This window comes from Gopherus evgoodei, chromosome 11 (assembly GCF_007399415.2).
Source record: "Gopherus evgoodei ecotype Sinaloan lineage chromosome 11, rGopEvg1_v1.p, whole genome shotgun sequence".
NCBI lineage: Eukaryota > Metazoa > Chordata > Testudines > Testudinidae > Gopherus > Gopherus evgoodei.
This window is the reverse complement of record NC_044332.1, coordinates 10,554,428-10,624,748: the sequence shown is the minus strand read 5'-3', so window position 1 is coordinate 10,624,748 and position 70,321 is coordinate 10,554,428. Positions and strand designations below refer to the sequence as shown.

At 49.6% G+C, this 70,321-nt stretch overlaps 3 protein-coding genes and 1 long non-coding RNA gene across 9 annotated transcripts in view; 3 read left to right on the top strand and 1 right to left on the bottom strand.

The window, feature by feature from the left end:
* Positions 1-27,918: 27,918 nt before the first annotated feature.
* Positions 27,919-36,817, top strand: LOC115659467. Its single transcript, XR_004002555.1, has 3 exons — positions 27,919-28,348; positions 36,107-36,185; positions 36,744-36,817. It is a non-coding gene; the product is annotated as an uncharacterized LOC115659467 (long non-coding RNA).
* Positions 36,818-36,829: 12 nt separating this feature from the next.
* LOC115659449 (zinc finger protein OZF-like) lies at positions 36,830-54,679 on the top strand. 4 transcript variants are annotated; one of them, XM_030579591.1, is made up of 4 exons: positions 36,830-36,870; positions 39,591-39,704; positions 41,767-43,300; positions 54,375-54,679. In XM_030579591.1, exons 2-4 carry the CDS (start codon positions 39,646-39,648, stop codon positions 54,483-54,485), a joined length of 1,704 nt encoding a protein of 567 aa, XP_030435451.1. In that variant the 5' UTR covers positions 36,830-36,870; positions 39,591-39,645; the 3' UTR covers positions 54,486-54,679. The 4 variants fall into 4 exon arrangements, with proteins under 4 accessions (XP_030435451.1, XP_030435450.1, XP_030435449.1 ...); XM_030579590.1 differs by having other exon boundaries at positions 36,836-36,870; positions 41,811-43,300; XM_030579589.1 differs by having other exon boundaries at positions 36,836-36,870; positions 41,808-43,300.
* Positions 54,680-63,534: 8,855 nt separating this feature from the next.
* Positions 63,535-70,321, bottom strand: part of LOC115659461 (zinc finger protein 3-like) — a 12,586-nt gene continuing 5,799 nt past the window's right edge. Inside the window, exons 1-2 of one of the 2 annotated variants that reach the window (XM_030579630.1) lie at positions 67,509-67,712; positions 63,535-65,126 (exon numbers count right to left, since the gene is read on the bottom strand). In XM_030579630.1, coding sequence (XP_030435490.1) covers positions 64,098-64,868 — 771 coding nt within the window. In that variant the 5' untranslated portion in view covers positions 64,869-65,126; positions 67,509-67,712 and the 3' untranslated portion in view covers positions 63,535-64,097. Of the gene's footprint in view, positions 65,127-67,508; positions 67,713-70,321 lie in introns of those variants that run through there. The other variant, XM_030579629.1, reaches the window with a different exon arrangement.
* The window catches only part of LOC115659460 (endogenous retrovirus group K member 9 Gag polyprotein-like), a 5,032-nt gene continuing 3,182 nt past the window's right edge, over positions 68,472-70,321 (top strand). The window contains exon 1 of one of the 2 annotated variants that reach the window (XM_030579628.1): positions 68,472-70,276. In XM_030579628.1, coding sequence (XP_030435488.1) covers positions 68,831-69,814 — 984 coding nt within the window. In that variant the 5' untranslated portion in view covers positions 68,472-68,830 and the 3' untranslated portion in view covers positions 69,815-70,276. Of the gene's footprint in view, positions 70,307-70,321 lie in introns of both variants that reach the window. The other variant, XM_030579627.1, reaches the window with a different exon arrangement.

Genomic DNA, 70,321 nt, shown 5'->3' with positions numbered 1-70,321 from the left:
TTTCTTTTCTTTTATATGATGCGAAGATTTTCAGTAATCATCTTCATATCTGACAGGTGTGTCTGGATGGAGGCCTAAGGCTGGACACTTTAAGGGAACTGTGTTGTTTGGACTTCTGAGTAACAAGTGAGGTACTACAGAAGCTGTTCTGTGCTGGTTGGTAAATCTAAGTATTGGAATAACCACCAGCTTCTGGGGTTTGTTTGCCCCGTTTGGTTTGCAGTTCACTTTGATTGAGTGACCTCAGTGGACTCCTACAGGCAGCACCGTCACACTGCTTCATTCATTCTTCGGCGGAAATTCGGCGGCAGGCCCTTCCCTCCGAGAGAGACTAAGGAACCTGCCAGCGAATTGCCGCAAAGAGCCGGCCCTGGGGGAGGGTGCTATTTTATATTCTTGCCTCAGGTGCAAAAATACCTAGTTACGGCTCTGCATGCTGCTTCTACATTGAGCTGCATGCCATGCTAGGGGGGTGCAGCCACACTACCCCAACCCTGTGCTTTGACTCCGTCAATGGAGAATCATGCAACAAGGAAGCGGTTTTGGGGGATGATGAAGATGATGATGAAGAGATTGATGATAGCTCACAGCAAGGACGTGGAGAAACCGGTTTCCCCAACAGCCAAGGTATGTTTCTCACCCTGGACCTGGAGCCAGTATCCCCTGAACCCACCCAAAGCATGCTCACCGACCCTGTAGGCACAGAAGAGCCCTCTGGCGAGTGTATCTTTGTAAATATTACACATGATTTAAAGGCAAGCATGTTTGATGATTAATCTGCCCTTGCATTCGCGGTCAGTACAGCTACTGCAAAAGTCTGTTAACGTATGGGGATGGAGCGGAAATCCCGGTGTTTGCTGGCATTCAGACAACATCCATTCCTTATCTCTCTCTGTGTTATCCTCAGAAGAGTAATATCATTCATGGTCACCTGGTTGAAATAGGGTGCTTTTATTAAGGGGGCATTCAGAGGTGCCCCTTCCTGCTGGGCTGTTTGGCTGTGGCTGAACAGAAGTGTTCCCCACTGATAACCACATGGTGGAGGGAGGGGTGAAGTGATCATTCCAGGGAATAGTGTGGTGGAGGGTGGTTATTTGGGTTTGTGCTGCATACTAACCTGCAAACCGCAGCCCCTCCTTTTAAATTGCAAATCCATTTTAAATGGCCAACCCAATGGCACCTTGGTATGGGAAATGGGGGTGCTGCTGTTTGAAACCATCCCCACATGTTATGAAAGTTAAAGAAGCCAAAAGACTGCGTCTTACCATGGCTGCTGCAAGACGAATTCTGTTGCCTAGCACTGTGTGAGTGATCTCTCCCACCCCACCGGCAGGCTCTCAATATAAGAGGCAAAATGCTACCTTGTAACGAAAGCACATGTGCTGTGTAATGTGAATGGCAAGGTTTAACGGGAAAGAATGATCCTATTGTTCTCTAAAATGTGTCTTTTTCACCACCAATCTCCCTTTTCCCCCAGCAACTGCAAATGTTTCTCCTTCACAGAGGCTAGCAAAGATTAGAAGGTGAAAAAAAATGCACTCAGGATGAGATGTTCTCAGAGATACTGCTGTCCTCCCAGACTGACAGAGCACACCAGAATGCATGGAGGCAGTTGATGTCAGAGTGCAGGAAAGCACAATAGGAACGCGAGGAGAGGTGGCGTGCTGAAGAGGATAGGTGGCATCAGCTTTCTGACAGAAGGCAAGAGTCGATGCTCCGACTGCTGGAGCATCAAACTGATATGCTTCAGCATATGGTTGAGCTTCAGGAAAGGCAGCAGGAGCACAAACCACTGCTACAACCCTGTGTAACCAACCGCCCTCCTCCCCAAGTTCCATAGCCTCCTCACCCAGATGCCCAAGAACACGTTGGGGGAGGGGGCGGGCTCCAGCCACTTCACCCCAGAGGATTGCCCAAGCAACAAATCGAAGGGGGGAGGGGAAGTAGAGAAAACCAAGGTGGGGGGTGTTAATTACGGAGAAACAAACAGAACGTTCATACCATAGCCTGGCCAGTCATGAAAATGGTTTTCAAAGCTTCTCTGATGCACAGGGCATCCTGCTGTGCTCTTCTAACCACCCTGGTGTCTGGCTGCTTGTAATCAGCGGCCAGGCGATTTGCCTCAACTGTCCACCCCACCATAAACATCTCCCCCTTACTCTCACAGATATTGTGGAGCGCACAGCAAGCAGTAATAACAATGGGAATATTAGTTTCACTGAGGTCTATCCAAGTCAGTAAACTGCGTCAGCGTGCTTTTAAACATCCAAATGCACATTCTACCACCATTCTTCACTTGCTCAGACTATAGTTGAACGGCTGGTGACTACTGTCCAGGCTGCCTGTGTATGGCTTCATGAACCATGACATTAAGGGTTAGGCTGGGTCCCCAAGGATAACTATAGGCATTTCAACATCCCCAACGGTTATTTTCTGGTCTGGGAAGAAAGTCCCTTCCTGCAGCTTTTGAAACAGACCAGAGTTCCTGAAGATGTGAGTGTCATATACCTTTCCCGGCCATCCCACCTTGATGTTGGTGAAACATCCCTTGTGATCCACCAGTGCTTGCAGCAGCATTGAAAAGTACCCCTTTCGGTTTATGTACTCACTAGCTTGGTGCTCCAGTGCCAAGATAGGGATATGGGTTCCATCTATCGCCCCACCACAGTTAGGGAATCCCATTGCAGCAAAGCCGTCAACTATGACCTGCACGTTTCCCAGAGACACTATCATTGATATCAGCAGATCTTTTATTGTGGGAGCTACTTGCATCACAGCAGCCCCCACAGTAGATTTGCCCACTCCAAACTGATGCCCGAGCGACATGGTAGTTGTCTGGCATTGCAGGCTTCCACAGGGCTATCGCCACTCCCTTCTCAACTGTGAGGGCTGTGCTCATCTTGGTATTCTGGTGCTTCAGGGCAGGGGAAAGCAAGTCACAAAGTTCCATGAAAATGCCCTTACGCATGCAAAAGTTTCACAGCCAGTAGGAATCGTCCCAGACCTGCAACACTATGTGGTCCCACCAGTCTGTGCTTGTTTCCCGGGCCCAGAATCAGTGTTCCACAGCATGAATCTGCCCCAGTAACACCATGATGTGCACATTGCTGGGGCCCGTACTTTGTGAGAAGTCTATGTCCATGTCTATGTCCTCATCAGTCTCATCAGCGTGTTCCCATCGCCTACTCGCCTGGGTTTGCTTTGGCAGGTTCTGGTTCTGCACATACTCCAGGATACTGCACATGGTGTTTACAGTGCTCATAATTGCCATGGTGATCACAGTGGGCTCCATGATTCCAGTGCTATGGTGTCTGGGCTGAAAAAAGGCACAAAATGATTGTCTGCTCTGACGAGGGGTGGGGGCGATTGACGACATGGCTTACAGGATATCGAGGTTCCTTTCCCACTCTGAACATTAGGGTACAAATGTGGGGACCTGCATGGACACTTCTAAGCTTATTTACTAGCTTAGATCTGGTAACTCTGCCACCATCCAGAAATGTTAGTGTCTGGAGCACTTTGTTTTTCCCACAAAACTCTCCCCTCCCTGGGTGGCCTCGAGGGATTTCACCAATTCCCTGGTGAACTCAGATCCAAACCCCTTGGATCTTAAAACAAGGAGAAATTAACCATCCCCCTTCCTTTCCCCCAAATCAATCAAGTTCTTAAAAAGAAAGCTTTTAATTAAAGAAGAAAGGTAAAAATCATCTCTGTAAAATCAGAATGGAAAATACTTTACAGGGTAATCAAATTCGTATAGCCCAGAGGAACCCCCTCTAGCCTTAGGTTCAAAGTTACAGCAAGCAGAGGTAAAATCCTCTCTGCAAAAAAAGGACATTTACAGGTTAAGAAAACAAAAATAAGACTAGTCTGCCTTGCCTGGCTGTTACTTACAAGTTTGAAACATGAGAGACTGATTCAGGAAGATTTGGAGAGCCTGGATGGATGTCTGGTCCCTCTTAGTCCCAAGAGCGAACAACACCCAAAGCAAAGAACACAAACAAAGACTTCCCTCCACCAAGATTTGAAAGTATCTTGTCTGGTCCTCTGGTCAGCTGTCTGCCAGGTTCACTGAGCTTCTTAACCCTTTACAGGTAAAAGAGGCATTAACCCTTAACTATCTGTTTATGACACAGGAAATTACAGTTCACAAAGGGGGTGGCTTTGCATCAAGGAGAAACACAAACAACTGTCACACACAGAATGACCCCCTCAAGGATTGAACTCAAAACCCTGGGTTTAGCAGGCTGTTGATTTCACAGAGGGCAGGAGAAAGCAAATGAATACAAAACAAATCAGGTCTATTTCCTTGTTTGATCCACTCATTATCTTTTACATCTTTAGGGGTGGCAGCAGACAATGCAGTTTGACTGCTAGCCATGTTAGCTCCTAGATGCTTGGCAAAGGTGCTGCATTACGGACTGCTAGCCATTGTCAGCCCTGGATGCTTGCAGAAGGTGCTGCATTATGACTGCTAGCCCTTGTCATCTCCTGGTGCTTGGCAGGAGTCTGCCCAGGCATCCATGACTGACCTCACTAAGGTCAGTCAAAAGAGCACCCAGAATATGATGATGATAGCTACCAGTCATAATACACCATCTGCTGCCAAAAGGCAAGGAGCTGCTGCTGTGTAGCAATGCAGTCCCACGTCTGCCATTTGCCCAGGTACCCTTCACTGAGATCGGCTAAAAGAGCACCTAGGAATATGACAACAATGGCTATCAGTCATAACACACCATCTGCTGCTGCTGTGTAGCAATGCAGTCCCACTTCTGCCAGCACCCAGGAGGGTTACGATGACAGTCAGCTGTGCGAGTTCCATGCTTGCCGTGGTATGGGGTCTGCACAGGTAACCCAGGAAAAAAGGCGTGAAACCATTGTCTGCCCCTGCTTTCCTGGAGGGGAGGGAAGGAGGCGGGGAGAGGGGGGCCTGATGACACTTACACAGGACCACTCGTGACACTGTTTTTGCCCCATCGGGCATTGGGATCTGAACCCAGAATCCCAATGGGCAGGAGAGACTGCGGGAACTGTGGGATAGCTACTCACAGCTACCCACAGTGCAACGCTCCAGAAGACGATGCTAGTCTTGGTACTGTGCATGCAGTCCGCTGACTTAATGCACTTGGAGCATTTTTTGTGGGGACACGCACAGTCGACTGAAAAAAACAATTTTTTAAAAACTGACTTCCATAAATTCGACCTAATTTTGTAGTGTAGACATAACCTGGAATAAATTGCCTAGGGAGGTTGTGGAATCTCCATCTCTGGAGATATTTAAGAGTAGGTTAGATAAATGTCTATCAGGGATGGTCTAGACAGTATTTGGTCCTGCCATGAGGGCAGAGGACTGGACTTGATGACCTCTCGAGGTCCCTTCCAGTCCTAGAATCAATGAATGTATTGTGATAAAGTTCCTCCTCTACCTTGGTGGGTCCTGCACTTATTTGGCAGATTTGCTCACCTCAGTGATCTTCCCCACAGTCTGAGTCAACTTCTTCTGGGTCTAATCAGGATTTGGCAGGTTTGGGGGAACCCGGGCCCACCCTCTTCCGGGTTCCAGCCCAGGGCCCTGTGGATCACAGCTGTCTATAGTGCCTCCTGTAACAGCTGCATGTTAGGCCTGAATAAAGATATTGCAGACAAAACCAGGTATGCCAACCTGACCAAAGTCAGGCTAACAGAGGTTTGTGGGTAATCCCTGACTGGAAAAGAACTGAGAAGCAGCAGCATGTCTCACAAGCGCTGGGAAAAAGTGAGATAAGGGAGAGGCTGCATTCCTGGTATAGTACCAACTGTGCTGTGTTAGAAACAGTTCCTTTGAAGAACTGATAAGAAATCCCAGCCTCCCTGTTTTCACTCCTTGGTTCAGTTCTCTGTCTGTTTTAACTCCCCTACATTCCTAACTTCTGGTGCTTGCTAAAATATTGTTAATCACCTAATGCTGTAAAACATGTATACTAAAAGTGTCTAGTTTCTAGTTGTTAGAAAAAGGGGGTGGGTTGCTCCAGTGAATAATTTATGAAGCCACGGAACTGTCTATATAGGCTTATACTAAGATGTAAAGAGCAGGCTGGTTCTCTCTGGAGATGAGCTGCTCTCTATTGATGCATGCATTTGTCAATAAAGAGCTTTTGATTGGACCTTGCTGGTGTTGCCTGTCTCTCTTGCGGTCAGACAACAAACTTTGCAGTCTGGGTAAGAGTCCCTGACATGCATGACAGCTACAACTCCCTGCGCTACTTCCCCATGGCATCCTCCAAACACCTTCTTTATCCTCACCACAGGACCTTCCTCCTGGTGTCTGATAACGCTTGTACTCCTTAGTCCTCCAGCAGCACACCCTCTCACTCTCAGCTCCTTGTGCCTCTTGCTCCCAGCTCCACACACGCACTTCCTCTCCTCTGGCTCCTCTTCACCTGACTGGAGTGAGCTCCTTTTTAAACCCAGGTGCCCTGATTAGCCTGCCTTGATTGGCTGCAGGTGTTCTAATCAGCCTGTCTGCCTTAATAGGTTCTAGTAGCTTCCTGATTACTCTAGTGCAGCCCCTGCTCTGGTCAGTCAGGGAACAGAAAACTACTCACCCAGTGACCAGTACATTTGCCCTCTACCAGACTCCTGTACCCCACTGGTCTGGCTCTGTCACATATCTCGCCTCCCTGCTCAACATCAAGGGGTTGGGCTGCTTGGGATGCCAGACAGTGCACACGTGACAAGCTATTGGCATTACCATGATGGCTCCTTACCCTGTGTTGCACACGGAACTGGAAAGGTTGGAGGGATAAGAACGACCTGGTCACTCTTGTATTCTTCTCCTTGTTCCGCTGCATCCATTGAAGAGGGGCATGGTCGGTCACGAGGACAAATCTGTGCCCGACCAAGTAGTAGCGCAATGCTTCCATGGCCCATTTTACAGTGAGGTACTCTCTCTCCACCACTGCATATTTTTGTTCCCTCGGAAGGAGTTTCCTACTGAGGTAGAGAATTGGGTGTTCCTCTTCCCCGACCATCTGTGATAGAACGGCCCCCAACCCTACTTCCGATGCATCTGTCTGCAGGATAAATTTCAGAATTGGGTGTTCCTCTTCCCCGACCATCTGTGATAGAACGGCCCCCAACCCTACTTCCAACGCATCTGTCTGCAGGATAAATTCCTTGGAGAAATCAGGGGCTATCAGTACGGGGTTACTGCAGAGGGCAGTCCGTAGGTCTGTGAATGCTTCCTCTGCTGCGCTTCAGGACCATCTCACCAGATCAGCTGCATGGCTTTCACTAGTCTGTCAGAGGGACTTGCCTTGTGGCAAAAGGTGGGGATAAATTGTCAGGTAATACCCCACTACACCTAGGAATGCCCAGGACTTGTTTCTTGCGACGGTGGTCAGGGGCCAATTTAGGAATGGCCTCCAACTGTTCACTTAGGGGTTTTACCAGACCTTTTTCCAACAATGTAAGCCACGATATTTGGCCTCTGTAAACCCTACAGCGCACTTGGCAGGGTTTGCTGTAAGGCCAGCTTGCACCTGAAGGATATCAAGGACTTGCCTCCACCTTCTCTAGGTGGGTTTCCCAGATCTGGGTATGAATGACCACATCATCCAAGTAGACAGCAGCATAACTGTTATGCGGGCGTAATAGCTTGTCCATGAGGCGCTGGAAAGTAGCTGGGGCCCCATGTAGTCCAAAAGAGAGGACAGTGTATTGAAAAAGACCCTCTGGTATAGAGAACGCAGTCTTTTCCTTTGCGTCTTCCACAAGGGGAATCTGCCAGTACCTCTTTGTCAAGTCTAGAGTAGTCAAGTACCGGGCATTACCCAGACGGTCCATTAGCTCATGTATGCGAGGTATGGGGTATGCCTCAAACTGAGATACTTCGCTTAGTCGCCGGAAGTCGTTGCAAACCTTGTGGTGCCATCAGGTTTGGGCACCAGCACGATTGGGCTGGACCACTGACTGTGGGATTCTTCAATGATCCCCAACTCCAGCATTTTTTTTACTTCTGCTTTTATTTCCTTCCTTTTGGCCGCTGGCACTCTATAGGGCCTCATTGTTATTCTGGCCCCAGGGTTCATGACGCTGTGGTGATATGTTTCGGTTGTTCAACCCGGTTTTGTCGAGAACACATCTTGGTTCTGGAGGATAATCTCAGACACCTCATTCTTCTGGTATGGTGTTAATTGGGAGACACTCTCACCTGTTTGGAAGGCTTGTTTTCCTGGGTTAGATCTTTTTGGACAGTTATGCACGCCTCTTGTGCATGCCAGGGTTTCAGAAGGTTGATGTGATAAATCTGTTCTTGTTTTCAGCGTCCTGGCTGCTGCACCTTGTAGGTTACTTCCCCCATGGGTTCAACCACCTCATAGGGTCCCTGCCATTGGGCCAGAAGCTTGCTTTATGCCGTGGGTACAAACACCATCACCCGATCCTCTGGTTGGAACTGTCGGACTTTTGCCTGACAATTGTAATGGGTTCTCCGGGCCTCCTGTGCCTCTTCCAAATGTTCCCGTATAATAGTGGTGACCCAGGCTATCTGGTCTCGCATCTGTATTACATGTTCTATTATATTTCTCCCCTCATTGAGTTCCTCTTTCCAGATCTCTTTGGGCTTATCTAGTATGCCAGGGGGGTGACGCCCATATAATAACTTGAAGGGGGAAAACCCAGTTGAGGCCTGTGGTACCTCCCGGCTAGCAAAGATAAGATAGGGTAGTAGGGTGTACCAATTCTTCCCATCCTGACTTACCACCTTCTGTATCATAGCCTTGAGGGTTCGGTTAAACCTTTCTATCAACCCATCAATCTGCGGATGGTATACTGAAGTTCTCAGGGTATGTCTATGGAGCAGCGTATAGAGCTCCTTCATTAGCTTTGACATAAATGGGGTTCCTTGGTCTGTTAATATCTCCTTTGGTAGCCTCATTTGGGCGAAGATCCCCACCAGCTCTTTGGCTATCGTTTTAGAGGCTGTGTTCCGCAGGGGGATGGCTTCTGGGTAGAGAGTAGCATAGTCCAAAACAACAAGTATATATTGGTGGCCCTGAGTCGTCTTCTCCAGGGGTCCCACTAGGTCAATGGCTATTCGCTCAAAGGGGACCTCCATGATGGGAAGGGGTACTAAAGGTGCTTTCAGGTGGGGATGGGGACTGTGCAGCTGACACTCTGGGCAGGACGCACAGTACATCCACACTTCTTCTTGTACTCCGGGCCAGAAGAACCGTCGTAGGACTCATACCAGGGTCTTCTCTACCCCCAAATGCCCCCCAAAAAGATGACTATGAGCAAGACTTAATACAGTGTTCTGGTGTTTTTGAGGTACTAGGATCTGCTCTACCTTCTGCCCCTGTACTGGTGCAACCCAGTATAAGAGATTCTTCTTCATTATGAAATAGGGTCCTGGTCCCTGGGTTTTCCCTTCCACGGGCACCCCATCTATTTCAGTCACCACCTTCCTAATGTTGTCGTATCTTGAGTCTTCAACCTAGTCCCGTCCAATATTTCCTCTCCCAGGGCTAATCTGCCTAAGATCTAGGGGCCCAGTCTCTGTTGCCTCTACTGGTTTAGAAGCATTAGAGTGGGTGTCAGACTCGGGTGCTTCTCCCTTCTGGGTGCCCACCTTTTCAGCTTCTCGGGTCCACTTACTTACAAGAGCGACCCTCTGGCTTTGAGTCAGTATTCGGATTCCCAAGGCCTTAGCTGCCCTCCTTTCCCTTTTTTACTTTCTACCCTGTCTGGGAATGGAAAATAAATCTGGGGATATTTCAGAGAAGACTAGGGGTTGACAGTCTACTGTGGATGCCTCACCTTCTTCAGGTTCCCCTCTTTCTCCAATCCTCCTACTGGGAGTAAGTCTCCAAACCCGGGAAGTCTCTCCTTATGAGCACCGGGTACGGGAGTTTAGGGACTACACCTGCTGCTACCTCAGTAGTGTTCCCTTGAATCTCGATTTTTACTGGGATAGTGGGGTAATAACCAACTGTCCCATGGACGCATGTTATCCCCGAATGCTTAGCCCACAGCAACTGACTACACTTCATGAGCTTCCCCGAGGCAAGTGTGAAAGCACTCCCCGAATCAACCAGTGCCGTGGTCTCTACCTCAGTTAGCTTTACTGGTCAGGTGTACATATGTGGGATTAGTGAGACCCCCACAAGGTGGATTAGGGAGCATGGGTCTGCCCAGTTCCCCAGGTTACACTGCATCGGCTCCTCAGCATTGGGACACTGTGCAGCTATATGTCCCCACTCCCTGCAGGCATAACATCTGTATGGGGCCTTAGGCATTCCCCGGTCTCTTGGTTTGGGCAGTCTAACATCACGATCCTCTTCTCCTTCAGTGCTCTGACTCTTCGTGGCTTCTGGTGGGCCTTCAGCCCCTCTCTTTTTCCACCTGTGATCTCCTGGTTGCCCAGTCACCCGAGCTCTAGGGCCTGGTGCTGCTAGTTTAACCCGGGGTGCCTCTTCCTTAACTGGTCGGGTCAGGTCCCTCCCTGTCCTTCGCCTCTCTACCAGTGCAACAATCTCATCGTAGATGGAGGGTTCGTTCTGGCTTACCCAGGCACGAAGATCTGGCGGTAGCCCCCTCATGTATCGGTCGATGACCAAAACTTCTAGTATCTCTTCTGGACTCCGGGATTCCGTTTGCAACCACTTTCATGTGAGATGGATGAGGTCATACAATTGGGACCGCGGGGTTTTGTTTTCCTGGTACCTCCATTCATGATACCGTTAGGCCCGTACTGCTGTTGTTACCCTAGATCTGGCCAGGATTTCTGCTTTCAGCTGGGGGTAGTCTGCTGCAGCCTCTTCAGGCAGATCATAGTAGGCCTTCTGGGCATCCCCACACAGGAATGAGGCAAGGATGCCAGACCACTGTTCTCAAGGCCAGGCCTCCCGTAGGGCTGTCCTCTCAAAGGCCAGAAGGTATGCTTCTACATCATCCCCTCGCGTCATTTTCTGCAGCCAATGGCTGGCCCGTATGATCTTTGTCCGATCTTGGCCACGGTTCAGCTCTGTAAGGGTCTTTACCTGATTTACCAGTTCCCGCAACATAGCCTAGTCTTGAGAAGCCTGGTCCATCAGCAGGTGATTAGTCTCTTGCGGCAGCCGCACTGCCTCCTGTTGGGCGGCTGCCTGGACAAGGGTAGACTCCTAATGGGCCGCCATAGCTTGTATCAATGCCCTCACTAAGTCATCCATTGTGGTGAAAAAAAATAATAAACCCTCTCCTTTTTTTTTTAAATCACCCTCCTTCTTCAGCTGCGCTGTGCACACCAAATCCCACCCCTGGCACCAGTTGTGACAAAGTTCCTCCTCTACCTTGAATGGTCCTGCGCTTATTTGGCAGATTTGCTCACCTCAGTGATCTTCCCCACATTCTGGGTCAGCTTCTCCTGTGTCTGATCAGGAGTTGGGAGGTTTGGGAGGAACCGGAGCCCACCCTCTACTCTGGGTTCCAGCCCAGGGCCCTGTGGATTGCAGCTGTCTATAGTGCCTCTTGTAACAGCTGCATGACAGCTACAACTCCCTGGGCTACTTCCCCATGGCCTCCTCCAAACGCCTTCTTTATCCTCACCACAGGACCTTCCTCCTGGTGTCTGATAACACTTGTACTCCTCAGTCCTCCAGCAGCACACCCTCTCACTCTCAGCTCCTTATGCCTCTTGCTCCCAGCTCCTCACATGCACTTCTTCTCCTCTGGTTCCTTCCCACCCGACTGGATTGAGCTCCTTTTTAAACCCAGGTGTCCTGATTAGCCTGCCTTGATTGGCTGCAGGTGTTCTAATCAGCCTGTCTGCCTTAATTGGTTCTAGCAGGTTCCTGATTACTCTAGTGCAGCCCCTGCTCTGGTCACTCAGGGAACAGAAAACTACTCACCCAGTGACCAGTATACTTGCCCTCTTCCAGACTCCTGTAATCCACTGGCCTGGGTCTGTCACAGTATGAATCTATGAGAGTCTGAAGGGAACTGCTGGGATATTTGACAAAGACGTTGTGGGTTTGCCACATTCAGGATTGTCTCCAGAGGGTTTGTAGCCTGAGTGCAGATACTGCTCATGTTGCCTACCCATCCTGAGTGACAGCTGGCAGTAGCTCCCTCCTTGTCCTTCCTTCCCCCTGAGCATTTTGATTGGATCATAGAATAATAGTCTGCAGAAGAGAAGAATGAGGGGAGATTTGATAGCTGCTTTCAACAACCTGAAAGGGGGTTCCAAACAGGATGGATCTAGACTATTCTCAGTGGTGGCAGATGACAGAACAAGGAACAATGATCTCAAGTTGCAGTGGGGGAGGTTTAGGTTGGATATTAAGAAACACTATTTCCTAGGAGGGTGGTGGAGCACTGGAATGGGTTACCTAGGGAGGTGGTGGAATTTCCTTCCTTAGAGGTTTTTAAGGTCAGGCTTGAGAAAGCCCTGGTTGGGATGATTTAATTGGGGATTCGTCCTGCTTTGAGCAGGGGGGGGACTAGACACCTCCTGAGGTCCCTTCCAACCCTGATATTCTATGATTCTTTGATTCTACCTGGGACGGGGCCAAATCAGCTAATCAAACAGTCTGATAAGCAGGAGAACGGGAAAGTGCGAGGCTGCAGCGCCATCTAGAGGCCACAGGAGAAATCTCCGGCTGCTGCACCTGTGTGCACTGGTGGTTTGGTTAACATGGAAAGCTGCTTAAGGCAAAGTTGGGAAAACAGGGTTCTGCCGCACTACATCATAATCTGTACAGTGGCATCACATCTTACATGGGAGTTAGGTTCTAAAGGCAGCGTGTAAGGTGAAAATTGTGTATAATCAAACTACCCTTGAAAATCCCTTAAAACCCCCATAAAGTACAGTATACTGTACATGCTTTTGTGTATACAGTAATGTGTATAAATGTGTAATGTACAGTATATAATAAAGAGTAAATATGCAAAATATAATTTTACAGTACTGTATTTTTAATTACAGGGGGTCATCAGGGCTTGATGTTGATCCAGGAGATGGAGGTGACAAGAGAGCTTGGGCAATGGAGAGCGAGTCGTAGACAAAGTGGTTGGCTCTGGTTCAGCTCGAGAAGTTTATTGCATAGGCTCATCTGCTGGTGGTTGTTTTTCCTTGAAACATGGTGACCAGCAACTATCGCTGTTGTCTCTTGAGCTGCTCAAACATTTCTTGATGCGGGCTCAAATCATCCATAATATTACATGTGATTTTTGAGGCTTCGTTCCATACAGAGGTCGTATTCAGAAATTAAATCATTCAGTTGTTTCACTGCTTGTAACTCTTCAGCAAATTTATGAAGATTCCAACTTGCTAGCTCTTCCTGTTCGTCATCATCATCTTCATCTTCTATAGATTATATTATCAGTTCCTTTAACTCTTCGTTAGTCAATGTTTCTCTATGGCTCTCAACTAATTCTTCAATTTCTTCCTCAAGGATGTCAACGACGCCATCACCACCCACTTGCCAGACCACCTGAACAATGCATTTAACTTCTTTGTCAATGGTCGGGAAACCCTTAAAATCATTCACACATTCTTTCCATAGGTTTTGCCAACATGCATTGACTGTTTCAGGCTTGATTGCATCCATTCCCGTTTAATATAAGTGATGCAATTGGCAATGTTGAAGGACTTTCAACACTCAATCACATTAACATTGGGATCAGCATCCATAAGTGCTACATATCTGTGAGAACGTAAGCCTCATGTATGTGGCCTTGAAACAGTGAATCATGCCTTGGGTTGAGAGGTTGGAGGATGAAGGTATTGGGGGGGGAGAGAAACGACTTCAATTTTGTTATGTGCAAACCTGAGTGCCTCAGGGTGGCCAGGAGCATTGTATATAATCAGCAACACTTTAAAGTCAAGTCCTTTCTCTTTGAGGTACTGCTTGACCTCCAGAATGAAACACTTGTGGAATCAATCCAGAAATAATGCTGCTGTCGCCCAAGCCTTTTTACTTGATTGCCAGAATACAGGCAGGAGATTTTTGTTCTTGCCTTTTAGGGCATGGGAATTTGCAGTCCTGTAGAGCAAGCCCTGCTTTATTAAATGCCCAGCTGCATTGCCACAAAGCAACACAGTCATGTGATCTTTAGCTGCTTTGAAGCCGGGGGCTTGTATTTCTGATTTCGAAATGTAAGTGCGGTTGGGCATCTTTTTCCAGAAGAGCCTAATCTCGTCAACATTAAAAACTTGTTCTGGAAGATAGCCCTTCTCTTCTATGATTTTCTTTAATTGTTCAGGGTAGGCTTTTGCTGCCTCTTCTTTGGCAGATGCAGCTTCACCAGTAGTCTGCAAGTTTTTGAGGTTGAAGCGGTTTCTAAAACTGTTAAGCCAACCTTGGCTGGCTTCGAATTCTTTCTCATCAGAAGGCTGTCCCTCTTCGGCAGGTTGGAACAGCGCGTAGAGGCTAAGAGCCTTTTCTTGCAATGTGTTGCCTTTGATAGGCACACATTTACAGTTCATGTCTTCCAGCCATAAGTTTAATGCCTTTTCAGTCTTCACTGGTGTCTTATCACGCACCTGGCTTGTCACCGTAGCAGTTATTGGAGCACTTGATGCCACAGCTTGACAAATTTCTCTCTCTCTAATCCTGATGGCATGGATGCTAGATTCGTTGCAGCCATATTTACACGCTACGGTGGAGACCGACATACCGTCTCTCAATAACTCCAGCACAGCCAATTTTTCCTCCAGTGTTGGAACAGATTTCTGTTTCTTCAGTTGAGCACCAGATGAAGTAGTTGGCTTTTGTTTAGGGGCCATGTTGTACAAAAAATACGAATCTTTAAACACTGGAATCACACTCAGTGCAGTGAGATGCTCACACTATGAGAGGCACATGGGAACTGAGACCAACTAAGGGAACAGCGGATTCATGTCTCCCATCTCACGCTCACTCTGGTGTATCTGCTCATTGAGTGGAATGAGGGGTGAAATCGCCCTCGCTATTTACAGGTATCTTGTTTTTCTTTTTTTTGCCAAGTGCATATAGTTGAATTTGCGTAAATTAAATGTGTGTATGATGCGACTCACCTGTAATGACTCAACCCGATAGGACACCTCCCGTGCTACACTGCTATTAGTAGGGTGACCAGACAGCAAGTGTGAAAAATCGGGACGGGGGTGGGGGGTAACAGGAGCCTATTTAAGAAAAAGACCCCAAAATCAGGACTGTCCCTATAAAATCAGGACATCTGGTCACCCTAGCTACTAGTGACCCTCTCAAACAGGTCCCCACGGCCTCCCCCCACCAGGAGGCAGGTGTGAGAGGCTTGTTATCCCTAACCAACAGAGAGAGAACCGAAGGCTGAGAAAGGTGAAGGGCCTTGTCTTACATCCCAGAGCCTGTTGGCACAAAGTTGGGAACAGAACCCAAGTGTCCTGACTGTCAAACTAACCATCAGTCTGGAGTTTCACACACTGAATGATCAGAACAAAGTGACCTCAAATGAGCTACAGACCAACCACCATTCACAGTGATTATTCAGCAAGTGTTATAGAAGCACTAGAACATCCAAGAGAACCAGGAATGGCTCAGAGACAGACAATGGCGAGAAGGAAGGAGAAAAATTCACCAAGCAGATGATTGGTTCTGGCTTATTTGCTGGGCCTTAAAAGAGAACAACAAAGTCCTGAGTCTCCTCCCTGTCACTAGATCCCCTGCTCAGCCAATCAGCATTGAGACTCTGGCAGAGGCTGAGGGTGCCCCAGATGGCCCAAGGATGGCTCAGGTCACCAGTGAGGATCGCTCTCAGAGCAGTCTTCCTGTCCCATCTCTTTGGGATGGCCTCCCTCCACGAGGGCTAAAGAGCAGTGCCTCTCCTTGGCTGTGGAGGGAGGGAAGTAGGAAAAAGGGAAACCAAAAATGATGAACCCCAATGTCCCCCTGACTTTAATGGACAAAGGCCTCGGTGGTAAAAAAATTCTCTCACCTTAACCTAGTGTTTTCCATGCCTTGAATTTGGCCAGCACCAGGTGGGTCAGGCTGCTTAGGTACCAAACCTCTCTGGGGCTCTTACCTGCTCCACAGGGACGTCTGTCTTCTCACTCAGTTAGCAGTGGGAAAGGGGAAAACTCCAAAGAGGCTCCTCGTGGTCACAGGCATGACCCAGAATTCTCTCTCAGTCCTCAAGGGGAGACCTAAAGATGGAAACTCTGCAGCAAAGCCACAGGGGTCTCTGAGATCGCCCCAGCCCTGCAGCCCATCCTATCTGGCCGCTGTCATGGATTGTCTGTGAGATCACCGCCTCCCAACCTCCTTTAACCAATCAGCTGAGGTGCTGCAAAAGGCCCTTGTGATGTCACTGCCACACCCACCCCTGCCGTGCAGGGCTAATCCTGCCCCTGGCCAGCCCCTTTGCATGTTTAAGCTGCTCTCCCTGTGTCACCCTCACACACTCAGTTTTAGTGCTGGGGATCAAGCAGGCAACACATGGAAACATCAGAGGCTCTCAATGTGCCATCCTCAGTTTTGCAGAGTTTAGGAGACTTTAAGGCCAGAAGAGACTGTTAGATCAGTAGTCCCCAACGCAGTGCCCTCGGGCGCCATGGCACCCACCGGGGCATTTATGTGCGCCCGCCTAGTACCCAGCAGGTGAGAGAAGCCACAGCCCCGCACCTGCCAGGGACAGAGAACTCTGGCTTCAGGCATGGTGTTCTCTGTTACTGGCAGGCATGGGGCCCGCCTAGTGCCCAGCAGGGGAGAGAAGGTGCGGCCCCACGCCTGCCGGGGACAGAGATCTCCGGGGCTGCAGGCTGTGGGTGCCGGTGTTCTCGGTCCCTGGCAGGCGCAGGGCTGTGGCTTAAGCCGGAGAGAAGCCATAGCCCTGTGACTGCCGAGGACATAGAACTCTGGGGCTGCAGACTGTGGGCACTGCTGTTCTCGGTCCCTGGCAGGCGCGGAGCCGCAGCTTAAGATGGAAAGACATTGTGGCCCCGCGCCTGCCGGGGACAGACAGCTCTGGGGCTGCAGGCTGCTGGGGCAGGTGTTCTCTGTTCCTGGCAGGCGCGGGGCCCACCTAGTGCCCAGCAGAGGAGAGAAGCCAGGGCCCTCATCTGCTGGGGACAGAGTATTCCGGGGCTGCAGGCTGCGGGTACTGGTGCACTCTGGCCTCTCGGCTTCTCTACGGCTTCTCTCTGCACTGCCCAGAACTGCTACTGCAAAAAAAACCCCAAAATCCTCCAACTCCTCTGCCCCAAGAATGGACGGAATGCCACCCTGTAGCATGTGCTGCCCCAGGCATGTGCTTGCTCCACTGGTGCCTAGAGCTGGCCCTGTATGTGAGTATTCTTCCACTGCACTGATACTGCAGTTTTCTTGTGCTTTGCAATTTATTATTTTTTTGACCTTTTGCCCCAAAATGAGTGGTTCAAATAAAAGACAACCTACATATTATTTCAACGCAAAGTGGGAAGCATCCTATTGTTTTATTGAAAATAAAGGGAAATGTGTTTGCTTATTGTGCGGGGGTGCTGTTGCAGTGCCAAAAAAACACATTGTTGAAAGCCATTTCCAAACTAATCATGGCTCTTTTGACCTTAGCCATCCACTTAAATCTGAGTTGAGAAAGAAGAAAATTAATCAAGTCAAACCTACCTGCTCAGCATTCTGTTTTCACTAGATAAGTGGTAAAGTCTAAAGAGGCTACTATTGCTTCCTTTAAAATTGTTCATCTGCTGGCAAAAAATAAAAAAAAATAAAAAATAAATAACCCTTTTAAGATGGTGAATTGTTGAAGGAAGCATTTTTGATGGTTGCTGATTGCCTGTTTCAAGGATTTCCTAATAAGAGTGAGATTTAGTCAGCAATACAAGACTTGCAGTTATCAGACAACACAGTTACAAGGACGATACATGCAATTTCAAGTGACATGCAAACTCAGCTAAAGGATGACTTGGAAATATGTGACTAATTTTGACTGCAATTCAATGAGTTGACAGATATATCGGATACAGCACAGTTGGCAGTTATGGTGAGGATGGTATTTAGTGACTTCACCGTAAAAGAAGAGTTACTAAAATTATTGCCTATGAAAGGGCGAACAAAGAGTGAGGACATCTATAATTTACTCAAATCATACAAAACATCAATTATTATGCCACTACACAAGCTGTCTGTGATCACCACTGATGGGGCACCAGCAATGATGGGCAGCGCCAATGGATTCATTGCACTCTGTAAAAAGAATGAATCCTTTCAGAACTTTATGTCCTATCATTGCATTATCTACCAAGAAGCTTTGTGCATCAGGGTTCTTTCTTTTCAACACATCATGAATGTCATTATTAAAATAATTAACTCTATCTGAGTGAAACCTTTGCAACACCAACTTTTTAAGGCCCTATTGGAAGATGTTGATGATAAACATTCTATCTTATCTTGCACACAGAAGTACGATGGCTGAGCAAAGGTAAAGTTCTTGAACATTTTTTAAGCCTAATTGAAGAGATCAAAGAATTTCTTAAGTCCACAAATCAGAACTTTGAGCAACTAGAAGACTCCGGCTGGTTAATGGACTTGGCTTTTCTTGCCGACATCACTGACAAATTGAATATTTTAAATCTTGAGCTCCAGGGAAAAGACAAACATGTGGCTCAAATGATAGGTTCTGTAAATCATTCAAAGCAAAACTGATCTTGTGGCTGTCACATATGAAGACGAAGTCTCTCGTACATTTCCCAAGTATGAAGAAAATGGTATGTGACAGTGATTTTAACCCATCAACATTTGTTATTCACATTCAAACACTTCTGGAACAATTTGAAAAGAGATTTCAACAGTTCACCATCATTGAGCCTGTAGTTGCCTTTCTTGTGAATCCTTTTACTTGCCAAATAGAGGTAACTGAGATGGCTAAGTCAATTGCAAGTCTCATTCAAGTAAGAACAGAAGACGTGGAACTGGAGATTTTGGGCTTTCAAAATGATATTGTTCTAAAATCCTGTGCAACAGATGAAAACTTTTGGAATCTGATTGACCAAAAAACGCTTCCTGCCTTAAAAAATGTAGCATACAAAATAAAATCTTATTTCCATTCCACTTATCTACGTGAAGTTCTGTTTTCAACAATGAACATCATAAAATCAAAATACAGATCTTGGCTTACAGATGCCCATCTTGACAATTGCTTACGAACGGGAATATCATCCTACTCTCCCAACTACGAAAAATTGGCTAAAGAAATGCAGAGCCAAAAATCACACTGACTATTAGAAAAACCACATGAATTAACGATACCCATTTTCCATTAAGTGCTCATGAGTGCGTATGATTCACTTGTGTTTAACTTTTTTTTCATATTTGTTTGTTTGTTTATTGAAATCTAGATACAAGTAACAATACAAAGAATATTTTTAATTAACCATAACTGGCTATCTATGTTAAAGTAAGAATAATAAATATATTTGGACCAGCAGTTCAACAATGTTTTACTTTTTTTAAATAAATAAGATGAAAACTGTTTATGATGTTTATTTTGTAAAAACTCCTTAATTTTTCTTACAGGTAGATAAAAAAGAGCAAATTCACATGATAAGGTGAAAGAGTAATTGCTGAATAATTTAATTAATATCTTTTACATGTAAAATTACCTCTTTTAGCTTATGGATTCATATATTATGTAATATTAAATATGATGTTTTTCATATTATTTAATGTACAAATACAAAATAAGCCTTGAAAAATTGTTGGCACCAGCCACACTCTTATGAAAACATGAATGTGCTACTGGCCACAAAAAAGGTTGGGGACCACTGTGTTAGATCATCTCATCTGACCACTCCGCACATCACAGGCCTCCTGTATGGTGCAGTAGTGAGTTTTGGACCAAAGCACACTCCAGAAAGGCACGTCATCAAGGGATGGAGAAAGCACCACTTCCCTTGGTAGTCTGGAGGAAACTGATGCTGTGGGGGGCAGGAAATTGACCTCAAGGCCATACTTGTGAGTCTGTATCATAACACACACGAACAACAGCACTGTGCAAAGTTTGTACACATCACCTTAACTCTCATGTTTCCTAACCTTTAAAAGCCTGGTCTCCATGGTGTTCTTTCTGCTTATAGAACTAGTTTGGGGAGAGATGCACTAATTTACTTGTTATAGTGAGCGGGCCCCCAGGGGTGCAACCTGGAGCTGGGGTACCGCTGAGCCCTCTGTCTCCCCAGCCTGAGCTCCCTCTCACACTGCTGCTGTGAGAAGATGCAGATCACTCCCAGCCCTGCACTCACACAAAACTTGACACAGGCAGGGACACACCCAGCTGCTGGTATCATAGAATCACAGAATCATAGAATATCATGATTGGAAGGAACCTCAGGAGGTCATCTAGTCCAACCCCCTGCTCAAAGCAGGACCAACCCCAACTAAATCATCCCAGCCAGGGCTTTGTCAAGCCTGACCTTAAAAACCTCTAAGGAAGGAGATTCTACCACCTCCCTAGGGAACTCATTCCAGTATTTCACCACTCTCTGAGTGAAAAAGTTTTTCCTAATATCCAACCTAAACCTCCCCCACTGCAACTTGAGACCATTACTCCTTGTTCTGTCATCAGGTACCACTGAGAACAGCCTAGACCCGTCCTCTTTGGAACCCCCTTTCCGGTAGTTGAAAGCAGCTATCAAATCCCCTCTCATTCTTCTCTTCTGCAGACTAAACAATCCCAGTTTCCTCAGCCTCTCCTCGAAGGTCATGTGCTCCAGCCCCCTAATCATTTTTGTTGCCCTCCGCTGGACTGTCTCCAATTTTGTTGCTAACATATCTGAAGAAATCCTTCTTGTTACTCTTAACATCTCTTGCTAGCTGCAACTCCAAGTGTGATTTGGCCTTCCTGATTTCATTCCTGCATGCCTGAGCAATATTTTTATACTCTTCCCTGGTCATTTGTCCAATCTTCCACTTCTTGTAAGCTTCTTCTTTTGCATTTAAGATCAGCAAAGATTTCACTGTTAAGCCAACCTGGTCACCTGCCATATTTACTATTCTTTCTACACATCGGGATGTTTTTTTTCCTGCAACCTCAATAAGGATTCTTTAAAATACAGCCAGCTCTCCTGGACTCCTTTCCCCCTCATGTTGTTCTCCGAGGGGATCCTGCTCATCAGTTCCCTGACGGAGTCAAAGTCTGCTTTTCTGAAGTCCAGGGTCCATATTCTGCTGCTTTCCTTTCTTCTTTATGTCAGGATCCTGAACTCGACCATTTCATGGTCACTGCCTCCCAGGTTCCCATCCACTTTTGCTTCCCCTACTAACTCTTCTCTGTTTGTGAGCAGCAAGTCAAGAAGAGCTCTGTCCCTAGTTGGTTCCTCCAGCACTTACACCAGGAAATTGTCCCCTACACTTTCCAAAAACTTCCCAGATTGTCTATGCACCGCTGTATTGCTCTCCAGCAGATATCAGGGTGATTAAAGTCTCCCATGAGAACCAGGGCCTGCAATCTAGTAACTTCTACTAGTTGCCAGAAGAAAGCCTCGTCCACCTCATCCCCCTGGTCTGGTGGTCTATAGCAGACTCTCACTACGACATCATGCTTGTTGCTCACACTTCTAAACTTAATCCAGAGACTCTCAAGTTTTTCTTCAGTTTCAAACTAGAGCTCTGAGCAGTCATACTGCTCTCTTACAACTCCCTAATCTTTTCTGCCCTGCCTGTCCTTCCTGAACAGTTTATATCCATCCATGACAGTGCTCCAGTCATGTGAGTTATCCCACCAAGTCTCTGTTATTCCAATCACATCATAGTTCCTTGACTGTGCTAGGAATTCCAGTTCTCCCTGCTTGTTTCCCATGCTTTTTGCATTTGTGTATAGGCACTTAAGATAACTCGCTGATTGTCCCGCTTTCTCAGTCTGAGACAGGAGTCCTCCCCTCTTGAAAATTCTTCTGCTCGTGCTTCCTCCCAGTATCCCATTTCCCCACTTACCTCAGGGCTTTGGTCTCCTTCACCCAGTGAATCTAGTTTAAAGCCCTCCTCACTAGGTTAGCCAGCCTGCTTGCGAAGATGCTCTTCCCTCTGTTCGTTAGGTGGAGCCCATCTCTGCCTAGCACTCCTTCTTGGAACACCATCCCATGGTCGAAGAATCCAAAGCCTTCTTTCTGACACCACCTGCTTAGCTATTCATTGACTTCCACAATTCGATGGTCTCTACTCAGGCCTTTTCCCTGCACAGGGAGGATGGACGAGAACACCGCTTGCACCTCAAATTCCTTTATCTTTCTTCCCAGAGCCATGTAGTCTGCAATGATCCACTCAAGGTCATTCTTGACAGTATCATTGGTGCCCAGGTGGAGAAGCAGGAAGCGGTAGCAATCTGAAGGCTTGATGAGTCTCGGCAGTCTCTCCATCACATCGTGAATCCTAGCTCCTGGCAAGCAGCAGACCTCTCAGTTTTCTTGGTCGGGGTGGCAGATAGATGACTCAGTCCCCCTGAGGAGGGAGTCCCAAACCACTACCACCATACTCCTTCTCTTGGGAGCGGTGGATGTGGATCCCCCATCCCTAGGACAGTGCATCTCATGCCTTCCAATCAGTGAATTCTCCTTCTGCTCCCTTCCCTCAGATGTATCATCAAGTCCACTCTCTACATTAGTACCCGTGGAGAGAACATGAAAATGGTTGCTCATCTGTATCTCCATTGCTGATACAATGCTGATGCTTTCGTCTTCTGGAGGTCACATGCTGCCAAATTTCTTCATCGTCCCTCTCTCCCTTCTGCACAGCCTGCTCTGATTCTTCAGAACGTTGTGCCCGTAGAAGCATATCCTGACGTGTGTCCAGGAAATCGTCATTTTCTCTTATACAACACAGGGTCGATATTTATTGCTCCAGACCTTGAACCTTCTCTTCCAATATGGAGACCAGCTTGCACTTTGTACAGACAAAGTCGCTTCTGTCCTGAGGAAGAAAGACAAACATGGCACAACCTATGCAGGTTACAACAACTGAACGCTCACCTTCCATAATTTCTTCCTTCTAAGAGCTTCTTCATCTGTTGCAGCAACTCACAGAAGCCCATGGTGTTTTATAGGACAGAGATCTATAAAAGCTTCGTAGAGGTTGAGTAGAATCTAGAAGTTGCTGTTGTAGATTTTTAAGAATCAAGTCTGTGTACTTTTTCAGTTGTCTTAACAAACACTTCTGGTCCTCTTCACTAAGGATTCAATATAATTGCCATCATTAGTGAACTTCTGGACTGAAGTCTTTGCTTCTTCAGGTACTTTCTCAATGGATAGCTCTGATTGATCCAAATGTAGCTTCTGTTGCTGGATAAAGATCTACTACTGTTGGAGCAGATGCCTGGATGGAATTGTTTAATGACCCAAGTGTTTCAACAGTAGACTTACAAAAGAGAGAATGGCAATAGTCTTCTCTGAATGTAGTAGCAAAAGTAACCCATCAGGCTCACTACTTAGATCCGTCCCATCTTGGTAGATACTTTCCAAAACCAGTAATAACAGCTGGAATAATTTTAAGACAACAGCCAAAGATTGCTCATGAGAAAGCCAGAGGGTTTTCCCAGGTTGGACTAATTTGAACTTCAGGCCCAGTGTATCTTCTATATTTTTCAAGGTATTCAGTCTTTTTGGACTCTTGCTGAAAAAAAGAATATAATGAAGACTTTAAATGTATAGCTTTTTAAATGTCTTTTGAAGAGTCTGCAGCTTGTACTAGCATTAGTTGGAGTAGATGGCCTCTGCAGTGTATATATGAGAGATTAGGGCTATACTTTTCTCTGAGCAAAGCTTGTACTCCACCATGTCTTCCAGAGAAGTTTGCAGCTCCATCAAATGCACAAGCAGCCATCTGTTTGGGATCCAATGACAAGCATTAAAGACAGAGTTTGGGCGTGGAGTGCAGGCTCTGGGAGGGAGTTTTGGTGCTGGGTGCAGGCTTTGAGCTGGGCAGGGTTTGAGGTGCAGCAGGTGTGCGGGCTCTGGGAGAGAGTTTGGGTGCAGGATGGGGGTTCTGGGAGGGAGTTTGGATGCGGGAAGGTTAAGGCAGCCCAGAGGATACAGGGACCTGGGGTCTTCAGTGGCAGGAGGCCCCCGCTTCGGCGGTAATTTGATGGCGGGGGGGGGGTCCTTCTGCTCCAGGACCCGCCGCCAAAGTGCCCTGAAGACCCACGGCAGGGGCCTTCTGCCGCTAAATTACTGCTGAAGACCCGGCAATTTGGCGGCAGGTCCCGCTTCGGTGGTAATTTGCCGGCGGAGGGTCCTTCCGCCCCGGAGTGGAAGGACCGCCCCCCGTCACCAAAGACCTGGAGCAGAAGAAGCTCCAGGGCCCCTGAAGCAAGTGAAGGACCCTGCTCCAAGGGCCCCTGCGGGGCCTGGGGCAAATTGCCCCACTTGCTCCCCCCGGGAGGCCTTGGGAGGGAGTTTGGATGCGGGAAGAGTTGCAGGCTCTGGGAGAGAGTTTGTTTAGCACCTCAGCAATAGGTAAGAGAGTGAGGAGCTGCAGTGACTTCATGCAGACACATAAACTGACAAAAGACTCTTGAGGGCGGGTGTGTAGCCAGGGCCGGTGCAACCATTTAGGCGAACTAGGCAGTTGCCTAGTGCGCCGAGATTTGGGGGTGCCAAAAAGCGCCCCCCAATTTTTTTTAAATGGTTGACCGGCCACTGCCGCTGGGATGGAGAGGGAGTCTGAGCTGCCCGTGGCAGCTGGCAGCCCAGGGGGTCCCCCGGGTCAGGGCGTCGCCGCGGCAGCCGGCAGCCCAGGGTGTCCCCACGGGTCAGGGTGCCGCCGTGGCAGCCGGCAGCCCAGGCGATCCCCTGGCCAGGGAAACCCCGGGCTGCCGGCTGCCACGGAGGCGCATTGACCCCTGGGTCAGCGCACACGGCGGAGGCAGCCAGCAGGCCAGGGGCCACCAGGTCAGGGCGTCACCGCTGCAGCCGGCAGCCCAGGGTGTCCCCTAGGTCAGGGCGCCGCTGCAGCAGCCCACAGCCCAGGGTGTCCCCCGGGTCAGGGTGTCGCCGCGGCAGCCGGCAGCCCAGGGTGTCCCCTGGGTCAGGGTGTCGTCGTGGCAGCCCGCAGCCCAGGGTATCCCCTGGGTCAGGGCGCCACCGTGGCAGCCCACAGCCCAGGGGCTCCCCCGGGTCAGAGTGTCGCCGCGGCAGCCGGCAGCCCAGGGTGTCCCCCGGGTCAGCGCGTCGCCGCGGCAGCCGGCAGCCCAGGGGAACCCCTGGCCCAGGGAAACTCTGGGCTGCCGGCTGCCACGGAGGCGCACTGACCCTAGGTCAGCGCGCACCGCCACAGCAGCCAGCAGGCCAGGGCCCCCTGGGTCAGGGCGCCGCCGCAGCAGCCGGCAGTCCAGGGGGTCCCCCGGATCAGTGTGCCGCCGTGGCAGCCGGCAGCCCAGGGAGTCCCCTGGGTCAGGGCGCCGCTGCGACTGCCCAGAGGTTCAGGCTGCCGGCGGCATGCTGACCCAGGGGAATCCCTGGGCTGCTAGCAGAGGCTCAGAAATCAGAATCTCTCTCCCTCCCAGAGCAGGGGCTCCAGCCTATGCAATTTTTCTCACTGGGGGGGCGGCGGCGGCGGCTGGGCAGAGCTGCGCAGCTCTGCTTAGCACATCTGATAGGAGCCCTACGACGCCGCGACACAAGGGCTTCTGGAGGAAAGCGGGGGCTGCCCCTGGCTCAGCCTCCACATCAGCCCCAGGGAGGGGCAGGAGAAGAAAAGAGCCTCAGCGGTGGTCTGGTGGAGTGGAGGAAGAAAGAAGACCCTGACGCTCATGTGCTGGGCAAGGTAAGCAAGTGCTTCCCCACAGCTCGGCCTCAGGCGCCTGTGCTCCTGCCCCCTTGGTCCTTGGCTGGTCCCTGCTCCTGCTCCCCTTGTATGTGGGTGGCTAGAGAGAACAGCAGCCTGCAGAGCTGAGCTGCCCCAGTGCCCCCAGGCACCCCCCTTGACCCCATCCCCCCCACAGCCCTGACCCCCAGCTCCGAGCCCAGCCCCTCTGAGCTGGACACCACTCTGACCCCATCTCCCCACATCCCTGAGCCCAGCCCCTGTGAGCTGGGCACCCCTGAACCCAGAGCCCAGCTCCCCACCCAGCCCTGGGCAATAACAGCACCACCCCCTGGCAGCGACAGCCCATTGGTACCAACCATCACAATCACCCATCATCTGCCCATTTTATAATTGCAAATGTATACAGACCATTACAGCTTTTAATGTTTTTAAATGATGTATTTAGTGTATTTTCAAATTATTACAAGTTAATTTTTGAATGTATTTCACTAGTTATTTTTTACATTTCCTCATACATGTTACTATAGTATTGCAAATGTTTTATGGAAGGGGCCCCAGATTTTGCTTTGCCCAAGGCCCCCTGAGTCCTCTGGGCAGCCCTGTCTGAGTTTTAAGCCCTGCTGCTGTGTTTTGCCTGCAAAAGGCAGGCCTAAGCCTGTGAGTGACCCCCATAGCAGCTGCCTGAAGAAGTGCTTGGGGGAATCATGCAGAAGGAGCGTGATATTTATCTGAGTTCTCTCCTCATGGAGGCTGTGCTCCACTTGGTGCAGGACAGCAGTCTCAGCAGGACTCTAGGCCCAGCACCTTGCCTCAGTGTGTGGACTGGTACTGCACCCATCACCCGGGCCTCAGTCTGCACCGTTAACCCTCACCAGTGCCCAAGAAGCAGTCAAAAAAGTTGGATGGACTGGTTAGATTAGTTGTGCTGTTGCTTGGCCAGTGTAGAGACCACTGAATGCATAATAATCCTTTGTGATGTTCTTCCTGAGCACAATTGGCATGTTGTGAGGTAGGTGCCTGTGAGGGACAGGTGTCTGTTTATGTCATCCAGCCATCATGTCTTAGGTCTTCGGGGGGGGGGGGAGGGGAAGCTTGTCCATCCTGCTTTCATTGTAGATCAAAGTCAAAGATTATTTTCACAGGGAGTTAGTAGGCATTTAGAGCAGATGAACATACCACCCAGAGAGCATTGGCAACCATTTGAGTGTGTGTGACCTATTTAGTTAGAAAATGGAATTTTTCATTCAATTGAGTTTGTAAACCATTTGATATGTTTTAATCATTTGGAGGTGCATGGCTAGTTAGGCAGAATGGGTTCCGCAGCACTCCCAGTCAGATTTTGATATGAAGGAAGGACGTATACGTGACTAAAAAAGGTGTATTTCGATTACAATCACATTGGCTTATTTTAAGGGAAAGTCATCTTGATCTCTTAATCATATTTACGTCAACAGTTGATGGAAATTCAATAGTTAATTATAGTAAGTGACACGCATTCTCTATCCTTTACTTTTAATAGTGAACATGAAAAAGAGCTGATAGGAATAAAATTTCATTTTTTTTTTCATTTACAGTTGATGCAGCCTCATGGCAGATTAAAAAAAAAGGTCTGGGGCACAACTTCGTGACCGCGTATTGTGTATAACATATGGGGGGGGGGGCACAAGATGGAAGTTTCGCCTAAGGTGCAAAAAATATCCTTGCACCGGCCCTGCGTGTAGCTAGACTATTCCGCAGACATTAAGTCTCTTGTAGCAGTAACGTGGCCCTCAGCCCGTTACACAGGACACGGCGCTATTGGTGTCTAGGCAGAGACAGGCTGGGAATGGGGACCCCGGCTCCTTTAAGGCCCGGGAAGCCACCTCGTGCAGCATCCTGGGAGGGGAAGTCCTCCCGCCTCGCCCCGCCCGATCTGTGCAACGCGGCAGGTGGCTCCGCCCTCCGGGGTAAGCGTCACCTCCTGTGCCCCGCCCAGTGTGAGGAAGGTGCTACTGACGGGTATTGAGCATGCTCAGTTCATCTGCTGAAGCCACTGCCCTTCCCCCTGCCCTTATGCCCGTAGGATTCTGCTTTTAACAGGAGTTAGAAAGTGGCAAAGGGGGCGAATGGGAGCAGGGGGTGAAAGTTTACTGGTCTGGGGGTCGAGCAGCTGGACGCAGCATTAGGAGAGGGGCTAAAGGGTAAAATCAGGAATGGGGGGGAAGAGGCGGAGTTAAGCCCAGGAGGGAGGTGCAGGCAGAGGGTAAAATCCGGCCCAGGCAGGGGCAGAGGGGGCAGCAGTTACCCCAATGGCACTGGGACATCGGAATGTGCTGCCGGTAGCACATTCCTACGAGGAGCACTAACCTTCACTGCAGCGCCTCTCCCCCGGGCTTAACCTCGGCTCCTACCCCCACCCCCGATTTTCCCCTCCAGTCCCTCTTCTGCCGCTGCCTACAGCCGCTTGAGCCCCGGGCCAGGGAGTTTCTGCCCCCTGCTCAGCCCCCGCAGGAGCAGAGTGGGGGCAGCGGCCACGCCAGATGTTCCGGCGCATGCTCAGTGAACGCTCAGAGGACATTCGGAGAGGGGGGCTTTGTCTGCCTTGCCCCTGCCCCGGCGCGGCCCCGCTCGGGGGGAAGGTAAGAGGACCCCCCCCCGGGAGCGGTGCCCCCGGTGCTCCGGACTGCTCCCTGCGGAGCTGGCTGCGATCCGCTGCCCCGGCCCGGGAAAGCTGCCGCCAGCCCCGGGGTGTGCGGGGGGAAGCCAGGGCCTGGGGGGCGAGAGATAAACAGGGAAGGGGGATGTGGGGGGGCAGGAATTGGGGAACAGGGAGCAGGAGGGGGGTGTCCAGAGATGTGGGGGGGCTGGCATTGGGGAACAGGGAGCAGGAGGGGGTGTCCAGGGATGTGGGAGGGGGCAGGAATTGGGAACAGGGATGCAGGGGGGCGGGAGGAGGGCAGGAACAGGGATGCCGGAGGCAGGAGGGGGCAGGGGGATGTGGGGCGCTGCAGGGAGGCTGCGGGAACAGACAGGTATTGGGGCAGGGGGAGAATTCTGGGGCTCAGGGGAGCAGAGCTGGACTAGAGGGAAACTCTGAGTGTCTGATAAAGGGAAGAAAAGGGGGGATGTGAGCTAGGGGCTGTGGGGGGGGGCTGGAGGGAGAATATGGAGCAAGCAGAGACTGGCTGGAGAGGGCAGAGCCAGGGGGAAGGCGGCGGGAGGGGGATGGGGAGAGATACAATGGCAGCTCTCCCTGCCCATGGGGAAGGGGAGGGGAGGGACTGCTCCCCCCCTCAGCTGAGACAGGCAAAGCTCCCTCGCACGGAGGCAGGTAGAAGCTGGGTGAACCCCAGCCATGGGTGCGCTGAGCAGTCTCCCAGCACCTCTCCCTGCCTGCGAAGGCACGGCTGGGAACCCCTCTGCCCGAGCCAGGGGGCTGTGCTCATGTGAGAATGGATCAGGCAAACGTCAGGCTGCACAGAAGGGGCCACTGGAGGGGAGTGTGGGGTGATCTCTTCTCTGGGTTACATGCTTAATGGTCACAGCAGCCACCCAGATGTGGGAGGCCCAGGCTCAGTTCCCCCCAGTGCTCTCACTCCTGGGCCATGTGATCTCCTGATGTAGGACTTAGACCCGACTAGACACAACAGCGATTGAGTATCAGAGGGGTAGCCATGTTAGTCTGGATCTGTAAAAGCAGCAAAGAGTCCTGTGGCACCTTATAGACTAACAGACGTTTTGGAGCATGAGCATGCATCTGACGAAGTGAGTATTCACCCAGGAAAGCTCATGCTCCAAAATGTCTGTTAGTCTATAAGGTGCCACAGGATTCTTTGCTGCTTTAACAGCAATTGAATAACTCCCCTGCAGGCCCCCAGTCCAGGACAGATCAAGTGCAGTGAGGGCTGGATTAAGGCAGAGGCAACCTAAGCTTATGCCTAGAGCCCAGTTAGTGTATGTGGAGCCTGCCCCATGGCACAGGCAAGCAGGAGCAGTGCTGGCTGCCCCACTGCGGTTTGTCCCAGGGCTGCACCCATGGAGGGGAAGGTCAATGAGGCCAAAATTGAGCGAGTGGCAAGGTGATCCCCATGCACCAGATCCCAGCCCAGCTTACTCCATTTGTCCTCCACACCACTGCCCCTTGTCATACGGGGGGGTCAGTGGGGCCAGACCTAAATGGCCAGAGCACCAGCCCCTGAACCAGATTAGCTGGAGCTTCAGGGGCCATGGCTGGTATGCAGGCAGGGAGTTGTGGTCAGTGCCCAGGAGGGAGCCAACCGGGGGGGGAGGCATGAAGGGGTTTTACCTAGAACACAGGGTTGGGTTCATCTGGCCCCACAAGTCACTCCAGGAACCTGGCGGCAAAGCGCCGACAGCTCCCTGGAGTGAGGGAGCGGAGTTGGTAGCTCCGGCCCAGGGCTTTTAGCCAGTGAGGGGGGTGCACACAATAGACCTCCCCATGCTGGTCTGTTCCCAGAGTGGGTCACACACAGAGTCCATGTCACCCGGCCATGACTGGCCTGCAGCTCGAGCTCTGGGCTGCCTCTCCAGGACCAGGACCCGGACCAGGACTCCCATTGCCCTGGGACACTGGGGACTCTCTGGAACAAAGCCCAGTCTCCACAGAAACCCCCCTTCCCGGGACTGTCTCTTCTCTGTTCACGCAGGGCTCCATTGGCTTCTCTGCCCAATGCCCCTTAGTGCTGGGAGAAACTGCCTGAGCCCACGGCAGTGGGGTTCAGGGGCAGATCTGGGGCAGGGCTGCAGTGAATCACTTAGTCGCTAGGACCCAGGAGCTGCTGGGAGGGTCGCTGACTTGCAGCTCCTGTGGTGACTCTGGGTCCCAGCTCCTGGCAAGACCCCCAAGCCCGGCGGCTGCTACGGGGAGCCCAGAGCTCGAGGGGCTGCAGCTGGGAGCGGGGAGTCTCCAGCCGGGCCCTTCCTGCTGCTGCCCGGGAGCCTCCCCCAGGGCAGAGCCCCCGGCCCCACTCAGAAGGAAGGTGAGAGACCCCCCCCCACCAGGGAGCGGTGCCCCGGGCTGCTCCCCATGGAGCTGGCTGTGATCCCCTGCCCCGGCCCAGGAAAGCTGCCACCAGCCCTGGGATGTGCGGGGTAGGGGGACAGGAGGGAAGAACAGCATTGGGGGTGGATGAGCAGCGGGTTTCCCCCAAAGGGCTCAGAATTTACAAGGCAAATATCTCCTCTCGGTCACACCCTGCTTACAGTTTAGTCTTTGTATGTATGATCACATTTGGTGCAAGGAGCTCCTGGCCATCAGAGACCGTGTATGGACTTTGGAGACCAGAGTGGCTGAGCTGAGAGAGACAGAGAAGTACATAGAGGGACATAGTAGAATGGTCCCACCCCTGGTCGGACAGTCTCTGTGCTGTTGAGGAGGATGAAAGTCCCAGGGAAGGAGAACATCCAACTGGAGCAGAGGGAAATGATCTTATAGTTGGGACTCTCCTTCCAGATGATGATGTGGTATCCTCTCACACTGAGGATACCCCTCCGGGGAAGCTAACTTCAGCTATTATGAAGAGACAGGTATTAGTAATAGACGATTTGATCAATAGAAACATAGATAGCTGGGTTTGTGATTGTGACATGATGACTGGGAAAACCGCATGGTGACATGCCTGCCTGGTGTGAAGTTTGCAGATCTCTCGAGACATCTAGATAGACTTATGTGTAGTGCTGGTGAGGAGCTGGTGGTCGTGGTACATGTAGGTACCAATGACACAGGGAAGCATAGGAGAGACGTCCTGGAGGCCAGTTTAGGCTGCTAGGTAAGAGTTTGAAGTTAGGAATCCATGGTAGCGTTCTCTGAAATGCTCCCAGTTCCACATGCAGGGCCAGTTAGACAGGCAGAACTGCAGGGTCTCAATGCATGGATGAGACGATGGTTTAGGGAGGAGGGCTTTAGAATTATTAGGAACTGGGGAAACTTTTGGGAAAGGGGGAGCCTATACAGGAAGGATGGGCCCCACCTAAACCAATATGGAGCCAAATTTTAGGCACTCAACATTAACAAGGTCATAGAGCAGTTTTTAAACTAAGGGCTGGGGGAAAGCCAACAGGTGCGGAGGAGTACATGGTTCGGACATCCCTTGGGGAGGATCTGTTAATAGAGAATCTCTATGTCCTAGTGAGGACGAGAGGATGGAAAATGATAAAATACGGGCAGGGTCTGATCAGAAACAGTCAAATAAAAAGAGTCCCATTCAATTACATTGTGTAACGGCAGACAGCTAAAAGGACCAGTTTTTAAATGCTAATTTACCAAAGGTAGAAGACTAAATAAAATGGATGAACTAGAGTGCCTCATATTAAATGAGGATATTGATGTAATAGGCACCACAGAAACTTGGTGGAATGAGGATAATCAATGGGATACTGTAATACCAGGGTACAAAATGTATCAGAAGGACAGAACAGGTCGTCTGGTGGGGGAGTGGCATTCTATATGAAAGAAAGTATAGAATCAAATGACGTAAAAATGAATCAAACTGTACCATAGAGTCTCTCTGGATAATAATTCCATAAGACTATAGCAGTAGGGATATATTAGCAACCACCTGACCAGGTTGGTGATAGTGTCTGTGAAATGCTCAGGGACAACAGAGAGGCTGTTAAAATAAAAAACTCATGAATAATGGGGGATTTCAATTATGCCCATATTGACTGGGTATGTGTCACCTCAGGACAGGATGCAGAGATAAAGTTTCTTGACTCCTTGCAGAGACTGCTTCTTGGAGCAGCTGATCCTGGAACCCACCAGAGGAGAGGCAATTCTTGATTTAGTCCTAAGTGGAGCACAGGATCTGGTCCAAGGAGTGAACAGATCTGGACCACTTGGTAATAGTGACCATAATATAATTAAATTTAATATCCCTGTGACAGAAAAAACACCACAACAGCCCAACACTGTAGCATTTCATTTCAGAAAGGGGAACTACACAAAAATGAGAAGGTTAGTTAAACAAAAATTAAAGGGTACAGCCCCAAAAGTGAAATCGCTACAAGCTGCGTGGAAACTTTTTAAAGACACCATAATAGAGGCTCAACTTGAACGTACACCTCAAATTAAAAAACATAGTAAGAGAACCAGAAAAGAGCCACTGTGGCAAAACAGCAAAGTAAAAGAAGCAGTGAGAGGCAAAAAGGCATCCTTTAAAAAGTGGAAGTTGACTCTAGTGAGGAAAATAAAAAGGAGCATAAACATTGGCAAATGAAGTGTAAAAATACAATTAGGAAGGCCAAAAAAGAATTTGAGGAACAGTTAGCCAAAGACTCAAAATGTAATCGCAAAAACAATTATAGGTACATTGGAAGCAGGAAGCCTGCTAAACAACCAGTGGGGCCACTGAACAATCAAGATTGCCCTTATATAAATCCATGGTACGCCCACATCTTGAATACTGTGTACAGCTGTGGGCTCCTCGTCTCAAAAAAGATATACTGGCACTAGAAAAGATTCAGAGAAGGGCAACTAAAATGATTAGGGGTTTGGAATGGGTCCCATATGAGGAGAGATTAAAGAGGCTAGGACTTTTCATCCTGGAAAAGAGGAGACTATGGGGGGATATGATAGAGGTATATAAAATCATGAGTCATGTGAAGAAAGTGGACAAGGAAAAGTTATTTACTTGTTCCCATAATATAAGAACTAGGGGCCAACACATGAAATTAATGGGCAGCAGGTTTAAAACAAATAAAAGGAATTTCTTCTTCACACACCGCACAGTCAACCTATGGAGCTCCTTGCCTGAGGAGGTTGTGAAGGCTGGGACTATAACAGAGTTATATATTCATACAGGTTAAGTCCATTAATGGTTATTAGCCAGGATGGGTAAGGAGTGGTGTCCGTAGCCTCTGTTTGTCAGAGGGTGGAGATGGATGGCAGGAGAGAGATCACTTGATCTTTACCTGTTAGGTTCACTCCCTCTGGGACACCTGGCATTTCTCACTGTCGGTAGACATGATACTGGGCTGGATGGACCTTTGGTCTGACCCAGTATGGCCATTCTTATGAGATGCTAAGGGAGCACTCAGGACGATAAGGCCATTACAGAAAAACTAAAAGAATTCTTTGCATCTGTCTTCATGGCTGAGGATGTGAGGGAGATTCCCAAACCTGAGCCTTTTTTTTGGATGACAGCTCTGAGGAACTGTCCCAGATTGAGGTATCATTAGAGGAGGCTTTGGAACAAATTGAATAGCATAAGTCACCATAACCAGATGGTATTTACCCAAGAGTTCTGAAGGAACTCAAATGTGAAATTGCAGAACTACTAACTGTAGTCTGTAACCTATCATTTAAATCAGCTTCTGTACCAAATGACTGGAGGATAGCTAATGTGATGCCAATTTTTAAAAAAGGGCTCCAGAGGTAATCCTGGCAATTACAGGCCTGTAAACCTGATTTCAGTACCAAGCAAACTGGCTGACATTATAATAAAGAACAAAATTGTCAGACACATAGATGAACATAATTCATTGGAGAAGAGTCAACATGGTTTTAGTAAAGGGAAACCATGCCTTACCAATCTACTAGAATCCTTTGAGGAGGTAAACAAGCATTTGGACAAAGGGAATCCAATGAATATAGTGTACTTTGCTTAAGAGCCTTTGTTGAGGGACCTTGTCACAGTCTTTCTGAAAATCTAAGTAAGCTGCCATAGGATAAGAGGGAAGGTGCTCTCATGGATTGGTAAGTGATTAAAGGATAGGAAACAAAGGGCAGGTATAAATTGTCAGTTTTCAGAATGGAGAAAGGTAAATAATGGTGTCCCCCAGGGTATAGGTGCCAACTTTTCCATGCCCTGGTGGGTGCTCACTCCTGGCCTTGCTGCGCCTCTACCCCAGCCCGACCCCCCCACCCCTGTCCCATCCCAATCCCTTCCCCAAAATCCCTGCTCCAATTCCACCCCTCCCTGCTCCTATTGAACCCCTTCCCCAAATCCCCACCCCAGACCCACCTCTTCCCTGAGCACGCCATGTTCCCCCTCCTCCCCTCTCCATCCCAGTGCTTGCCGCCACGAATCAGCAGTTTCGTGGCGGGAAGCGCTGGGAGCTAGGTGGAGAAGCGAAGCCACGATGTGCTCAGGGGAGGAGGCGGAGCAGAGGTGAGCTGGGGCGGGGTGGGACGGGATGGGGAGCTGCCAGTGGGTGCAGAGCACCCACCAATTTTTCCCCAGGGGTGCTGCAACCCCAGAACACCCATGGAGTCGGCACCTATGCCCCAGAGGTCTCTTCCGGTACCAGTCCTATTCAACATTTTCATAAATGATCTGGAAAAAGGGGTTAACAGTGAGGTGGCAACATTTGCAAATGATACAAAATTACTCAAGATAGTTAAGACCCAGGCAGACTGTGAAGAGCTGCAAAAGGATCTCTCAAAACTGGGTGACCGGGCAACAAAATGGCAGATGAAATTTAATGTTGATAAATGCAAAGTAATGTGCATTGGAAAACATAATCCCAGCTACACATATAAAATAATTAGCTGTTACCACTGAAGGAAGAAATCACAGAGTCATTATGGATAGTTCTCTGAAAACATCCACTCGTGTAGCGGCAGTCAAAAAAGCGAACAGAATACTGGGAATAATCAAGACTGATAATAGGACAGTAAATATCATCTTGCCTCTATATAAATCCATGGTATGCCCACATCTTTAATACTGTGTGCACATGTGGTCGCCCCACCTCAAAAAAGATATTTTGAAATGGAAAGGATCCAGAAAAGGGCAGCAAAAATGATTAGGGGTATGGAACGACTCCTGTATAAGGAGAGATTAATAAAACTGGGACTTTTCAGCTTGGAAAAGAGATGGCTAAGGGAAAATATGATTGAGGTCTATAAAATCATGGCTGAAGTAGATAAGGAAGTATTGTTTTCTACTTATCATAACACAAGAACTGGGTGTCACCAAATGAAATTAATAGGCAGCAGGTTTAAAACAAATAAAAGGAAGTATTTCTTCATGCAATGCACAGTCAACCTGTGGATCTCCTTGCCAGAGGATGTTGTGAAGGCCAAGACCATAACAGCATTCAAAAAAGAATAGATAAATTCATGGAGGATAGGTCCATCAATGGCTATTAGCCAGGATGGGCAGGGATTTGTCCCTAGCCTCTGTTTCCCAGAAGCTGGGAATGAGCGACGGGATGGATCACTTGGTGATTCCCTGTTCTGCTTATTCCCTCTGGGATTCCCCCAGGGGCACCTGGCACTGGCCACTGTCGGCAGACAGGATACTGGGCTAGATGGACCTTTGGTTTGACCCCATAGAGCCGTTCTTATGTTCTTTAAAGAGCCTGGGGGGAATTGGGGTGTAAAATGGACTAACGCAAATCCAGAAACCTCTCAATTGCTCTTCACACCCTGACAGGCTGCAGAATAACGACTCCAGATCGTCCCATCTTCCTAGGGGCTGTGGCAGGGAAATGGCTGTGGTGGATCCAACTCAGGTAGGGGATTTTGGGGGAGCTGCTGGGGAGGGTTGAGGTAGAGGGGAAGGGGCAGGAAATACACAAGGTGAGGCAAGGATGGGGACAGGGTGTGATAAATCTGCTGGGAAATGCTCAGCCTAGGGGCTCTTTTATGAACAGGCTCGTTGTTGTGGGGGCGAGGGGGCTGAACATTCCCTCGTTTCTGAAAAAGGAAACAGATCCCTCCTCAGAAATGGCTGGGAAAACAGAGCGAAGTGCTGGAGACTGACCCCCGCTGGGCAGAGACTGCAGTGCAACACAAAGGGGAGGTGCTGGGATTCCTGTCCCTGTTCCTCAGCCTGTGCCTAGTGGGTGGGTGGGAAATGAGACCCTGCCCTCCTCCGTCTGCTGGGAGGGACAAGGAGCTCTCCCCTTCTCTCTGTTCCCTGCAGCCTCCTGGCCATTCTGGGCAGGGTGGGGTGGGATTCTGCTCCTTTGGCCCGCCCAGAGCTGTCCTGGTGTTGTGCTTCTTCCCCCATGAACAATGGGATTGTGGCTGGTCTGCAGGCACTGAGTGGGGAGCACCTGTTGTTTCAGATGCCGGTGACCTTCGAGGAGGTGGCCGTGTATTTCACCGCGGAGCAGGGGGCTCTGCTGGACTCCGATCAGAGAGCCCTCTACAGGGACGTCATGCAGGAGAATTATGAAACTGTGACCTCGCTGGGTAAGGATTCCTGTCCCCTCAGCTATTTGAAGCCACAGGGTCTGCATTTCTGCATCTGGTCAGGTTCTTCCCTGGTCAGTTAGATTAGAGGGAGTGGATCACATAGTCCACAGTTCCATTGTGAGAGAGCCACTCACCTGCAAACCGCCTCCAATGGGATAGGGGAGTCATAAAATCATAGGACTGGAATGGACCTCAAGAGGTCATCTAGTCTAGTCTCCTTTGTGAATTGGATTGACATGCTAATTCACACCTATTCCTCCAGCTCTCATGGGTGCAGAAGCAGTGCATTATCCTTTCTCAGCAGTTCTCAGACTTCATTGCACCCTGACCCCTCCTGACAACAAACATGACTACATGGGCCTGGGAGGGGGAACTAAAGCCTGAGACTGAATCCCACCTTCAGCCCAGGGTGGAGGGGCTCGGGCTTTGGCTTGAGGCTCAGATAGGGGGAGGACACGTCAGGTTTTCACTTCAGCCCCAGACTGGGGGGACTCAGGCTTTGGCTTCAGCCCCAGAACCCAGCAAGTCTGACGCCAACCCTGGGGACCCCATTATAATGGAGTTGCAGCCCATTTTGGGATCCTGACCCAGAATTTGAGAACTGCTGTATTATCTGCATTAATTCTCACTCACAGACAGTATCTCTGTGCATTGCCCTTCATGGGACTAGCTCCATCCATGGGATTAGCTCCATCAACAAGGACAAGTGCAGAGTTCGGCACTTAGGACGGAAGAATCCCATTCACTGTTACAGACTTCGGACCAAATGGCTAGGAAGCAGTTCTGCAGAAAAGGACCTAGGGACGAGAAGGTGGATATGAGTTGACAGTGTGTCCTTGTTGCCAAAAAGGCTAATGGCATTTTGGGCTGTATAAGTAGGGGCATTGCCAGCAGATTGAGGGACGTGATCATTCCCCTCTATTCGACATTGATGAGGCCTCATCTGGAGTACTGTGTCCAGTTTTGGTCCCCACACTACAAGACGGATGTGGAAAAATTGGAGAGAGTCCAGTGGATGGCAACAAAAACGATTAGGGGGCTGGAGCACATGACTTATGAGGAGAGGCTGAGGGAACTGGGATTGTTTAGTCTGCAAAAGAGAAGAATGAGAGGGGATTTGATAGCTGCTTTCAACTACCTGAAAGGGGGTTCCAAAGAAGATGGATCTAGACTGTTCTCAATAGTACCTGATGTCAGAACAAGGAGTAATGGTCTCAAGTTGCAGTGAGGGAGGTTTAGGTTGGATATTTGGAAACACTATTTCACTAGGAGGGTGGTGAAGCACTGGAATGGGTTACCTAGGGAGGTGGTGGAATCCCCTTCCTTGGAGGTTTTTAAGGTCAGGCTTGACAAAGCCCTGGCTGGGATGATTTAGTTGGGAATTGGTCCTGCTTTGAGCAGGGGTTGGACTAGATGTCCTCCTGAGGTCCCTTCCAACCCTGATATTCTATGATTTTATGGGGAGTGTGTGGGCTCTGGAGGTTTAGACATAGGCAGGAGTTTGTAGCCCATAAGGCCAGTTTGCCAGCTTGTGTATTGCATGTGTTTCCTTCAATGGTTTGTTTGATTATATTGTTTTCTTGGGTTTGGTTTATGCTGAATTCCAGTATGTTACCCATAATAGCTGGCTGTAATGCAGGGAACCTATCCTGTATGATTGGCTAGAGCAAGTTAGTATAAGTGTTTGTAACCTTTGACGTAGATAAATGGCCTACTGGTTACCCCTTTTGACTTTGGGGGCCTGATGGGGAACCAAAGAAAGAACTCAACAGACCAGTTAAGCACAAGGTACACCACAGAACATGGAAGTCATGATTTAGGTGAGAGTTAACAGTTTGGGGGATGAGATAATCGATACCAATGCATATGAATACATGTCATGATATGTTAGCCTAAGAGTAAGTGTACCCAAAGATTTAGCTGGATGAGAAAATGATATTTGGGCATAGTACGTAGAATGGGGCAGGACCCTATATAAGGGTGAACAACCGTGCAGAGGGGTCACTCTTTCCTATATTCTATCAAGCTATCAGCTCAATATAGGAGAGCTACTCAACACTCAACCCTGATCACTACCAACTGGGGAAGCCTGGACCATAGAATTCATCAGGGATGCCGGAGATGAGGCTGGTCCTTGTCTCCCACTCCCAGGTCTTCAGGGAAGGGTGTGAATATGCTAGTTTGCGTAGTCTTTTAGAATAGAAATGTCACCCCCATGGTGTCATAGAATTGCATTACTACTTTGTGACTCTGTGTTTAATAGCAGTTATTGTAATGATCTTAATATTTTGATATTCTCCTCGTATAAGTGTCTTTGCCACACAAGTGGAGGGTTCTCTCATGATGTTGAACTCTCTGAGTTTTTTAACCTTGTAGCCTGAATTGGGAGAAAACCCTAAATATTTTCTGGTCAGACCATTGGCGACCCATAATAAACTAGCCCATAAATTCAAGTCAACAAGTTTAACACCAGAGCTTTTTGTGCTTCAGCAAGTCCCCCAGAACACACAGATCCTGAACATGCCTAGTGAGGGTGTGACAAGTTCCCCCTCACCCAGAGATCTTCCCCTCCCACAGGGGCTCGGTGACCATGTTCCCATCTGTTCAGATCCCACAACCCCCCAGCAAATCATGGGGTCAGTTTAAACTTAATTTGTGACAAATACTGCCCCAATCCTCTGTGCACTCTGCTTATGCCTGATTTCACCCCTGAGCAGGACTCCCCACTCCCAAACCTGCCCTGATCGTCCAGCTGGAAGCAGCAGAAGAGCCATGGGTCCCAGATCTTCTGGACTCCAAGGAAAGGAAGATCCCAAGAGGCACCTGCACAGGTGAGGAGTCAGTTACACAGACACAGAAACTATCTGGCAAATAGAGGAAAAGGCTGAAAATCCTCAAAATGTGGTGTGAACCCCCTTGGTTCTGCCTCATCTCACCCAGGTCAGGCTGTGGTCAGCAGATGTTGTTGTATCATGGCAGATCTCGCTCATGACTTCCCACCCACCCTGTTTGCTGTCAGGAGTTTCCTCCCTGACTTCACTTCCCTGTGAGTGTTTGGATGGAGTGTGGAGGCAGAATCCAATTTCTCGGTCTTCCAACAGTCATTGTGTGAGGGGGTGGACTAAGCCCAAGGGCCCCCTGATGGAGACCTCGGGGCTCTGCCACACCCATCCCAGGAAGGGAGCAGTAAAGAGGTCCTCCGAGCAGGCTAGAGTGGCTGCACAAGAAGCAACCAATCAGGGCCCAGGGGGGAGCATATAAAAAGGAACAGCAGATCAAAGCAGAGAGAGAGTTGTTGAGTTGAGCTGCTACTGGGAGCTGGAGGAAAAGGACTGCATGCCCAGCTGCCTGAGGGAACTGCAGCACAACAGCTAAGTGGGGGCAGGGACCGGGGAAGTGAGAGGCTCCTGGCTGCCTGCTCAGACCAGTCTGAGCAAGAACCATCTGCAAGCAGAGACCAGAGGAGCATTGAGGGGCTTCTGGCTGGCTGAAGGGACTGGGTGAGGACTGAGCCTGGGGACGGCCCCAGGAAAATAGTGTCTCCAAGGGGGAAGCCCTGGGGATAAGAACATAAGAACGGCCGTACCGGGTCAGACCAAAGGTCCATCTAGCCCAGTATCTGTCTACCGACAGTGGCCAATGCCAGGTGCCCCAGAGGGAGTGAAGCTAACAGGCAATGATCAAGTGATCTCTCTCCTGACATCCATCTCCATCCTCTGATGAACAGAGGCTAGGGACACCATTCTTTACCCTTCCTGGCTAATAGCCATTTATGGACTTAGCCACCATGAATTTATCGAGTTTCCTTTTAAACATTGTTATAGTCCCAGCCTTCACAATCTCCTCAGGCAAGGAGTTCCACAAGTTGACTGTGCGCTGTGTGAAGAACTTCCTTTTATTTGTTTTAAACCTGCTACCTATTAATTTCATTTGGTGACCCCTAGTTCTTGTATTATGGGAATAAGTAAATAACTTTTCCTTATCCACTTTCTCTACATCACTCATGATTTTATATACCTCTATCACATCCCCCCTTGGTCTCCTCTTTTCCAAGCTGAAGAGACCTAGCCTCTTTAATCTTTCCTCATATGGGACCCTCTCCAAACCTCTAATCATTTTAGTTGTCCTTTTCTGAACCTTTTCTAGTGCTAGAATATCTTTTTTGAGGTGAGGAGACCACATCTGTACACAGTATTTGAGATGTGGGCGTACCATGGATTTATATAAGGGCAATAATATATTCTCAGTCTTATTCTCTATCCCCTTTTTAATGATTCCTAACATCCTGTTTGCTTTTTTGACCACCTCTGCGCACTGCGTGGACATCTTCAGAGAACTATCCACGATGACGCCAAGATCTTTTTCCTGACTCGTTGTAGCTAAATTAGCCCCCATCATATTGTATGTATTGTTGAGGTTATTTTTTCCAATGTGCACTACTTTACATTTATCCACATTAAATTTCATTTGCCATTTTGTTGCCCAATCACTTAGTTTTGTGAGATCTTTTTGAAGTTCTTCACAATCTGCTTTGGTCTTAACTATCTTGAGTAGTTTAGTATCATCTGCAAACTTTGCCACCTCACTGTTTACCCCCCCCACCAGGGCTGAGACTACTTTAAGACTGAGCCCAGGCAGGGCTAGAGAAACAGCACGAGAAGGGTACTGGGCTAGGCCCTGATGGACTGTGTGCCCTGGAAGAGGCCTGTTCTGGTTCATGCACAGACAAGGTGGTGGCTCAGCCGGAGGGCTGATCTGTTGAAGAAACCACCTGAAAACCACTGAATGGGGTCACCAGAGAATAAAAACTGCAGACGCGCCCATGAGAGGCAGGTGCACACCTTGCATTGTGTTTTCCCTCTTTGCTATTCCCCTTTCTTTCCTTTCTACCAGCCCAGGCAATGACTTCTGCCTGGACATTCTCTCTTCTCCAGCAGATGATGAGACAATGAGTGAGAACGAGGATGGGAATCCACAGCAGGAAGGTCCTGGGCAAGTGGAACTGCAGGGAAGGTTTTTGAGAAGAGCCGAAGGGAATTTTTCCCAGTGCTGGGAAGAGAGAGAAGCCTGGAGTCATCGGCACAGGTCAGAGAGGAAGTTGGGAAACAGCCAAAGGAATAAAGTAAATGAAGTAATTGAATGTGGGGGAGGAGGCAAGGATCCCCAGGAAACCACAGCTCAGCAGACAAATCCCAAGGAAAAGAAACCATATAAATGCTTGGAATGTGGGAAGACCTTCAGTCGGCGCTCAGATCTTATTAAACATGGTAGAATCCACTCTGGAGAGAGACCCTATAAATGCTTGGACTGTGGGAAAAGCTTCAACCAGAGTTCAAATCTTACTACTCATCAGAGAGTGCACATAGGAGAGAGACCCTATAAATGTCTTGAGTGTGGGAAAAGTTTCAGTGTACTCTCAACTCTTATTGTACATCAGAGAACCCACACAGGAGAGAAACCTTATGAATGTTTGTACTGTGGGAAAAGCTTCTATCGCAGCTCAAATCTTACTACCCATCAAAGAGTGCACACAGGAGAGGGACCATATAAATGTCTTGACTGTGGGAAAAGCTTCAGTGCACCATCAGTTCTCCTTATACACCAGAGAACCCACACGGGAGAGAGACCTTATAAATGCTTGGAGTGTGGGAAAAGCTTCAGTCGCCGCTCAGGCCTTATTAGCCATGAGAGAATCCATACAGGGAAGAGACCGTATAAATGCTTGGACTGTGGGAAAAGCTTCAGTCGCCGCTCAGACCTTGGTAACCATGGGAGAATCCACACAGGAGAGAGACCATATAAATGTTTGGAGTGTGGGAAAAGCTTCAGTCAGAGCTCAGGCCTTATTAACCATAGCAGAATCCACACGGGAGAGAGACCCTATACATGCTTGGACTGTGGGAAAAGCTTTTATGGGAGCTCAAATCTTACTGCCCATCAGAGAGTGCACATAGGAGAGGGACCATATAAATGTCTTGAGTGTGGGAAAAGCTTCAGTGCACCATCAGTTCTCCATATACACCAGAGAACCCACACGGGAGAGAAACCTTATAAATGCTTGAAGTGTGGGAAAAGCTTCAGTCAGAGCTCAGGCCTTATTAGCCATGAGAGAATCCATACAGGAGAGAGACCATATAAATGCTTGGAGTGTGGGAAAAGCTTCAGTCACCGCTCAGGCCTTAGTAACCATGGGAGAATCCACACAGGAGAGAGACCATATAAATGCTTGGAGTGTGGGAAAAGCTTCAGTCGCCGCTCAGACCTTAGTAACCATGGGAGAATCCACACAGGAGAGAAACCCTATAAATGTTTGATCTGTGAGAAAAGTTTCAATCGGAGCTCAAATCTTCATACACATTGGAGAGTACACACAGGAGAGAGTGGGAAAAGTTTCAGAGAGAGCTCAGAGCATCAGGAGAGAAATCATGTAAGTGCCTCAGCTGTGGGATAAGTTTCATTCGAAGGACAAACCTTGCTTCATATCAGACAGTTCACATGAGAGAAACCCTATAAGTGCTTGGATGATAGGAAAAGCTTCAATAACTGCAGGAAAAAAGTCAGTCTGAGCTCACGCATTATTCCACATATGATAACTTAGAGAATAAAGGCCTTGAAAGTGGCAGAAGCTTCATTTGGTGCTCATATCAGGGACTTCTCTCAGTGCCCTGACTAGAGCTGGCCACAGTAAAATTCTATTTCCTAATTCGCACACCCAGCAGGGGCACTTGGCTCCCAGATATCCAGCCACCCATGTCTGGGGGCAGGTTCCAGCAGCAGCTGACCCTGAGCTGGTCAGGAACCCTCTGGCTTTGCCTGGTATCAGCAAAGCCCAGGCAGAGGAGGAGATGTCCCAGTCAACCCCTCTTCCCTGCCGCAGCCCTGGCTGCTGAACTGTTGGGCCTTCCTGCCAACCTGCTGGGAGGAGGGAGAGAGAAACTCCTTCAGAACCTCCGTCTGCGTGGATGAAGTATCCCCCCCCACCTCCTTCCCAGATGTTATGCCCCTTCCATGGAGACTAGGTGAGGGATACTTGGGCCAGGCCTCACATTCACTCTGGACACCTGCTCCTACACCCCCATTTTCCAGCAATCTCTGGACTGGGCTCCCCCAATTACCTACAGCCTGGTCCCTGCAGGAAGACATTCCCTGGGGATGGCAATTCTTCCCCTCCCCAAATCCCCTGAGGTCCTGGGTTCCAGGGAATCAAATGTGAGGGGACCAGGAGGGCTGGGTTTTGGGGAGGAAATTGGAGGATTGGTGAATGTGGGAAGCAGAGGGTCCTGGGGAAATCATTAGGGGTCATAGAGGACAGTACAGGGAAGTGAGGTGCTGCCTCTTATCACTCGCCTCTTTTCCCTGCCTCCTCTGCATTCAGAAAGCACCACTGAGAGGGACTGATTCCTACAGGGTCTTTTGTAGGAGGCTTAAAGGTCTTGGGATCCCACCTCTACTCTGGAGCATCAGCCTTCAAGGTTGTCTCTGGTGGGAAAAGTGGTTGAGATTAGCTAGCAAATCTCCTTTGACCCTCCCCTGTTTTTCCTAGTCTAAACTAACCCCAACCATCTTCTATATTCAGATCCACCCAATAGCAAGGGCCTTTGTGGGAGGCCTAAAGGCCTAGGGATCCTATTACCCCAAAATTTGAACCCAGGGCACCTCAATAATGGCCTCTCCATACCTGCAAAGCATTGCCAATTTGGTGTGTCTCAATGGGTAACAGGAGGCGGCCCACCCTAGAGGAATTGCCTACCTTTTATCCGGGAGTTAGTCTCTAACCCTCGGAGGATTCCTCTGAACAGACTAGTTCTCTGAACTCCAGCGAAGATATGGCAACAGTCCTCCCCAAGGATTGACACTCCAGCAGTAATTCTTTGAAAACAACATTTATTTAAACAAATAAACCAATTAATTGCACTAATTAAGGGAAAATACAATGCAACACAAGCTACATTAGAGGGATACAATATACTACATGACCCATTTAGCAGATACAGTGTTGCACAATACAATAGACCCTTATACATATGTATAAAGCCTTTATAAAATGTTGCTATATTTTACCAAACCTATTACATTGTAATGTACAGATCCCTTACACACACATACATTACATAACATTATTAAGTAATAACATACTATGAATAGTTATCAGTCATAGACTGGGTGGGGTAAAATCCATTCAGATGCAGGCATCCTGCCTTATTACCCATTATTTCCTTATAATCAAGAGAATTATTCCTTCCTTAATCAGTTCCATACTTTCCTTCTGACTCATCTCGGTGATTTCAGCTCTAGGATTCTTCCTCACTTCTATCAGTTCCGCTCTCTCGATCTTCTCTTCTCTGCTCTCTCTTATCTCCTCTACTCACTACACACTTGCACTGAAGCCTGTCAGCTCTCTGCCTTATATACGATTTTTGACCCTTTTCTGATTGGTTGCTCTCTTAATACCAGTTATTACATAGTGCCCTCCTGGTGGGGTGATACCTGTTCAGCCAATCAGCTTTACCTGTCATTTGAGCCGGACCCAGGCAGGAACCTCCTTCTCACCTGACTGACCTCTGGGAGTGAATTTAATCTCACTCTGCTGAACTTTACTTCACCCTAGTTGCCTATACGCTATTGGTCAACTCTCCCTAAATTCTCCAATTTGATTTTCTGATGTAAAATTATTGCAGCCGTCATTTCGGATTTCTGGCTCACATCACCACATCATTCCTGTGTAATACTTGAAAAAAGCCTTAAATCTACAACTAACTATATCTTTATGTGTGTCTAAATATTACGAAACCATCACAACTTTTGTTATGCTAATTGGAGCAAGTGAAATTTACAATGTTTTCTCCCTCTCTGCCTGCTTTCAGCTGTATGGCTGAGTGCTCTCCTGAGGGACTGATTTCCACAGGGTCTTTAATGGGAGGCCTAAACACCTATTGATCCCACCTCTGCTGCCAAGGGTCTGTCTCCGGTTAGAAAAATCAGGGCTTTGGAGTGGAGGCCGGAGCTGTAGCACGGAGCAGCTCTGGAGCAGTGGAGCTGCAGGTGTCTGCCTGGAGCTGAAGTGGAGCCGGAGCACAGCTCCAAAGCCCTGAGAAAAATGGTTGGTATTAGCTGGCAAATCTCCCCTGGGCTCACTCATCCCCATTTCTAGTCTACACTGACCCCAACCAGTTTATATATTCTGATCCCCCATTAGCAGAGTGATTGTTAGTCACTGAGTTCCCCCTTTGCGGAGAGATTGTCGCATTCCCAGATAGTCTCACATTGTGCCAGGCTATACCAACAAAATTTATTTTTTTGTACACTGACTCCCTTAGAGACCAGAATTAAATAGATTCTAAAAGTGCTGTAGCAGAGACAGTAAAATGTGGTGTTTTGGTGTCTGTATTACAAGAAGACGATGGGGTGAGTAGGAGGGATTCCCTCCTTCCCCCTTCACTGTTATTCTTCCACCACCCTGAAACAACAGCCTCTGTCCGAGCCTTGGAGAGTTTATCCTTTCCCCATTCCACCTTCCAGCTACCAGCATGGCGCTTGCCACAATGTTCTTTGCTTTCCATGCTTGGAAATCACATTTTGATTTCTTTGATCCTGAACCAGACTCCTGAGAGCTAGAGATAAATATAAGAACATCAGCCATATGGGATCAGACCAAAGGTCCATCTAGCCCAGTATCCTGTCTTCCGACAGTGGCCAATGCCAGGTGCCCCAGAGGGAATGAATAGAACAGGGAATCATCAAGTGATCCATCCCATCACCCATTCTCAGCTTCTGGCAAACAGAGGTTAGGGACACCATCCCTGCCCTCCTGGCTGCTAGCCATTGATGGACCTATCCTCCATGAATTTATCTAGTTGTTTTCTGAACCTTGTTATAGGCAAGGTTCAAAACATCCTCTGGAAAAGGGTACCACAGGTTGACTGTGCATTGTGTGAAGAAATATTTCCTTTTGTTTGTTTTAAACCTGCTGCCTATTAATTTCATTTGGTGACCCCTGGTTCTTGTGTTTGTGAGAAGGAGTAAATAACACTTCCTTATTTAGTTTCCCCACACCAGTCATGATTTTATAGACCTCGATCATATCCGCACTTAGTTGTCTCTTTTCCAAGCTGAAAAGTCTCAGTTTTATTAATCTCTTCTCATACGGAAGCTGTTCCACACCCCTAATCATTTTTGTTGCTCTTTTCTGAACCTTTTCCAATTCCAATATATCTTTTTTGAGATGAGGTTGCCACATGTGCATGCAGTATTCAAGATGTGGGCATACCATGGATTTATATAGATGCAATATGATATTTTCTGCCCTATTTTCTATCCCTTTCTTAATGATTCCCAGTGTTCTGTTTGCTTTTTTGACTATCACTGCACGTTGAGTGGATGTTTTCAGAGATCTGTCCACAGTGATTTCAAGATCTCTTTCTTGAGGGGGATCAGCTAATTTAAAGACCATCATCTTAGATGTATAGTTGTAATTATGTTTTCCAATTTGCATTTATCAACACTGAATTTCATCTGCCATTTTGTTGCCCAGTTCCCAGTTTTGAGAAATCCTTTTGTAGCTCTTCGCAGTTTCCCTGGGTCTTAACTATCTTGAGTAATTTTGTATCATTTGCAAATGTTGCCACCTCACTGTTTACCCCCTTTTCCATTTACATTTATGAATATGTTCAGTAGGACAGGTCCCAGAACAGAGCCCTGGGGGACACCACTATTTACCTCTCCATTCTGAAAACTGACCATTTATTCCAACACTTTGTTTCCTATCTTGGGTGAATACCATCTGGTCCTGGGGACTTACTACTGTTTAGTTTATCAATTTGTTCCAAAACATCCTCTGACACCTCAGTCTGGGACAGTTCCTTGGATTTGTGTCCTAAAAAGAATAGCTCAGGTTTGGAAATCTCCCTCACATTCTCAGCTGTGAAGACTGATGCAAAGAATTCATGTAGTTTCTCTGCAGTGACCTTATCATCTTTGAGTGCTCCTTTAGCACCTCAATCGTCCAGTGGCCCCACAGATTGCTTAGCTGGCTTCCTGCGTCTGATGGTAATTTGAATTTTTTTTTTGCCTGATCCCTGGAGAGATGTGAAATGCGGACAGGAGTGGGAGAGGGCAGGGAACTAGACCTGGGGAAGTACAGACTTGTCTGTTGGGAGCCAGACAGCTGAGGCTGAGAACAGTGAATTTGCAGTACCAGTGCCAGAGGGAGACAGGAATTGCCCTGGGAGTGGTGGGTGAAGCCATCCCTGAAATCTCAAGGGCTACAAATGATGCCCCAAGAGGAATGATAAGGGCAGAGGACAGTGTCTCCTGATTGCTGCTAGGACGAGCCTGGGCAGAGACAAGAAGGAAGCTGGGGAAGCCAACAGGCCTTGGGCAGCCTTGAAGCCAGGCTGACCAACATCAAGGGCAAAGGGTAATGAGGAGCCTGACAGCTCAGTCATCACCCCCTTCCCATCTACCAGTGTCTTGTGTGGGGACAACAGAGACTGTCTGCCCCACTCACCCCACACTGCGTCCCTCTAATCTCCGCTCCTTGGATTCCTGCCCTCGCTGCGTTTGCTTTGTGACGGCCCCAGCACCTCTCCTAGGCATCTCTCTGCTCTTTTCTACCAGTCTGTAAATGTTGCTCTGTTGCTAGTGTACAGGGGATTTGGGTGCATAGAATCATAGAATATCAGGGTTGGATGTGACCTCAGGAGGTCCTCTAGTCCCACTCCCTGCTCGAAGCAGGACCAATTCCCAACAACAGTGTACTGGGCTGGGGATGCAAAGTCCCATGCTGAGCTGGGCTGGGGGTGGGGAAAGGAGTCTGTCTTTGTCCTTTGGAATAATAAAGTAGAATTTAATTTCTCCCACTCCCAGTGTCCTTTGTTTGCATTAAATATCCAGAAGATTCAGAGTGGATGTTACTCCTAAAAGCAGTGCAAGCATGGTCTGGTACGGAAGTGCACAGTGAGGTCACCCAAGCAACCTCATCACTGCCCTGTCATAGGCTCAACTACTGGCAGTATACTCCCAAGTTTATGTAGAAAACATGGGTAAAGTGATTCTGCTCTCTGAGCTGGATTTCAGCCCAAGACTGAATCAGTCTTACCACCTGCCTAATACCAGCTGAGACCCATTTAAATCAATGGGGCTATTGGCAGTTGTAAAATTAAACATGTAAATAAGGTTTTTGCAGGACTAGGACTTTAGATAGTGAGGTTTGGGAGTCTCTCTTTGATACTCAGCCTGTTCCTCTTACCACAACTTTCCCCAAATTCATTCTTGTCTGGCTACAAAATAATTGTGTCTCAGTTAATACCATGATTATTTGTAATACAGCAGCAGCCAGAGACTCTGCAGAAGTCTAACTTCTCCCCTCTGTTGTTCCTTTTTCCATTACTGTATCCTATATTATTTGATTTCCCTCCTGCTTAATGGGATGAAGCTTGGAGATTTCATGAGCAGCTCCCAACCCTGCACCCTTAATTTCTAGTTTAAAACTCTCTTGACCAGTTGTGCCAACCTCCACCCCAGAAGTGTATTTGCCTCCCTACTCAGGTGGAGTCCATCCCATGAATGTCTCCCAGTGGTTGAACATCCCAAAGCCCTGCTTATTGCACCAGTGCATGAACCATTTACTGATGATGATAATCCTGTCTCTCCTTCACTTTCCTCCTCTAGTGCCAGGTAGAATCCCACTGAAGATCTCCTGAACCTCCATTTCTTTGAGTGTCTCCCCCTGCCTGGCGTTCTCTCCCTGAGTGCATTCCAGTGAAAGTCCAGCAGTATTGTGTGTTCCCACCTGAAGGACAATCTGGGTTATTTCCTATTCCCACGAGGATCCTCTTCGGTCTCAGATCCATATCCCAGACTTTAGCTCCCAACAGATGCCACACCATTCTATTCTCCAAATCCGCTCTGATCGCAGGCCTCTCTGTTCTTCTTAGTGGGGAGTCCCGAGTCATGTAGACCTGCCTCTTCCTTGTGGTTCTCTGGCCTTTCTCCTGTTCTTTCTGTCTGCAAGTCTTCTGGGGCTCCGAACTCTGGGTATATCTATTGATTCTTCCCCTCTTCTAGTAAATGTCCACTGGCCACTTTCCTCACCCAGCAGTCTCCCCTCACAGTTCTCCAATCCAACTTGCATCTGCAAGTGTTGAGTTTTCCCTTCAGCCTCCTCTTACTGTCCCTCCATCATCTGCTCAAATCCCCTTTGAAACTCCACTGTAGTTTCTGTCTGCATCTCCAAACTTGGATCTTCTCTTCCATCAGCTCTATCAGATGGCATTTCCTACAAACAAAGCTCTTCTCAGATACCTGCTCTGGGATGATGGACATCCCGCAGCTTCCACATCTAGTCATCATCATTGTCTCTTCCATTCATTGGGTCACTACCATGGCTGCCTCTGCAGCTTGCCTCCTGTGCTCCTGTCAAGGAAAGAAAACAAAAAAACAACCCCTCCCCCCCGAACAAACCCAGAACATCCCTCCCCTCTCCACCCCCCACCCCCCCCGGCAAACGCCACATCCAAACTGCCACACAAACTCCCCTGTTTTCAGCTCTGTTGGCTGGCTCCTGTGCCACTGCTCACACTATGGTTCCCACAGAGGAGGCTGCTCAGAGCACTGCGGTTGGGAAGCATTGCTCAGTGCAACATTTCCGAGCCTTTGCTGAATGCTCTGTGAGGTGCCTGTGTAATGCTACAAGCTGAGACCTGACTGAATTTGCTGCTTGGTTGTGCGTGAGGAGGCTCGGGCGAACTGTGGATGCTGAGTAACATCAGTTACAGCTGCCGCCCGGATTCTGTGGTGACAATCTGGTCCCTGCAGGTCATGGGGTTCAGAGGGGGTGAATCGGAGAGATGGGATGGGCAGAGTCTGTGCAGGGCAAAACTGCACAGCAGGGGCAAACAGCTGGAGGCAGGGGGAAGTGAGGGGCTGAGGGGCAAGATCAGGATGGGGCAGCACCAAGATTAGGAATGGAATACAGATGTTGCCAGACATGGGCAGCGATGAAAAACCCTGGGGTAGGGTGGGGCAGAGAGATAAAAGTTACCCTAGATGGGCTGGGCCATCTGCAGTGGTTGCAAAACTACGGTGTTTGGGGCAGAGGGGGTCCCCTGCCACCCTTCAGGGCCATGCAGCTGAACACCTACTTCCTAGGACTGTTTTCGTAATGGCTCAGTGCATCTAGACACCGCAGCTCTTCCTTCTCTGGTATGATGGATTGAGCTGCTAAAGGAGACTTGATTCTGTGAAATAGTGTACATATGCCCCCCACTGAAATATAATCGTCAGACATGTTTTTAGTGTTCAAAGAATCCCATATCACTTTATAGGCCTGCATTACAGCCGTTCACAAATTTATCTTAGCTTCTGTTCTGATTGGAATTCACTAGAAATTTAGTTTTTTGCCTTTAAATTATCTACTTTTTTTAATGTTATTTTTATTACTCGTAGCTCTTCATCACTTACTTTTGATAACACTGTGAGATGGTCTTCATTGGGCATCACTGTGCATATTTCTAAGAGCAAATATAGTAGCAAGCCTGGAGCACTGGGGTAAGATCTGAGGCCTGAACAAGAGGCAGTGAACCAAGGTCAGGCCAGGTATTAAAACAGATGCTCACAAGTTCACTGCTAGGTCCATGAACTTGACAGAGTTGTTGCTAGTGCACTCAGCATTAGAGATTTACATAGATATATTCCAGCTAATACAGATACAACCCAGGCCATGTCTACATCTAAAATTTTGCAGCGCTGGTTGTTACAGCTGTATTAGTACAGCTGTATAGGGCCAGCGCTGCAGAGTGGCCACACTTACAGCAACCAGCGCTGCAAGTGGTGTTAGATGTGGCCACACTGCAGCGCTGTTGGGCGGCTTCAAGGGGGGTTCCGGGACCGAGAGAGCAAACCGGGAAAGGAAACCAGCTTCGCCGCGGTTTGCTCTCTCGGTCCCGGAGCCAGCCAGCAAACCGCAGGGAAGGAGACCTGCTTGCTCGGGGTTCCGGGACCGAGAGAGCAAACCGGGAACGCCGCGGTTTGCTCTCTCGGTCCCGGAGCCAGCCAGCAAACCGCGGGGAAGGAGACCTGCTTGCTCGGGGTTCCGGGACCGAGAGAGCAAACCGGGAACGCCGCGGTTTGCTCTCTCGGTCCCGGAGCCAGCCAGCAAACCGCGGGGAAGGAGACCTGCTTGCTCGGGGTTCCGGGACCGAGAGAGCAAACCGGGAACGCCGCGGTTTGCTCTCTCGGTCCCGGAGCCAGCCAGCAAACCGCGGGGAAGGAGACCTGCTTGCTCGGGGTTCCGGGACCGAGAGAGCAAACCGGGAACGCCGCGGTTTGCTCTCTCGGTCCCGGAGCCAGCCAGCAAACCGCGGGGAAGGAGACCTGCTTGCTCGGGGTTCCGGGACCGAGAGAGCAAACCGGGAACGCCGCGGTTTGCTCTCTCGGTCCCGGAGCCAGCCAGCAAACCGCGGGGAAGGAGACCTGCTTGCTCGGGGTTCCGGGACCGAGAGAGCAAACCGCGGCGAAGCTGGTTTCCTTTCCCGGTTTGCTCTCTCGGTCCCGGAACCCCGAGCAAGCAGGTCTCCTTCCCCGCGGTTTGCTGGCTGGCTCCGGGACCGAGAGAGCAAACCGCGGCGTTCCCGGTTTGCTCTCTCGGTCCCGGAACCCCGAGCAAGCAGGTCTCCTTCCCCGCGGTTTGCTGGCTGGCTCCGGGACCGAGAGAGCAAACCGCGGCGTTCCCGGTTTGCTCTCTCGGTCCCGGAACCCCGAGCAAGCAGGTCTCCTTCCCTGCGGTTTGCTGGCTGGCTCCGGGACCGAGAGAGCAAACCGGGAAAGGAAACCAGCTTGATTACCAGAGGCTTCCTCCTTCCACGGAGGTCAAGAAAAGCGCTGGTGAGTGTCTACATTGCATTACCAGCGCTGGATCACCAGCGCTGGATCCTCTACACCCGAGACAAAACGGGAGTACGGCCAGCGCTGCAAACAGGGAGTTGCAGCGCTGGTGATGCCCTGCAGATGTGGACACTCTCAAAGTTGCAGCGCTGTAACTCCCTCACCAGCGCTGCAACTTTCTGATGTAGACAAGCCCCCAGTCTAGTACAAGAGAGGATGGTTTGACAGAACAGTGGAGAGGGATGTTTTGGCCAAGATATCAGGAACAAGGGAGGTAACAAACATGTCATGAACCACGGAAGGTGGTACATATGTTTTTTACCCCAGATTGTGTCTCTGTCTATAAATGTTGAGGTGTCTCGCCTTAAGCGTTAGTCTGGCCAAGAGGACAGCAGAAAGACCTGGTCCATTGTAAGGGGCATACATGAGTTAGTGAACCTGTAGAATCTGTGGGGCACTCGTGTGACTGAGTCAGAAAGGGTTAATCAATTAGCAGGTTACATGATCCAAATCCAGCCTTTAGAGACTCACTGTATTTAAAAGTGCGTAAATGGTAATTGGGGCCATTCCGTGCTAGATAAACTAGAGCTGTGAAATGTAGACTTGTATTGTTAGAAAATTAGAAGAAGATGGTTGTATTTGTGTATGTTTACCTATATCTTGTTAGAACGGGGTGGCCAACCTGTGGCTTCGGAGCTGCGTGTGGCTCTTCAGAGGTTAATATGCGGCTCCTTGTATAGACACCGACTGGGGCTGGAGCTACAGGTGCCAACTTCCCAATGCTCACTGTTCAACCCCTGCTTGTGCCCCAGGCCCTGCCCCCACTTCCCCCCTTCCCCCAGGCCCCTGCCCTTCCTGCCCCCTTCCCTGCACCTGCTGCACTCCCACTCTTCTCCTTGCCCCCGGAGCCTCCTGCATGCTGCGTGAGGCGGAGGGAGGGAGGGGAGGCACTGATGGGCGGGCAGCTGGCAGGTGGGGCAGGGGAGCTGATGGGGGCTGCTGACATAATACTGTGGCTCTTTGGCAATGTGCATTGGCACATTCTGGCTCCTTCGCAGGCCCAGGTTGGCCACCCCTGGGTTAGAAGTTAACGGTGTAACCAGATGGTTCCTGTCTGTCTCTGTGGTCTATTGATTCAGAGATCAAAAGGGAATTTTAACATTTTGATGTAACAATATTATTGTCTGTAATTCTCTATGAAGTTTGTAGTAAACTGTCTGTGAACTGCTTAATGGATAATTACCTTATGCTGATGACGGCAACTAGTTACCTGTGTATACATGGGAAATAGGAGGTTTTACATCAAAGCCACAATGCTGCACCCAAGGACACCTGCTTGTCAAGAGGCTTCCAGAGAACTGAAAAAGGAACTCTTGGGTCGGCGTCCTGCTATCTCAGATCTGCTTCAGCTTTGTCAGGGGATGTTTGAGTCCATGGCTGAGGTCTCCAGCTCCAGTCTGGAGCACCTTGATATTGGACATTGGCCTAGAATCTATGGAACGAATTCTGAAAAGAACGTTTTGCAACTCTGAAGCTCACCATGTTTACTATGAAACTGACCTTAAAACTCTGTATCTTCTCTGTATAATGATTTTTTATCCTATACTCTCTTTTCTTAGAGCCAGGGCTCTGGCCCTCCCCACCCTCCAAGCCAGCTGAGACTGACCCACTTCAGATGCCCGGCTCCTGCCCTGCCCTATCCATTGCTCCTCCTCCCTGTATTTGTCTAGCTTCCCAGACAGAGTCACCTGGTCTCATCCCCCTCTTGGGTCTTAGGTTATGAAGGGCATTGGCCACAGTATGTGTGCAGGTAGCCTCACCTGCCCCATAGGTGCCAACTTACCCTCTGGCTGGTGGGTGCTTGACCCCTGCCCCACCCCTTCCCCCAAGGCCCCATCCCTGCCCCGCCTCTTCCTGCCCCTGCTCCACCCTGCCCCCATCCACCCTTTTCCCCAAGTTCCTGCCCCACCTCCTCCCCCAAGCATGCCACATCCCTACTTCTCCCCTCCCTCCCAGAGCATCCTAAGGGCAAGCAAAACAACTGTTTCATGGTGGGTGGGAGGGGGAGGCACGGGGACTCAGCGTGCTCAGGGGAGCGGGTGGGGGGAGCTTGGTTGCTGCTGCATGCACAGCACCTGCTAATTTTTCCACATGGGTGCTTCAGCCCTGGAGTTCCTTTGCTGTCACCGCCTATGCCCCAGAGGGTCTCAGCCAAAGTTACACCCTGATTCCCACCACCTAGGTATGAAGTGCGAGTGTGGTCACAGGCCTGAGGGCTTGGCTACACTGGAGAGTTGCAGCGCTGCAACTAACAGCCCATCCACATTTGCAAGGCACATCCAGTGCTGTATCTCCCTGGATACAGCGCTGGCTGTACTCTACCTCTGCCGGGGGAATAACGACTGCAGCACTGGTGTTGCAGCGCTGCTCTGCCAGTGTGGCCACCAAAAGTGCTGTTATGGGCCTCCAGAGGTATTCGGAAGTATCCCAGAATGCCTGTTCAGCCACTCTGCTCATCAGTTGAAGCTCTACTACCCTGGCCTCAGGTGACCCACCCTTTAAATGCCCCGGGAATTTTAAAAATCCCTTTCCTGTTTGCTCAGCCAGGTGTGGAGTGCAAACAGAATCTTTCCAGGTGACCATGCCTCCACGTGCCAAATGAGTCCCAGCATGGAGCAATGGCGAGTTGCTGGATCTCATCAGTGTTTGGGGGGAGGAAGCTGTGCAGTCCCAGCTGCTCTCCAGCTGTAGGAATTATGATACCTGTGGGCAGATCTCAAGGGATATGATGGAAAGGAGCCATGACCGGGACGCGCTGCAGTGCAGGGTTAAAGTGAAGGAGCTGCAGAGTGCCTATTGCAAAGCCCATGAGGGAAACCGCCGCTCTGGCGCTGCCCCCACGACCTGCTGCTTTTACAAAGAGCTGGACGCAATACTTGGGGGTGAACCAAATGACAATCCGAGGACCACGATGGACACTTCAGAGCGGAGGGGGAGGAGGAAACTGAGAGTGAGGGTACTGGGATGGGGGGAGACACCCCGGAGTCCCAGGAGGCATGCAGCCAGGCGCTCTTCTCAAGCCAGGAGGAAGGTAGCCAGTTGCAGCAGCCGGTACTTGGTGAAGGACAAGCAGAGGAGCGGGTTCCCGGTAAGCGGCTTGTATTTTCAGGACGGAAATGTTTTGAGAGAGGAGGGAGGGTTAGGGCTGCATGCATGCATGCCTAGATGTGGAATAGCCCATTGATGTGGTCTATCACTTCGCGGTAATCGGCCTCGGTAATCTCTTCAAAAGTTTCAGCCAGAGCGTGGGCAATGCGCTTGCGCACGTTTGTAGGGAGAACCACTGTGGTCCTTGTCCCAGTCAGGCTAATGTGTCTGAGCCACTGTGCCGCAAGGGGTGGGGGAACCATTGCTGCACACAGGCAAGCTGCATAGGGGCCAGGGCGGAATCCGCATTGCTGTAGAAGACCCTCCCGCTCTTCCCAGGTGACCCGCAGCAGTGAGATACCTTGCAGGCTCAACTCCTGTGAAAAATGTTGGGAGACTGTTCAGTGTAGGTGCCCGCTGCAGCTGTTTGTTTTCCCCAAAGCACAGAAACCCCAGTACAGCCCAGAAGCAATCAGTCCCCCTTACTCACCGTTTCGGGGCTCCTGTGGGTTATGTGCACTTTCTTTGGCATGGGAAAATTATGCTATTGTGAAGACTGTATACTCCTTCACTGTGTGGGAATAACTGTCTGAGATATAAACAATGCTGCCTTTGTTAACTGTTGCCTTTTTTTGCCTTTCTACAAGCAACCTTGACTTCTCGGAAGCCCGTATTATCAACAGCTGAAAGACTCCAAGAAGAAGCCACAAAAAAGCAAAGAACCTTCTGCAAACAGTTATGGATCACTCTGCCAGAGAGATTAAAAAACTGCAGGACTGGAGGGAAAAGGAAAGCAGGATCTGCCAGAGAAATGCAGCGGTCAGGAAGAAAAGCACAAAGCAGCTGATAAGCATCCTGGCGCGGCAAGCGGACTCTATCCAGACGCTCGTAGACATTCAGGCAGAGCACTACCGTGCAGCCCTCACCCCCTCGTGCCAAAGCTCTTTCCCTTGTTCCCCAATGTCAGCTCAAAACCCCCTTCCCCAGCATCCAGGTTCTTACCACCATCACCAGCTGCCTCCAACACCTGTATGTTCACCAACAAGCCCTGAGAACTACGACCCTTACCCTCTGTACTCAACCCCCATCACCATGCAGTATTTTCATCCTGAAGTGCAGCAGTCATTGCACAGCACTCCAGACAGGACATATTCAAACCTGTGACTGTACAGTTCCCCACCCCACCCCCCTGCCCTTTTAGGTTCCCAAAATATTGTGTGTCTGTCAAGAAAGTTTTTTTTTTTTTTCAGTAAATGAATTCTTGGCTTTGAAAACAGTCTTTATTATTGCAGAAAGTACAAAGATACCTTAGCCCAGGAAAGAAACAGGCACTGCAAATCAGCTTAGGAAACACAGATTCCTACTAACATTGTAACCACTGCACTTCACTCCCGTGCAAGGCACCAAACATTACTGTTGGTTTTCAGCCTCAAATTCCTCCCTCAAGGCATCCCTAATCCTTGTAGCTCTGTGCTGGGCCTCTCTAGTAGCCCTGCTCTCTGGCTGTGCAGATTCAGCCTCCAGGTGTTGAACCTCAGAGGTCCATGCCTGACTGAATGTTTCACCCTACCCTTCACAAATATTATGGAGGGTACAGCACACGGATATAACCGCAGGGATGCTGCTTTCCCCCAAGTCTAGCTTTCCATACAGAGATCGCCAGCGCCCTTTTAAACAGCCAAAAGCACACTCCACAGTCATTCTGCACCGGCTCAGCCTGTAGTTGAACCGGTCCTTGCTCCTGTCAAGCTTCCCTGTATACAGTTTCATGACCCAAGGCATTAACGGGTAAGCGGGGTCTCCAAGGATCACAATGGGCATTTCGACGTCCCCTACTGTGATCTTCCGGTCTGGGAAAAAAGTCCCTGCCTGCAGCTTCCTGAACAGGCCACTGTTCTGAAAGATGCGTGCATCATGCACCTTTCCAGGCCAGCCTGTGTTAATGTCAATGAAACGCCCACGGTGATCCACAAGCGCCTGGAGAACCATAGAGAAATACCCCTTCCGATAAATGTACTCGGATGCTAGGTGGGGTGGTGCCAGAATAGGAATATGCGTTCCCATCTATCGCACCTCCACATTTAGGGAAACCCATTTGTGTAAAGCCATCCACAATGTCCTGCATGTTCCCCAGCGTCACGGTTCTTAGCAGGATGTGATTAATGGCCCTGCAAACTTCCATCAGATCAGTCCCAATGGTCGACTTTCCCACGCCAAACTGGTTCCCGACCAATCGGTAGCTGTCTGGAGTTGCCAGCTTCCAGATTGCAATAGCCACCCACTTCTCCACCGCTCAGCAGCTCTCAATCGCGTGTCCTTGTGCTGCAGAGTAGGGGCGAGCTCGGCACACAGTCCCATGAAAGTGGCTTTTCTCATCCGAAAGTTCTGCAGCCACTGCTCGTCATCCCAGACTTCCATGATGATGTGATCCCAGCACTCAGTGCTTGTTTCCCGAGCCCAAAAGTGGCATTTCACGGTGCTGAGCATTTCTGTGAATGCCAGCAGCAATTCCCTGTCGTACGCGTCAGCAACTCACTATCATCGCCGGACTCCTCATCACTTTTGATCATAAGGAACAGCTCAACTGCCAAACGTGATGTGCTGGCGACACTCATCAGCATACTCCTCAGCAGCTCGGGCTCCATTTCCCACAGAAATCGCGCTGCACAGAAACCGCTGAAAGAGTCAAGATGGCGCCAAACATGGATGGAAAAACAGGGATTACTGGGATGTGAAGCAATGCATCACAGGGCGTTGGGACAGGACCCAGAATGTCCTGCACTCCTCACCCCCTTCCTACAACCCACGGCACCAAAATGGGACGAGGTGCTCTGAGGGATAGATGTCCATAAAGCACCACTCCCAACAGCGCTGCAAATGCTGCAAATGTGGCCACACTGCAGCGCTGGTAGCTGTCAGTATGGCCACACTGCAGCACTTGCCCTACTCAGCTGTACGTAGACAGCTTAACTCCCAGTGCTGCACACCTGCAAGTGTGACCAAGGCCATAGGCGCACGTACTACATAACAATGGAAAATCCCTACTTTGTCACAGTAATACCGGAGAAACTTCTCAGTAGTTCCAGGATCCTTGCTTCTGCCTCCTTTAGTTACAGTCGGCGAGGGCTCTTGTCTGAGCTTGTGTTGTCCTGTCCCCCCGCCCAGCACAGCCATACCTTGGGAGTGAGGTGGGGGCACACATGGGTGGCAGCTGCAGGCTGGGAAGCAGCATCAGTCCAGCTGGGAAGATACTGAAGCAGTGTCACTCTGGGATGGTGCTTCACTTGTGTGGTTGCTGTTGTGCCCAGTCTGGCAGTGCTCTGGATGCCTGCCCATGCCCTGCCCCCTCCGGCTCTGGCTGTCTCATTGTTCATGCTGCTACCCCAGGCTGGATGGATGCGCCTCCCTCAGGGATGGTTGTAGGGTCTGTGTGATCACTGGAAAGGACCATGTCCCAGGCTGCGACTTTTGGGCAAGAGGGGTGGGGGAGAGAAGAGGAGCTGCCCCCCCGGCCCCGGGGCTCCACAGACAGTGGCAGTGCCCTGGGCCCCCCCCCCTTTCCTCTGCCTGTGCCTCTCGTTGAACTGTCCCCTTGTCCTGCCCAGCTCTTAGTGGGGAGCCTGCCTCATCCCATTTCACATTTGTAGGGCAGGGCTTTGGAGACGATACTTGTGCCATGCAAGAGCACTACAGACCCATGACAGTGGATGTGTGGAACTCTGCTGTAACCTCTGTTCCCTCTAAGCTGCCTGGCTACCAAGGACTGTGCAGACGGGGAGTGACACCTCTCCCCCTGCCCTTGGCTACTGCGATGAGAGAGGCCTGGGGAGAGTCCTCACGCCCTGCCACAGCCCGGCCCCCAAACCCCTCATCCCAGGCCCCATTCCAGAGCCTGCACCACCAGCCAGACCCTCAGCCCCCCGCCCTCCCCATGCCCTGGCCCTGAGCCCCTTCCCATACGCCAAACCCCCTCAGCCCCACCCCTGCCACAGCTCAGCGCCATATTGATGCACATAACAAAATTCATTACGCACATGGATGCAAATAATAGAGGGACCATTGCTAACAATCAGCGATTCAGTCAGCGAGCCCCGTGATTCTCAAGCTAGTGACCATTGTGGGCAGCTCGCTCTGTCTTATGTGGGGAGCAGCCACAAAACATAGCAGGGGGTCTCAACCTTTTTCGCTCTGAGCCCCCCCCCATGCTACACAAATTCCAGGGCTGGGGGTGTGGGGCAGAGGGGCCTTGGGCATAGGTGTAGTTTGACATCTATTTGGGAGGGACAGGGCCAGTGGGGCTTGGGCCCCGGATAGCTGGGTCCAGGGAGGCAGAGCCACCTCCACCATCTGATTCACCTCAGCAGGCCACCCACCTGTTGGGGATGGAGGAGTGGGGGAAGGCAGGGGTGCAACCAAAATTTATAACTTAAAGGTGGGGAACTTGGCTCAAAAAGTTTGAAAACAGCTCAAGGTTCAGAGAGAGGGTAGCTAGGGCCTGTGTGAGGACAGGGGTGGCTCAAGGTGCAGGGAGGGGGTAGCTAGGGGCTGTGTGCAAGGAGGGGTTAGCTCAGGGTTGAGAGAGGGGGTAGCTATGGCCTGTGTGGGGGCAGTGGGTAGCTCAGGGAGCAGGGAGGAGTAGCTAGGGGCTTTGTGGGGGCAAGGGGCAGCTCAGGGTGCAGGGAGGGGTTAGCTCAGGGTGCAGAGGGGGTAGCTAGGTGCTGTGTGGGGACGGGGTAGCTCAGGATGCAGGGCAGGGGTAGCTCAGGGCGAGGGTAACTAAGGGCTGTGTGGGGGCAGGGGTGGCTCAGGGTGCAGGGAGGAGTTAGCTCGGCCGAGGGAAGGGGTAGCTAGGGGTTGTGTGGGGGCAGGGGTGGCTCAGGGTGCAGAGAGAGGTTAGCTCAGGACACAGGGAGGGGGTAGCTAGGGGCTTTGTGGGGGCTGGGGTAGCTCAGGGTGCAGGCAAGGGTAGCTCAGGGTGTAGGGAGGGGGTAGCTAGGGGCTGTGTGCAGGGAGGGGTTAGCTCAGGGTGCAAGGAGGGGGTAGCTAGGGGCTGTGTGCAGGGAGGGATTAGCTCAGGACACAGGGAGGGGGTAGCTAGGGGCTGTGTGGGGTCTGGGGTAGCTCAGGATGCAGGCAAGGGTGCTCAGGGTGTAGGGAGAGGGGTATTAGGGATGGTGCTGGAAGGACTCCCCTGCAGTCCCTGTTCCCGGAGGGCTCTGCCAGCCATGGATTTGGGTGGCTCTTACCAGCTGCCTCTGGGAATAAAGGGGGCTGAGAGCTGAGGAGCAGCTTCAATCTGGGCACCAGCAGGCGAGGCAGGACTGCTGCTGTCTGCTCCATGCACCAGCCAGAGCAGCAGCTGTCCCCCATTGCCCGGCTCCAGCTTCCTGCCTCTGACCTTGGCAGGGGCTGGGTGGGGGAGGTGTGGAGCTGCCCCAGGACTGCTGTGATCTTGCAGTGCAGAGTGTGTGTTTGTGGGGAGGCTATGCCCTCCATATCCCCAACTCTCCTCCTATGCTTAGGGATAACCTGTCCCACGGAGCACCAGAGATCGGGGATTCAGCACAGCACCTCTCATCTTCAGCCCTGCAGGGTGCAGCGGAGATCAGGACTTCAACCACAGGGCCCCATAGCCCCCTTGAAAAGGCTCACAGACACCCTGTGGGCCACGGACCCCTGGTTGAGAATGGCTGCGATGTACAACCTGTATGGCCCTAAGGGTGTCACGAGGGCTGCAGCTGTGTGCTGACTGGGCTGTAGCCTGCAAGCGGCCCACAAGGCTCGGGTTGAGAACCACTGAGCTAAACCACCTCGATCTATGAATTCATGGTAACTACAGGGAATAAACAGCAGAGGCCTGCTAGACTCTGTAATTTAAAAGAAACATGTAAAGAGACTTTCCTGAAAGTCCCATCTCACCCCATGAAGGCCCATTCTCACATTCTTCTCCTTTGCAGATGAATGAATCTGAGAAACTCAGACCCATGTTATTCCTCCTCCTGCAGAGCAGGAACATCACAAATAAACCATCATCCGAAGGCCTGGGCCAGGACATTGGCTTTCAAACCTCCTGGAGACCATTATTGCTCCTGAATGTATCCATTTTATTAAACAATTTACTGTCAAGTAGAAATTAGAGGTTACAGAGCATAAGATCAGATCATTTCTATTCTGTGTGGGTGCTTATACTATGCTCATCCCCACAGGATGTGAGCATCCCCACCTATCAGTGGTGTAATATGCAGCCTGTTTGTTCTCTCATCCTTTCCTGGGGGAGAAGTGTGTGCAGTGCTGCGACAGGTTGAGCCCCCATTTCTGGGGTGCCACTGGATGTGCTGGGGTGCCACTGAGTGTGCCTGTCCCCCGCAGCCTGGGTTCCCACCCATACACTCTGTGCTGCTGTGTCAGGCTCTCAAACCCCCCTTTCAGCCACAAAGGTAGGGACACGCCCACCTCTAGAATCATCCTGAGTCTGCAATCAGCTCCTGTGGGAGAGCTCAGCACAGGGAATTGCCCAGCACTCTGGGACAGTTGCCAACTCTCCTGTGGGGAATTAACTTAAATGTAGGAGTTGATCAGCGGACATTCAGAGAGTCTTGAAAAATTATAATCAAATCCCATCACAATGTGGGAATCTTATCCCAGCCTCCTGCTCCACATGACTCTGTTCCAGGAATGGGATTTTATTCTCTGCTTTATAACCATTTCATACCCCCATTACATGGTGTAACAATGCTGCCCTTGGTGGGATCCAACTGAGAGTGCCAATTCAGGACAAATCGCTTAAAGCAAGAAACTTACAGCCCAGAGATGGGGTTTTTCCACCTCTGAGGCAAACCAAACTAGCTAGACTAAGAGGACTTTGCTCTCATCCCACTGGCTAACCACAAGTCACACAAGCAATTCCCTTAGACACTCCAGTTTCCCAGTATCACCCCCAGTACCACTTGTTATGGGGACAAATGGTTATGAAAACCAATACTCCAGTAAAAGAAAAATGGTTCTCTTGATCCCAAAGAACCAAGCCCCAGACCCAGGTCAATATACAAATCAGATCTTACCCACAAATCATGCTGTTGCCAGTCCTTTAGAATCTAAAATCTAAAGGATCAGAGGGGAAATCATGTTAGTCTGGATCTGTAAAAGCAGCAAAGAATCCTGTGGCACCTTATAGACTAACAGAGGTTTTGGAGCATGAACTTTCGTGGGTGAATACCCACTTCGTCAGATGCAACAGCTACACAATCGACCCATTGAAAGAAGGCAGATACGCCTTGTGACTCAGCCAGGTATGCAGGGACATCATGCATCTGATGAAGTGGGTATTCACCCACGAAAGCTCATGATCCAAAACCTCTGTTAGTCTATAAGGTGCCACAGGATTCTTTGCTGTTTTTACAAATCTAAAGGTTTATTCATAAAAGGAAAAAGATATAGATGAGAGTTAGAATTGGTTAAATGGAATCGATTACATACAGTAATGGCAAAGTTCTTGGTTCAGGCTTGTAGCAGTGATAGAATAAACTGCAGGTTCAAATCAAGTCTCTGGAACATCCCCTGCTGGGATGGGTCATTCAGTCCTTTGTTTAAAGCTTCAGTTTGTAGCAAAGTCTCTCCAGAGTTAAGAAGCAGGACTGAAGACAAGATGGAGGAGCTGCAGCAGCCTTTTATAGTCTCTTGCCATGTAGCCTCTTTCTTTCTTTGTTGCAAAGACAAGCACTGGGACACATGGCAACAAAAAACCTTAAAGTTCTGTCCATAGGCATGTCCCTGCATACCTTGCTGAGTCACAAGGCGTATTTGCCTTCTTTCAATGGGTCGATTGTGTAGCTGATAGTCCTTAATGGGCCACCAAGCAGGCTAGGCAGAGCTGACACCAACTTGTCTAGGGTGTCACCCAGAAGCCTAGCACAAGTTTGAAATATAGACAGTCTAGAGCCAACACTTACAACTTTAAATACAAAAATGGTACATGCACCCAGACAGCACAATCATAACCAGCCAATTGTAACCTTGTTTTAGACACCTTATTTGACCTCCTTTAGAGAAGATCTGGTGCCAGTAAAAGACCTTGGTTGCAACAATGATGTATATGGTCCCAGTTCATGTCAATAACATCACATGGACACTCCAGCCTGACCTGGTGCTCTGAGGTTCACGGGAATTGGCAAAGACGTTATTCACTTGGCCCTTCCCTAGTCAGGGCACTTCAAGGATGTCTTGCCAGTGTGGATTCTCTGATGTTTAGTAAGGTGTGAGCTACACCGGTATGTTTTCCCACAGGTTAGGCACTTATAGGGCCTCTCTCCCGTGTGCACTCTCTGGTGTACAATAAGTGCTGATGGTACTCGGAAACTTGTCCCACACTCCAGACATTTATAGGGTTTCTCTCCTGTGTGTACTCTCTGGTGTACAAGAAGGTCTGAGCTCTCGCCAAAGCTTTTCCCACAATCACAGCATTTGAAGGGTTTCTCTCCTGTGTGTACCCGCCGATGCCTGCTAAAGATTGAACTGTCACTGAATGTTTTTTGGCACTCAGGGCATTTATAAGGTTTCTCTCCAGTGTGTTTTCTCTGATGTGTGGTAAGAGCTGAACTGTATCGGAAGCTTTTCCCACAGGTCAGACATGTATAGGGTTTTTCTCCTGTGTGGATCTTCTGGTGTTGATTGAAATGTGATTTATCACTGAAGCTTTTCCCACAGGTCACGCACGTATAGGGCTTTTCTCCCGTGTGGATTCTCTGGTGTCTAATAACTTGTGAGAGCTGAACAAAGCTGAGCCCACACATGGGGCACATATAGGGCTTCTCTCCTGTGTGGAGTCTTTGATGGTTAATGAGCGTCGTACTCTGAGAGAAGCTTTTCCCACACTCAGCACATCTATAGCGTTTTTCTTCCATGTGGATTGTCTGCTGAGTAATATGGGCTGAACTCCCAGGGAAGCTATTCCCACAGTCACCAAACATACTGGGTCTGTCTCCCGTGAGGATTCTCTGCTGGGCAGTTTCTTTGATTTTTCCAACCCCTCTGCTCTGGTGAGCTGATTCACACTGTCTCTGCCCTGGCTCTTTTCCCGGGTGCCCGTATGGCCTGGGCTGCGTCTCCTAGGATCTCCCCAAACTGTCCTGTGTGGGTCCCCCTGCTCCAGACTCCCAGCTGAGGATTCTCCCCCTCGGTCTCACTCACCGACACAGAGATAATCCAGTTCAGAGTCACGCCCTCTGCTGCAGAAAAAAAGGGACAAACCAAAAGGGGAGTGGGAAAGGGGAAACACACCAAACAACTGCCCCCAAATCCTTCCCCAGAGAGAGAAAGGAGGGAACCAATTCTGTCACCACATTCCCATCTGAATAGTTTGGAGAGAGTTTGTTTCTACATGGGTACACAGGATTGGTGAAAATTCAGAACTGGCATTTGCCATGAGGGGGTAAAACACGGTTTCTGAGCCACTTTTGCCAATTCCTGACCTCTGCGGGCGTCTCTCAGTAACTCTCTTTCCTCCTCTCCCTGGAGATTGGGGCTTTACAGCTCCTCCCTTCACTCCTGCCAGGAGATCACTTCAGCTCTGGAAATGGGAACTCTTACTTGGGGTCAAGCAAACAAATGAGCAACATGAAGTTAGGGGCCAACAATCAGTTATCACAATAAGTGAATTGAGTTTCAAAATGCTGAGCCTGCAACCCTGGGGTTCGGCTCTGAGTGTCCAGAGCTACTGATAGACTCATAGACTTTAAGGTCAGAAGGAACCATTATAATCATCTAGTCTGACTTCCTGCACAATGCAGGCCACAGAATCTCACCCACCCACTCCTGTAACAACCCCCTAACCTATGTCTGAGTTACTGAAGTCTTCAAATTGTGGGGTGAAGATCTCAAGCTGCAGAGAATCCTCCAGCAAGAGACCCGTGCCCCATGCTGCAGAGGAAGGCGAAAAACTTCCAGGGCCTCTGCCAATCTGCCCTGGAGGAAAATTCCTTCCTGACCTCAAATATGGCAATCAGTTAAACCCTGAGCATGTGGGCAAGACTCACCAGCCAGCACCCAAGAAAGAATTCTCTGTAGTAACTCAGATCTCACCCATCTAACATCCCAATACAGACCACTGGGCATACTTACCTGCTGATAATCAAAGATCAATTGCCAAATTAATTGCCAAAATTAGGCTATCCCATCATACCATCCCCTCCATAAACTTATCAAGCTTAGTCTTAAAGCCAGATATGTCTTTTGCCCCCACTACTCCCCTTGGAAGGCTGTTCCAGAATTTTGCTCCTCTAATGGTTAGAAACCTTCATATAATTTCAAGTCTAAACTTCCCAGTGTCCAGTTTATATCCATTTGTTCTTGTGTCCACACTGGTACTAAGCTTAAATAATTCCTCTCCCTCCCTAATATTTATCCCTCTGATATATTTATAAAGAGCAATCATATCCCCCCTCAACCATTTTTTGGTTAGGCTAAACAAGCCAAGCTCTTTGAGACTCCTTTCATATGACAAGTTTTCCATTCCTCGGATCGTCCTAGGAGCCCTTCTCTGTACCTGTTCCAGTTTGAATTCATCCTTTTTAAACATGGGAGACCAGAACTGCACACAGTATTCCAGGTGGGGTCTCACCAGCGCCTTATATAACGGTACTAACACCTCCTTATCTTTGCTGGAAATACCTCACCTGATGCATCCTAAAACCACACTAGCTTTTTTAATGGCCATATCACACTGGCGGCTCATAGTCATCCTGTGATCTACCAATACTCCGAGGTCCTTCTCCTCCTCTGTTACTTCCAACTGATGTGTCCCCAATTTATAACTAACATTCTTGTTATTAATCCCTAAATGCATGATCTTGCACTTTTTACTATTAAATTTCATCCTATTACCATTACTCCAGTTTACAAGGTCATCCAGATCTTCCTGTAGGATATCCCACTCCTTCTCTGTGTTAGCAATTCCTCCCAGCTTTGTGTCATCCACAAACTTTATTAGCACATTCCCGCTTTTCGTGCCAAGGTCAGTAATAAAAAGATTAAATAAGATTGACCCCAAAACTGATCCCTGAGGAACTCCACTAGTAACCTCCCAACAGCCTGATAGTTCACCTTTCAGTATGACCCGTTGTACTCTCCCCTTTAACCAGTTCCTCATCCACCTTTCAATTTTCATATTGATCCCCATCTTTTCCAATTTAACTAATAATTCCCCATGTGGAACCGTATCAAATGCCTTACTGAAATTGAGGTAAATTAGATCCACTGTGTTTCCTTTGTCTAAAAAATCTGTTACCTTCTCAAAGATGATCAGGTTGGTTTGGCACGATCTACCTTTTGTAAAACCCTGTTGTATTTTGTCCCAATTACCACTTATTCTGCTGCCTGAATATGGATTTGGAAATGTACTTTTAGGGTCCTGTAATTAAAGTGCTAGGCCTTGGTCACGTGTTTATAGCACAGACCCTGCCCCTGCCATCGGGAATAAATCTGTGAGACATCTGTAGATCTAGCTAGTAACAGAGATTTAATAAAGTCAGTGATGCCGCTCAGTTGGCTAAAGACACCCATGTGTGGAAATGTTGGCAAAATCAAATCCTAAGTTAATAAACAAAACTTACCAAATGGAAGAAGAAAACAGTGTGTGTACAGAAAGGAGAGTTATTCAACCCTCAGCAAACACACATCACAGGTCATTTTTAACCAGAGCTGAGAGACGAGACTGTCTGACTAGGAATTCTCTCTGCGTTAAATGAAAAGTTACCAGCTTAAATTCTTCCGCTACTGAATTAGTTCAAAAGTTGAAAACACTTTTAAAAACTTATGGTAAATGGGTCATTTCCCCCTTGCTCAAAATGAGGCTAAGTGGGACTTTTTAATCTGCTTCCAAAACAAACTCGCTCTGGACAGAGACTTCCTACTCTGAAGATGAACATGGGCACTGCTGCCAGATGAGCTCAGAGCCAAGGTCCATCCAGTGACTTTCAGCACTTTGTAAGCAACTGAAAGGAATACAATTGTGCAGCCAAACACCAGAATCAAAGCAGCCGCTCTGGGCAGGGGTGTAGGGATCGGTCCTGGCTGGCAGGCCACCAGAAACCGCCCCTGCAAAACCCCCTTTTGCCTTTGCCACAGAATGCTGATTTGTCTTAGAATGCTGACTCCATATTATCACAAGATTAGGAAAGTACCGCACGCTCTGCCCACATGCACTGGGTGAGGGGACGAGAGGAAGAAAGAGTCCTCCACCAATGCGAAATAAGTAAACAAGGCTGTAAGCTATGCATGACGCTGTAACTGAAAGAATAAAAAGGTTGCCACACCTCACGGCGGCGCGCTCTCCTGATCACACAAGCTGTCTGCGTCTGGTTCCTTCCCGCATCTGGTGACCCCGACGTGATTCCAGCCCTCCGTACCCACCGGCCGGTCGAGCCGTGGTGCACCTCAGTGCGTCTTTGCGCACTCCCTCGTGAGTATGGGGGGGGACTTGTCCGTGCAACAGAAGGCTCATGCAAAAGAGCTGGTTAAGTTACTCAAGGTAACTGGTCGCATAACAGCAGCACAGCAACATGTGGAGGCTTTGCTCCATGTTATAGAGGTTAAATGCCCTTGGTACCCCGAGAGCGGGTCTCTCGAGGTTTCTGACTGGCAAAAGATAGGCGAACGGCTTCGAAAAGAGCCGCGAGCGCCCATCCAACACATCTTGCTGTGGCAACGCTGCTCAGAGGCAATCGGGCACTTGTGGAAGGAGGCGCCCCCGCTTGCCTCTCCCACCCCTGCCCCAACTTCATCCCAGGTCACGGAACCTACATCCCCTTGTCCTCCCCTTAAGGCGACGGCTCCCAGTCCTACCCTCTCTGATCCCCCATTGCCGCCGCCTCCTTCTCCTTCCCCTTCGCCCTCGCCGGCTCAGAGCGCGGTGCAAGCCGCTCTCCAGCAGGCGATGGCGACAGGAGATTCCCCCTTGTTGGGGGAATGGGAGGGAGAACTCCCAGCCCTTTATCCAGTTAATTATAGCTTAAACGAGGCCAGGGAAACCGTTGCTACACATAGCCCATTGCCATTCAAAGTTATTTACGAACTAAATAACGGGATCCGCCAATCCGGCATTAAGTCCACTTATGCGGAGGGTCTCGTTGAGGCAATAGGCACAATTTATACCATGATACCGACAGACTGGAAACACCTGTTCCGAATGATCTTATCTCCCGCCCAATATTGTGTGTGGGACAGTGAGTTCCGGGCTGCAGCAGTGGCCTGCTCCTCTGCGGCAAACATTCCTGACCAAATTTATGGGTCGGGACAGTTTGCAGAGGTGGAGGCACAAATAGTACTCCCAAAAGAATCCTTCCAACGCACCGCACTCTGCGTCATGCGAGCGTTTCGTCGCGTCCCCGCGACTGGCAAGCCCTTGTCGTCATTTACCAGCATTAGGCAAGGGTCTTCTGAGCCATTCCACCAGTTTGTAGATAGATTAAAAGAAGCCATTGCCCGACAAATTGATAACCCAGAAGCCCAAGAAGAGCTCATTCGTCGGCTGTCGGCAGAGCAGGCTAATGCCGATTGTCGCCGCATTCTCCAAGCAGTCATTCACCGCGCGCAGTACTCTTTGGCGGACATGATCCAGGCTTGTGCCGAGGTGGGAACACAAACCCACGCCATGGCATTGCTTGCCGGAGCCTTGCGCACCGGCAACAAACCTCTGGGCAATTGTTTTAATTGCAACAAGCCAGGCCATTTTCGCCGAGAGTGCCGGGCGCCGGGGGGAGGAGCTAGCCGCGAGCGGGGACAACCACCAGGAGGAGGGGGTGGAACCCGCCCGAACAAAAAATGCCCCAAGTGTAACAAAGGCTTCCATTGGGCTAATCAGTGCCGCTCTACCCCCTCGGGAAACTCCCAGTCGGGCTCCCCTCGGGCCCCGGTCTAACCGAGGGAGAGAGCGGTTTCCCTCCCCCTGCCACCTCTGGCAGTGCGGGTATCGATCTGGAAAACGCACAAGACATGAATTCTCAGCTCCCCGGGGAGGTACTCCTAATGCCCACTCAACTTCGGGGCCCCCTCCCTCCTGGAACGGTGGGGCTTGTGCTCCCCCGTTCTTCCGCTCACTATAAAGGCATTATGACCGTCCCAGGGGTCATTGATGCTGATTATACTGGTACCATCTATGCCCAATATTGGGGACAGCTTCCGCTGTCCCTCAAGAAAGGGGAGTCCTGGTCCCAATTGTTATTGCTTCCTTACCATTGTCCTGCAGTTTCCCTACAGGAACGCACAGGGGGATTTGGCTCCACACGCGCTGACCCCCTGCAACCTACCACCGGCGAAAAGGTAACACCTGACTCAACTTACCACCCTCAGGTCGCCGCCGTGCTCCAACACATACACAATCGTAAGCCTACCTGTTCTTATCAGATCCACGGTAAGGTTTTGACGG

Bases quoted from the DNA above. Each gene is read 5' to 3' on its own strand.
- LOC115659449 (XM_030579589.1), top strand. From the start codon at position 36,837: ATGCAGGAGAATTATGAAACTGTGACCTCGCTGG. The intron at 39,705-41,807 runs GTGAGGAGTCAG...TCTCTTCTCCAG, and splicing joins CCCAAGAGGCACCTGCACAG to CAGATGATGAGACAATGAGT. The intron at 43,301-54,374 runs GTAAGTGCCTCA...CTCTTTTCTTAG, and splicing joins AGCATCAGGAGAGAAATCAT to AGCCAGGGCTCTGGCCCTCC.